At 38.7% G+C, this 60948-nt stretch overlaps 1 protein-coding gene across 4 annotated transcripts; it reads right to left on the bottom strand.

The window, feature by feature from the left end:
- Positions 1-3798: 3798 nt before the first annotated feature.
- UBXN2B (UBX domain protein 2B) lies at positions 3799-32794 on the bottom strand. Of its 4 annotated transcripts, none has more exons than XM_036264311.1 (8): positions 27251-27281; positions 25983-26086; positions 20139-20277; positions 17515-17598; positions 16332-16441; positions 13643-13780; positions 8248-8409; positions 3799-4355 (listed from the first exon to the last, which is right to left on the bottom strand). In XM_036264311.1, exons 1-8 carry the CDS (start codon positions 27275-27277, stop codon positions 4193-4195), a joined length of 927 nt encoding a protein of 308 aa, XP_036120204.1. In that variant the 5' UTR covers positions 27278-27281; the 3' UTR covers positions 3799-4192. The 4 variants fall into 4 exon arrangements, with proteins under 4 accessions (XP_036120204.1, XP_036120202.1, XP_036120203.1 ...); XM_036264309.1 differs by lacking the exon at positions 27251-27281 and adding an exon at positions 32700-32780 and having other exon boundaries at positions 3804-4355; positions 20139-20289; XM_036264310.1 differs by having other exon boundaries at positions 4101-4355; positions 20139-20289.
- Between the last annotated feature and the right edge of the window lie 28154 nt (positions 32795-60948).

Raw genomic sequence — 60948 nt, 5'->3', positions numbered from 1 at the left:
AGGAAATGTTACTCATGCTTAAAATATTCTATTAAGCCACTCAAATAAAACTGCAAATCAAAGAAATTTTGAGAAGGATTTGCAATGAGTTTCAGTGCAAACATTCTTTATTGGTAAGCAGACACTTAAAAACATTTGATTACATACATCATGCAAGACAACTGACTTCACACATGGTTGTTCATCTGCTCCTTGTTGACACATTATTCTTCGAGTTGATTATAGATTTTAAAAGTTACAATGAATGCAGTAGTAAAAGAAAAATCAGGAAAATGACTCTAAATGACGCAAAATACTATGTAGTTTATGTAAAAGTCTTGTTCATCCCTTCTAGATGCTTAATTCTGGATGCTAATATAAATATATTTTGGAAGACGACTATATACAAAAATGGTAGCTGTTTCATATGAGCTAGGCACTCTAAATAATTGATAAAAAGAAATTATGAGAATCAAACTTCCAATAATTTTACAGGGTTTGGCTAATCCCCTTCCACCCCCCATTTTGTTAATCCGAAACAGGGCAATGCCCTTTTATTTTAAATGCTCATTTTTTTCAATAGATTACTTCCTTAGAAAGATGACTTTGCTCCTGAGAAAATGTAGTGTATCCCTGGTGATCTTTCTGAACTGAGATTGACTTTTTGAACTATTATTTACATATTGCCCAAGATGTTTCAACGAGTGGAAAGAAACAGGGCTTCCTATTCTGAGGGGTAGACTTAGGAATAATCTTACTGTGTATGGCACTCAGAAGAAGTTTTCTTTGTGGCAGCAGGATCAGGAGTCCTCTGTATGGAATTTCTGGTAGCACTCCCAGTATCAAAACCCTCGAAAGAAGCAGAGTCCCCTGAGAAGCATGAATTCCACATCGCCTACGGCACATCGCATCAGCTGGCAGCGCGTAGGCAGAGAACAGGTGTCCAGGCCCCGGGAGTGAGGTGCCGCCACAGCAGATACGCAGAAGTACAGGAGTGGCTTTGAAACTGGGCAGTGAGTTGAAGGAAATTTTAGGAGCATGACAGAAAAAGCCAAGACTGCCTTGAACACTTTGAGTAGATGGATGGATGGATGCTAGTGAGGGCTCAAAGGAGGTAAGGAGCATGGCTGAGAACAGGTCAGCTGCTACGGAGAACACAACTGTCTGAGAAATAAGACATTAAAGGTGCTGCCAGTGAGGGCTCCGAAGGAAATGAGGAACACGCTGTTGGAAACTAAAGGAAAAGAGATTATAGTTACATACCAGCAAAATCTTAGCTGAACTGTGCTGCAGTTCCGTGGAAAGTAGTTGTAAGAGATAAACTTAATATATATAGTTAAAGAGATTTCTATGCAAAGTGTGAAGGGTGTGGCCTACTTCCTTCCTGCGGATTATAGTAAAACGTGAGGGAGAATAGATAAATTGAGGAAAGAACTGTTAAATAAAGAAAACAGGACTTGATGACTTCGAAATTCTCAGCCCACCCAAATGGCAAATGACATTCAAATTAAGAGATTCAGAAAAGCCTGCTCTAAGGAAAGAGATCAAGGGGTAGCTGGACAACTTTTGCTAATACCCAAGAAGAGTAAAAAAGGGCAGAATATTTAGTCATACAAAAGGTCCTCTGAAGAGATGAGGGGTGTGACTTATAGGTCCTCTGATCCATCTCAGAAAAAGTCAGAAAGAGATGGGATTATCTAGGAAAAATATGTGGGGAGCCTCTGGTCTATAGTGAATCCCCACAACATACCAAAGAGATCCACATTTTTTGAGAATGTTGTATGAAGACACTGCCATCTTAAACTAAAAGGTATAGAGAGAGTGTGAAATAAAAGATGATCAGACCTCCCAGAATTCCACAGGCAAGAAACAAGTTGAAGGACTCCTCAGCTGCAAGCACGTGCGACCCTTCAGGAAAAAGGTAAGAGGACTCCGAGAGGACGGTGCTGTCAGCCACCGAAGACGGTGCTCAGGCCTTGACACCGAATGGAGTGTGCCTGGCTGAATTTCTAAATTGCTTAGCACTGGTGGCTCCTTTTTTCATGCCATTTTCTGAGTTTTTGAATAGGAATTTCTGTGACTGTTATTCTATGCCTGTCCTGCCTTCATTTGTGGGAGAAGAGAGAAACTGTGTTTCAGGAATCATACCCAGATCCTCATGCACACCTGAATTAGATGATTTAAATGAGATTTGGGATTTTTGACCAGATGAGATTCAGATATTTCATTTGAAGTTGACGCTGTAATAGTTTGAGACTTTTGAGCACCTCTAGATGGGGTGACTTTATAAACTGTGGTAGATCAAATGACCCCCCCCAAATTGCTCATATTCTAATCCCCAAATCTGCAGTTTGCAGATCTTAAGCATTTTGAGACAAGATTATCTTGGATTATCTAGGTAAACTACATGTAATCACTAGCATCCTTACAAGAGAAAAGCAGAATTCGGGCTGGTAGCAGAGGAGGTAAGAACGACGCAGAGATGGGAGGGATACAGCCGTGAGCGAGGGGATGCCAACAGCCTCTGCAAGCTGGAAGAGGAAAAGAACAGACTCACCACTGGAACCTCCAGAAGGAACCTGTGAAATGTTACTTTACATGGCAAAAGGGACTTCAAAGATGTGGTTAAGGTACTGTGGACCTGGTGATGGGGAGGTAATTCTGGATTACCCAGAGGACCCAATCTCATCACATGAACCCTTGAAAGCAGAGAACCGTTCCTGGCTGTTGTCACAGAAATGTGATGACAGAGAGCGGTAAAAAAGATACACTGTTGCTGGCTTTGAAGATGTGAACAGAGGGCCATAGGCCAAGGAATGCAAGTGGCCCCTAGAAGCTGAAAAGGCCAGGAAATGCTTCTCCCAGAGTCTGCCCAAAGGAATGCAGTTCTGTCAACACCTGACTTTAGCCCAGTCAGACTTGTTTAGGCTATAGAATTAGAAGATAATAAATTTTTGCTGTTATGAGCCACTAAGTTTGTAGTGATTTGTTAGAGCAGCAACAGAAAACTAAGCAGGAGTGGTGACTAAGATGAAGTGGTGTCTGGGAAGAAGAAGCAGCTTTTCTGTCGTTCCTGATGTGCCCACTTCACTCAGGGAATACCTGGCTTCGGCAGAAACGCAGCCGTTTCCGCTGGTCATTCTTTAGATCCAGTCGGCCTGACAGAACCGACATTCCTGTATTCCACACCTGTTCTGTCCTGGAGTAGAACACATTCCGGTTTTGATACTTAGAACAGTGTTTGGTATCTATAGTGGGCCCCCTAGAAAAATGTGTTGAATGAATAAATGTGATCAAGGCAGGTTCTGGGAAGGATTATAATTCCTCTATTGTATTTATTATTTATTTATTTTTTAATTTTCTTGTTTTCTTTATTGATTTTAGAGAGAGAGGAAGGGAGAGGGAGAGAGACACAGAAACATCGATGAGAGAGAACACCGGCTCCTGCATGCCCTCCCCTGGGGACCAGGCCCACAACCTGGGCTTGTGCCCAACCAGGAATCGAACCGGAGGCCTCCTGGTGCATGGGTCGACACTCAATCCCTGAGCCACACCGGCCAGGCTGTAATTCCTCTATGTTAAAGTGCTGTTTACCACTGTCAAGAATTGCTGACCTTTATGTTTGTTTCAAGTTCATGATGTTCACAGTTCCATAAAATGCAAGGCTGAACTGTATTTTTTGACACAAAAATATAGCTAAATAGTAAGTAAAAAGGATATATAGTATCTTAATAGAAGAAATACTCATTGCATGATCAAAGCATTTCAAAATCGGAATACAGACACTCTTTAGTATATATTACAAATACATTTTCAAAATATTTGATCAAAAGATTCCTTAATGGCTCTCGATCAATGCAGCATCAAGAAACTTTACTGCAAATTTTACCAAATTTATCAAAATGGGGTTTTATTCATTTTCTCTGCCAACAAATGTTGTTGCATTAAGTCTGACCATGTAGCACATTGATTTGTCTGGATATTTAAAAGCTATCAATATAAGATAGCCCTACAAGTAAAAACTCAAACATATTTATCTCAAGATCTACTCCTAGTCCAAATCCATCTACACAGGCTGGAGGACAGAATAAGAATAAAACTAAAATGTCCCCATATAAATAATAAAAACAATTTGGTATTTTTAGAAGCACGTTTTCCTTGTTGATATGGCACGTTTTCTCTCCTACACGCGACTGCATGAACAGGAGCAGCACTATTTCAGTTGCTGGAGAAGCACAGTGTTAAGAATACCTGCTTCTTGTAGTGTCAGGCTTTCATCTGTCAGCGCTTTGTTTGGAAATGAAGTCACAAGAATAAAGTCAATAGTTGCAAATTCAGGGCGGGACTGTACAATGAAGTCTCGAATATCCAGGATGCTGAGAAATAAGATAAAAAAATTTGTAATACAGATTTTTTATTGCCATGTAAGCTTTTAACTAAAATTAGATAATAAAAATCACACAACTCTAATTCTTATTTAAATGTGTAGTAGCTTTCTTTAATTTACACTATTTCAATGAATGGATTTATCTTAGCTTTAAGATAAAATGTGAGGATTAACTTTGGAGTGTACCTAGTATTTACTTTTAACACAGAGACGACTTTCAGATGAGTTATGCACAAGATAAATGCCAACTATGTTATTACAAAGAAAGTGCAGGCCCTGCTTTTCTCAGAGTATATAATATTTTAGCAGCACACAACCCCAGAAAAGGTACCTCAACTTGACCTGTGTCAGAGTGTGAAACTATGAAAAGTGTAACTCATAATTTTTAAAAATTGATTTCATATAGGGCTTCCTGGTCAAGATGGTGGTGTCAGTAAACGCTGTATCGCATTCTCCCACAACCACATCAAAATTACAACTACAGAACAACTATCATTCAGGACCGTCTGAAATCGAGCTGAGCAGAAGACCTACGACCAAGGATATAAAGAAGCAGCCACACTGAGACTGGTAGGAGAGGTGAAGACACAGAATAGGCTGGTCCCTTACCCAAGTGTGGCGGATAGGAACTAGGAGGGATATCGCGGCTACGGAGGTACCCTGAGGAGCAAGGGGTCCCAGCCCCACACCAGGACCCATGCTCAGGGTTTCAGTGCCCGGAAGATAAGTCCCCATAACTCTGGCTGTAGAACCAGTGGGGGTTGTGAATGAGTGAGACAGAGGACGTCTGGAGTCCCAGGCAGTTTCCCTTTCTGATTTTTATTTATTGATGTGAGAGAAAGAGAGGAAGGGGGAAGGAGAGACGGGGCAGGAAGTGTGGGGAGAGATCAATTTGTTGTTCCACTTATTTATGCATTCAGTGCATTCCTTGGTTGATTCATGTACGTGCCCTGATTGAAGATTAAACTTGCGCAACCTTGGAGTACGGAGTTGAGGCTCTAACCAACTGAACTATCTGGCCAGGGCCAGGCAGTTACTCTTAAAGAGCTCGCACATGGACTCACTTCCTCTGAGCTCCAGCACCGGGGCAGCAGCGCGAAAGTACCAGGGACATACAGAAAGAACTGAAGTGTCTGACATGGGGTGGAGGGGGTAAGTGGATGGGGGAGTAGGGGGGTGGTCTTCTCCCAGACAGAAGCCACAGTTCCGTTTCTGAACCTTCTCCCCACAGAGCTGGCATGGTGGGTACCACATCTGAGACTCCACAAACCTGGCTAACACTGTTAGTCCTCCTGCCCTGGTGATTTCCTGACCTACCCCAACCAATTTGCAGGCCCACCCAAGCTGTTTCCAGTGGCTTTTCCATACAAACAGCCTGTCTTGGCTCATGTTTCAGATTCCTAAAATCTCTAAAACAAGCAGCATCAGGTTTCAGCATGTCCTTTACCTCTCAGTAGGTGGCCCCAGCGCGGCTTTGGTTCACAGCCTGGCCTCTCCTGGGCACCTCCAAGCCCAGTACAGGTAGCAGTCCTCAGCAGATTGCTTGGACCTCCTGCCAGTGGCCCCGGGGCAGAACACAGATTGCAGGTGACCTTGGCCTGTACCTCCCAGGAGGTCCCAGAGCCAGCACACATGGTGGACAGCCTCAGACCACATAGAAACATCACCTGACTACCTCCACAAGCAACATACTCAAAGGGCAAATTCAGCAGACAGCAGAGCCTCACTTAAGTAAGTCCTGCTCTGTGGAATGGGTCCCAGCACAGCTGATTCTCCGCGGTGGTTGGTGGTCTCAGCAAGTCCTTGCAGCCTATTGGCCTGGGGGTAAATCCCTCCCGATTGAGACATCAACAGCAATCAAGGCTCAACCACAAGAGGAGGGTGTACACATAGGGGGGTGCAACTGGAGTGCCCACCTCAGGTCATCAGAGAGGCTATTCCACTGGACTCTATAGGACACCTACTACATTTGGTCACTCAACCAAGCCTGGAAGACCTAGCAGCTCTACCTAATACATCGAAACAAACACAAGGAGGTTGCCAAAATGCAAGACAGAGAAATATGTCCCAAATGAAAGAACAGAACAAAATTCCAGAAAAAGAACTAAACAAAATGAAGACAAGCAATCTTCTAGATGCAGAGTTCAAAACACTGGTCATAAGGATGCTGTATGAACTTAGGAGAAAAGTAGATGAACTTGGTGAAAAATTCAAAAGCATAAAAAAGGACATGGAAATCATAAAAAAGAACCAGTCAGAAATGAAGTATACACTAACTGAAATGAAGAGTAATTTACAGGGAATCAATAGTAGAGTAGATTAAGCCAAGAATCAAATCAGCAATTTGGAATATAAAGAAGCAAAAAATACCCAATCAGAAAATCAAAAAGAAAAAAGAATCCAAATAAGTGAGGATAGTGTAAGGAGCCTCTGGGACAACTTCAAGCATACCAAAATTCACATCACAGGAGTGCAGGAAGAAGTCAGAGAGCAAGAAATTGAAAACCTATTTGAAAAAATAATAACCAGAAACTTCCCTAACATGGTGAAGGAAATGCAGAGAGTCCCAAACAAGATAAACTCCAAGAGGCCAACACCAAGACATATCATAATTAAAATGCAAAAAGGTTAAAGAATCTTAAAAGCAGCAAGGGAAAGCAGTTAGTGACCTACAAGGGAGCTCCCATAGACTGTCAGCTGGTTTCTCAACAGACACTTTGCAGTCCAGAAGGGAGTGGCAAGAAATACTCAAAGTGATGAAAAGCAAGGACCTATAACCAAGATTACTCTATCCAGCAAAGCTATAATTTCGAAGTGAAGGTCAGACAGAGTTTCCTAAACAAGAAAAAGCCAAAGGTGTTCATCACGACCAAATAAGTATTACATGAAAGGTTAAAGAGTCTTCTTTAAGAATAATAAATAAATAAATAATATGAATAAAATGTCAATAAATACATATCTATCAATAATTAAATCTAAAAAACCAACAAACAAGCAGCACAGAAACTGACTCATACATGCAGTGAACATTTTGACAGTTGCCAGATGGGAGGGGGGTTGGGTGAAAAGGTACAGGGATTAAGAAGTACAAATTGTTACAGAATAGTCACGGGGATATAAAGTACTGCATAGAGAATACAGTTAATAATATTCCAATAATTATGTATAGTGTCAGCTGGGTACAAGATTTATCAGTGTGATCACTTATTAAGTTATATAATGTCTAATCACTGGGTTGTACACCTGAAACTAATATAATATTGCATGTCAACTATAATTGAAAAATAAAAAATGATTTAAAGTAAAAACAAATTCCTTTCAGATATACATAGTAATTCAACTAACATATAAATTAATCCCTCAGAGGGATACAATAAACAAAAATAATATCTTAGTAGCACAAATGTTGATGTATAAGTGAATGTTAAAATGGCATTTAAAACGGTTTGTTTGAATTACTTGACAACAGCACAATTAAACTTTACACTACATAATATTATGAAGAATTTGCTATGTAAACGTTAGTCCCAATCAGTATTATCATAAATTTTTATATGAGTAAAGTTCAAATAAGGTTTTACTACATTAAATTAAATGATTCCACTTCACATGGTTTTAGCAACAGTGCAAAACTACAGCGTTTAACAATTTTTTTTTTTTTAGTAATATCTGGATTTGCATTAGTAGTTGGACAGTTTACAAAGGATATTTAATTACCGAGTATTTCACTTCTTACACACAGCTATTACCCTTTTAAAATTTTTCTTCTTTTGTCAAAAACTTACTGAAAATCTAAAGAATGTCATATTCTTCATTACTCGAGTCACATATAGTTTTACATAGAAAGGTAACCATGTGTGTGAGAACCACCAAAAGCTTACCTGTGTGTACTATTGAATCTTTGTATCAAACGACTTCCATCTGCCAGTCTGATTTGAATTTTTGTTGTTGGCACTGAATCATCAATAAGAACATCTGCATTAAGTATTGACTTATCCTCCTCTTCTGGGGAGGAAGGTGTACTGACAATTTCAGGTGTAAGGCTATGAAAGAATTAGAACACAAATCTGAACACATAAGACATATGAAAAACTGAAGACAGTGAAACAACTACTTAGACCTACCCCTGACTTTCAAGCTATCACCCCTCTGGCTTCTGGACTAGCAAGAACATGACTCCCTTTGGTTTCTTATACTTCAACCAACCTCTTTCATTATGTCATAATTATTTTGGATCCTATGATTTTGATTTAGTTATCTAATCTCTTTCAAAAGCCTCATCTGTGTATACGTTCCTTCTTTATCCCTTTGAAATTTCATGAAACTGTTTAGCACACACTGGCCTTTAGTCAGAAATCTCAGCAACTTTGAGTTAACATCAAAGAATGACTAAGAGCAAAGACAGACTTGGTTTCGTATCTCAGCTATGTTCACTGCATACACTTAAGTAAATTAACCTCTTTGAATCCCAGTTCTATCATTTATAAAATAGGGGAGTAATAGGTTATGAAGGTTACACAGGCATACCTCAGAGATATTCAGGTTTGGTTTCTGACCACCACAATAAAGTAAGGACCACAATAAAGCAAGTTGCAATCTTTTTGCTGGTGAAGGGTCTTGCCTTCAGTTTGTAAAAATAATGCAACATCTGTGAAGCGCAATACACTGAAGAGCAATAAAACAAGGTGTGCCTGTATCAGTAAGTCCCAGAACAGTGTATCAACAGGTGCCAGCTATTTTTGCACATATAATAAAATATTAACTTAAGATTAAATATTTTATTTTTTGTTTTTTGTTTTTTTTTTATCCTCACCCGAGGATATTTTTCCATTTTTTTGTACAGATAGAGTGGGAGGGAGAGAGAGGAAGGGAGAGAGAGAGAAACATCGACGTGAAGGGACACATCGAGTGGCTGCCACCTGCACGACCAAGCAGGGCCGGGGACAAACTGCAACCGAAGTACGTGCCCTTAGCGGGAACCGAACCCGGGTCTCTCCGGACCGCAGGCCAACGCTCTAACCGCTGAGCCAAACTGGCCAGGGCAAGATTAAATATTTTAAAGTTATGTTAACTTAATAGTCTTCAATGTCTCATCTATTTGCCACTTGAAATGTTCTCCTTATTCAATTTATCAAACAATAGTGACATTAATATATTTGTATGTTTCAAGTATTACATTAAAAAGAAAATTATAAAAAGGAAAATTGGGAAGTTAATTAATAAAACAAGATTTCTAGGTAAGCTGGAGGAAAGGATGTAGGTTGTACCACAGTAATTCCCTCAGACAAAAGGAGAAACATCTTCAGACTTAAAAGAGGGAGGTAAGGATGAATTTAATAAACTTAGAGATTAAGGGAAATATATTCAGAAAGTTAATTCATATTAGGCTCTATGTTTTCAGGGAAGCTGGAAGCAAAGTCAGATGCTGAGATGGGAGGGGAACAGGAGGCTTGGGGAAGGCAGGCGATATGTGGGAATGTTCTTGGACAGTGGGAGAGGCACAGCTTGCGGCCCAGCATGGGTTGCAGGCGGCCCAGCAGCACTGAGCAGTGCAAGGGCAGACAAATCCCAGGCTGTACAGTAAGGCAAGGGGGCTGCAGGACTGCTTGCATAAGAAAAGGCAGGAAACAAGGGGCTATTAGATTTTAGAGAAAACAGCCCTCAAGGTCCAGGGACCAAGATGAAGTCAAACCTCAAGTATAGTAGCTGGAAGGGGTGAAAGTAGCAAAGAGAATCTTTAGATTGAACAGTGTAACAAAAAGGCAATGCCTGTTCTTAAGTAGAGAGATCTGCTTCCCATCATGCTTCCACCTTCATACACACCAGCTCAAAAGCCTGCACTGAATGTCTGTCAGCCCAGCCTATCAAAAATGATTCTGTGATTGTCTGGGCCTTCTGCCTGTCCTGCTCTACTCTGGCTCACTAAGCTTATTTTTATTAAACGATACCATGTGTTCTACCATCGCAACGTTGCAGTTACATCTTTGATTTGTGCTCCTGTTATATTAACTGAAAGTATTGGTTAATGTTTTTTATTATGCTTAGGTTTACCCCATAATTATTTGTATGTCACAATAAAAGATTAGGTCAGTTTCAATCTATGTAATGTTCTGTTTGTGATTAGGCTGCCAGCTATGGAGGACAATGGAATTATTTACATTTCTGCTTTCTTTTCTTCCTTATTTTTAATTCTGTCTCTGCTCAATAAATAGCTGTCTGGAACTCTTGGGAAATGAGTCATTTAAAAAAGTTACTTTAATTGTCTGAACTTTTATATTTCTATATATTTTTTTCATTTCTTTATAGAGAGAGTGAGAGTGAGACAGAGAGAGGAGGGGAAGGGGAGAGAAAGATAGAAGGTGGAAGGGAGGAAGACAGAGGGGGGAGAATTAATTGATTTGTTTTTTGACTTACTTTTATGCATTCACTGGTTGCTTCTTGTACATGCCCTGACTGGAACTGAACCTGCAACCTTGGTGTATTGGGATGACATTCTAACCAACTGAGCTACCCATCCAGGGCTCAACATATTTGTTAATGTAAAGTCTTCTAAAATGTTCTATGCAATTCTTCGCTTTCTTAGAATATATACATTCAAATATTCAATATCTGAATTCATGTGCATCCCACAGCTCACACCACCATCTACATATCAGAAGCTGAAAATTCCAAAGAATACCTTTCTCAGACTCCCCTGCAGCTAGGATTATATGTGATTCCACCCTCAAATGAGCAAACAAATGGTGAGAGTAAGCATGGGAAGTGGAAGCTATGTAGCTCTTCCTGTTACCAAAGTGTTGGAGGCTTTTCATTCTTCTACATTCATGAGCATCGAGTAAACAGAGACACAGGAGGTATTTTCTCTACAAAGATCTCTGTTGAGTTTGTTTTTCTGATTAAGGAATGCTTGGTTTGCTATCTCCTCCAGAAATTCTACAAACTGTTCAAGGCTCTGTTAACAAACCCTTTGCTATTTAAAGTAGCAACTAGATTTTGTTTTCAACAATCAAAAACTCTGACCAATATGGGTAATGATTAACATATCATTACCACCTCTAATCTTTGTCATTCTCCTTTTGGTTTTTTTTTGGTCCTTTTCTCTAGCTATCTGTCTTATAAGAAAAAGGCCAGCCTTTGTAAGATACTATAACCAGATATCTTTATTTTCAGGAATGGAAATTGCCAATTACAATCACTGGCTCTTTTCAGCTATCTTTTCTTTTTGCTAACTTCTTCAAGTCTAGATTTACTGTATTCTACTAACAAGGAAATGCATTCTAACATTAATTCTTGGTCATAAATTTACATAATAGAAAAATATGTACAAAGCAAAGAGATGACTGGGCATTTTATCTATGTTCTAATTAAAAATCATAATCTCAATATATATTAAGTAATAAAAAGTGCTAGAAAAAATTTTTTAAAAATGTATCTCTGGGTTATAGTTATAAAAACAAAAAGAGGAAAGAAACAGAACAATTCAGAAGTCTGACCTGTGTTGGTAGTAAACAGAGATAAGGAAGAACATTTCCAAGTAGACCTGTGACTGGGCACTGAAGAATTTGGTTCATTAAAAAAAGCCAGGTCAACACATGTACCTGTAATTCCTACATGTCTCAGAAATCAGTCTCTAAACGTGATATCACTGTAATTAGCTAGTAATTAATAGGAAAGGAGCCAATGGAAGGACAGACATTACAGGTATGTTCCCTGCAACACACTGGGGGAGGGATCGAACAACAACAACAAAAGACAGACCCTGCCCAGCAAAGATGGGAAGACAGGGAAGGTACATGCCTGTCAATCATACCTGGGGACAGAGATGGTTGACCAGAATGGATGTGACCACTGCAAGTGTGAGGAAATTTGAGATATATAATCCCCTAAACAAAGCCCATTCTCTTATGCTCTTGGTTCCTCTTGGCATGCTCGGCTCATCGCTCATTGCCTGGCTTTCTGCCATTCTCCCGTGTGGCCCACAGCCATGTGGACCCCTAACACAATGGACTAATGGACTGCAACTAGTCTGATGCTGAACTGGACCTGACTACAACATGGAATGAAAGCCCTGAACACTGGTTCTGATTTTAGCTCTACTGAAGCCCTGGTTATACTCCTTTTATGACTGGACTAAGGGAAATAGGACTTTGGAGACCCAAGTGTATAACTGCACAGAAATAAAGCTTTCTAACACATCTCATTCTCCTGTGGAGGCCTCTGAAAATGCTTATTCCAGCGGTGCCTCATGAACCCCATTCCCACTAGCAACGGGGGAAGAGGAGGCAGGTTTTTCTCTAATAACAAAAGCAGAAAAGGATACAGAAATGGAGACTTGAGATATGGAAGACCAGGACAAAGAACGATTTTGAATTCGTTCCTATTCTGAGGAGAGGAGACTAGAGAAGCAGTGTGTACAAGGCAAATGAAAAGGACTTCGAAGGGAAGGAATCATATAAAAAGGGACAAAACATGCACAAAAGGGTATGTGGGACACATGGCCAATGCCACAATTCCACAGGTCACATATCGTGATAATGTAGACATAGAGGTTAACTTTTACCACCTTATTTTACAAGACTCATGAAGAGTCCTTTAAGCCAGGCTATCACAAAGGAGCCCACTCATACATCCTAGCATGCAGACTGGTTTCTAAACTGTGCTCGGCAAAGTCCTAGGGATTCTCTGGAGATGTCTCAGAGCTACTTCCTCCTACAGAGGAACTCAGGTTTTATGTTTTTTTAAAGTGGTTTTCCATAACTTGAAGAATTTGGCTGCTTAAAATACACGGAAAACAACCGAGGCACACTGCTCCTGCTGCAAGAGCTTAATGGTGACAGGCATGCTTACAGATATGATTTAGAAATCTACTGTTTTATCTAATCAACAACCTTTTCCAATATCCCCCCCTTTGAGCCCATGGAATCAGAAAGAAGCAAGATGCCATAGTGGTAAAGGCACAGACTCTAGAGCCAGAGTGCTAATCACTTTTCAGCTCAATCAATTTGGGCAAAACTCTGCATCTGCAAATGGAGGGATAACAGGATCTACTGGGAAGGGTTGTGAAGATTGAGGAGTTAATGTATGTAAAGTGTTAAACGGCCAGGAATGTGGTAACTGCTATCTAAGTATTAGATACTAATATTATCACCAGATCTGTACATTTAATTCCATCAGCAAAGTCTTAATTTTTACTTTCTAGGTTCTTTTGATTTTTTATTCTCAAAAAAAATTCACGTTGAACAAAGACAAGTATTTTTTCTCATTTTAGGAGACTACCTTCCAAGTTTTTGTCCTTCTCCACTAAAAGCCTTGAACCTCAGTCTGGGTTTAATGTATTCTTGATCCTGACGATCCTCCATATCCAAGTTCACTTGGCCACCATGAACCAGTCGCTGGAGCTCCAGGGGAATTTCTCTTTTAAAAGGGGGAAAAAGGTTTCAGTTAACTTTTGGGAAAAAAAAGAATCTATACTGTTAAGATGAATATAATCAAGTTGTAAGAAACACTGAAAAACCACAATTTTTGCATAAATTGTAATATAAAAATTTCTGTGATGATTGATACTTCCTCTACAGATATTTATGTAGATATTTCTTTCTCAAAGTTGCATCACACTGTTCCTTAGTAATTCTCAACATAAGTATTTTTTGTTGTCATAGTAACCTTAGAGTGCTTCTGACAAATTGTAAGACAGCAATTCTTACCTAAATTAACACCAGAAACTTCCTATGAGGACATAACAGTTAATGCAAATATTTCTTTCCAAACTATTGGAGGAGGTTTTTCACAATGACAGGGGTGTTTTTGATTGTTGTGTGTTTCCTGAGTGCTGCTGCTCAGTCAGGGCAGGGGATGAACGATGCTCTTGGCATGGGGGAATCAACACGCACAATGAAGACTTGTCTCGGGTTCCACAGAACCACTGAATGCCCTGCCAGAGAGTCATATGACGACTAGCGACACTGTTTGTCATGTCCAAGCCTAAAACTTAAGGCTTAGGCTCTGTCTTACATAGAAGAAAAAACTCAAAAACTGTTTTTTGTTTGGTACTGCACTAATATGCTTTGAAATTTCCATCTTCTATATAAACAGAGAGGACTGCACCTTGTTTTGTTTGGAACTTGACCAAGTCACTGACTGCACTGCCACTTATAGTGATGAGGCTGCCGACTTCACATATCTCTTTATTCTGTTTTTATGTCTGTCACATTTATATAAGTGCCAGACTGCACATAGGTGCAAGGTATCTGACTGCTGTTGTATCTTCTGGTGTGGTCATACCCAGGCATTCAGAAATTGAAATATGTATAATTTTGTGATAAATTACTTTTTTTATTCCCTCTAATTTTTTTTTTTAATCCTCACCCGAGGACATTTTTCCATTTTTTGTTCAGATAGAGTGGGAGGGAGAGAGAGGAAGAGAGAGAGAGAAACATCGACATGAAAGGGACACATTGAGTGGTTGCCACCCACACAACCCAACCAGAGCCGGGGACAAACTGCAACCGAGGTACATGCCCTTAGCGGGAACCGAACCCAGGTCTCTCTGGACTGCAGGCCAATGCTGTAACCGCTGAGCCAAACTGGCCAGGGCTTATTCCCTCTATTTTTAAGATAAAATTTACATTAATTTTTCAGAAATAATATGCATAAATAGATTATATTACTTAGGAATTTTTCTTTGAAGATAGTGAAGATGATGTTATAAACTATTTGTTATAAAAGAGGGACAACAGTTCATAGCTGACAGTCACTATTTGACATCAATCACTGTTTTCAACTAGTCTTTTCTAAAACTGTTCTTGATATCAATTTTTTTAAGGATATGGTGTAAATCAAATAAAAAAACAAACAAACATTTAATCATGATTGTGTGAACAGTAGCCTACAAAGTTTATAGGTTATTTTCCTTAAACAAATTAGTTTTGATCTATATTATAGTATACTCTTCATCAATATGTTCTTTTCTTCTACCAGCTTGAAATAAGCATCCATTTCAACAGTACTAGTGATCTTCACTTAGCAGATGAACACTGTCCCTACTCAGTCACTCCCAGCTCTTCCCAGTGACTCTGCAGAGTTCCAAGTCCACAGCATTGACTTAGGCTATTATATCCAGGTATTTACCATTCAGCATATACTGCCTCCCAGGACAGCCTTCCAACTTCTCTCAATGACTTCAGTACAACCCTTACAGCATTTCTTGCCTTTTCTTGGTATCCTGACATTGTCTTTGATTAATTCAAATTTAAAATTCTAACATTTTCTTCAAAGTTCCTTCACTATCTCAACTCCAAAGGATTTCATCTCCACTCCACTTTAGCCACTCTCCTTGGACAAGCACCACCTTCAATTCCTGGGTGGAGTATAACCTCTGACTCCAGTCCCTTCACTGCTACTTAAATCTCTCCGTTCATCACCAATATCTCAGCAAAGTATCTTATCCTTCAGCAAGAAGGGCTAGTGAGTTATGATGTTCTTTAGATGGGTCAGAGTATCAGTTTAATTTCATAAATTATAATTTCAAACTAACCTTTTGAAATCTTCTGTCAGCAGTAATGCCACTTTAAAAGATTTCTAATATAAGTTGCTGAATTTCAGGCATACATACAATGAGAGTCACCCTGTCAACAGTAAGCAGGACAGTGGCTTAGTGGATGAGCAACTACATGCTATTTAATTCACTGATTTATTACAATGAGATGTTTCTTCTTAGAGCTGGGACCACAGCTTCATCAGATTTTTAGAGACCAATGTCTTACTGCATTCCCACCCCCCAACAGGTGAAAATGAGTAATTACAGACAACAATGTGTCCTTTGTATACTTAGGAACACCCTTCCCCAGGAACCACTTACATCATATAACCCTTGAAAACCAGTAGTGTCCTGATGAACGGCGTTCTGCTAAAAAAAAAAAAAAGTCCCACCCTAAGTGACAAATAGAACACAAATAATACAGCTTACCCTCTTTTAACAGACTCCAGAAATTGAGCATTTGTTGGGTCATCGTAAGGTCTCAATTCTCCATCATCTAAACTGAAACCATTGCTCCACAATTTAAGCAAAATCTGAACCTTTTGGGAATAGAAAAAGAAAAACAAAGAAAATTTTAAAAAATCCATCTACATAAAAAATTTTAAATTTTATATATGATATTACACAACCTATTAAACCATTTACTTAATTTAAAATATGGCTCGGCCGGTGTGGCTCAGTGGATTGAGTGTCAGCCCTTGGACTGAGAGGTCCCAGTTCAATTCCTGGTCAGGGCACATACCCAGATTTTGGGCTCGATTCCCAATGGGGGTCATGTGGGAGGCAACCAACTGATGTGTCTCTTTCACATTGATGGATGTTTCTCTCTCTCCTCCTCTTTTCATCCCTTCCACTCTATCTAGAAAATCAATGGAAAAATATCTTTGGGTGAGGATTAAAAAAAGAAAAAAAAATGGAGCTATTTGTACTATTCTTATTCACAGTTAAAATAAAGACATAGGTGAAATCTTATATGTTCACTGAGCAGATCTGTATTTAGCTTAACAAATATACAATGGCTGAAATACCAAAGGTCCCACACCTGGACCCTGGCCTCAAGTAAAATTATTTCCAGTTCATTGAGAAAACAAAAACAATGAAAGCATCCAGTTGCCACTCCACACCCACCCTTTTCCTTCTGTGCCCATATTTTCTGCTACAGAACTTAAATGTTCATTTGAAGGAGCAAGACAGAATTCCCAGTGACCCTTCAAGGCTAAATTACACATATTTAAAATAAAGTTATCACTCCAAAACTTCAATATAGGTAACAGAAATAATGACGTTAGGTGTCTCTATGTTTACAACTCAGTTCATTCTATATTATGAGAGTACACCATTTAAATAATAGTTATCATACATATGTAAGCTCATTTTACAGTGAATCATACATTATTTCAACAAATATTTATGCATCTCTAAGTGCAAGGCACAGTTGGGATACAAAATATAAAATATGAGACTGAAAATTTATACATTAGGCCTTTTAATTAATCCATGTTTCACAAATTAAGAAAAGATTATATTTATATTACCAATTTTTAATTTTAAAACAGACAGTAGTAACTAGAGGTAAATATCTATAATTTTTCATTTTGATTACTGTACCTACATCTTGTAGCTGATTTTCTCCATAGATGTATTCAGACCGCTTGCAAAAGGAATTACCCAATCTGTATCCTCCACCTGTAAATGACTAAAATAGACAGCAAGTGAGCTTAAGGCTTATTAATCAAATTCACTAAGCTTATTAATCAAAATGATGTGTGATATATATTTTAAAACTAGATTAACTGTAATTAATCAAACTTGTTTGTATTTTCTAGGAAAATATTACATTAACATTAAAGTCTTATGTTACAGAGAAGTATAGTCAAGTAAAAAATTATGTTTCTTGCCCTGGCTGGTATGAATCAACTGGCTGGAGCGTTAACCTGTATATCAGAAGGTCATGGGTTTGATGTTCAGTCAGGGCACATATGCAGATTGCGGGTCTAATATCCAGTTGGGGGCGCATACAGGAGGCAACTGATATTTCTCTCTCATATTAATGTTTCTCTCTCTCTCTCTTCTCAAATTAATAAAAACATATCCTGAGGTGAGAGTTTGCTTGCTTGTTTGTTTGTTTGTTTATTTATTTATATCCTCACCCAAGGATATTTTTCCATTTTCTGTTCATATACAGTGGGAGGGAGAGAGAGCAGGAGAGAGAGAGACAGAGAGAGAGAGAGACAGAGAGACATCGACGTGAAAGGGGCACATCGAGTGGCTGCCACCTGCACGACCAACCAGGGCCGGGGACAAACTGCAACTGAGGTACGCGCCCTTAGCAGGAACCAAACCCAGGTCTCTCTGGACTACAGGCTGACGTTCTAACTGCTGAGCCAAACTGGCCAGGGTTCAGGTGAGGATTTAAAATAAATAAATAAATGAATAAATAATGTTTCTTCCCATAAAAACATTTGTAATTCAGGAATGGAAATAATTTAGTCCAATCTTAAACTAAGAAATGCATTTATCACACTGAAATACGTATTTTCAAGTATAAACAGATTTTAAAAAGCCACCACTAATATTTTATGACAACTTATAATAAAAATTATAATGTTTAAATTATATTTCACAAATAAGAGATTTATAAAGAAAAATATTATAAATGGGTATAAATTTTGCCAAAGAAAAGCTCTATACGTATTTTATAAGCCACTTTTTATTCAACTTTAACAAATCAACTATGATCTTCTGTTTTTCAGGTAGGACAGCTTATGAGGTTAAAAACTCCATTCCTTTTAACCACCATTTATAGTATCAATGAGCTTTTAAGTATCACACTGCTTCCTTTTCTATAGACTAAATTATATCAATTCCACATTTTTCTTACAGAATTAGGGAACCTGCAAGAACCAAAATCACCTTAGATTTGACTAAATAAGAATTTGAAGCTATTGGTAAATAGTGAAAACTAAAATTTATGTTTCATTTGGAATAGTGGTTCTGCACAGTGGCTGCCTGTCATGATGATACATGTCCAGGAACACCTGGGAGCTACTGAACTGGAACACCTGAGACCATGTGGTAACTTAGAAAACCTCCCCAAAATGATTTGATACGGAAAATCAGGATCAGAAATATTAATTACAAGAACGAACATATGGCAATTATATACAAAAACACACTTTTCTTTACTATACCAATTCTGTGTCTATAAAATTTTGTAAAACTTGAAGGTACAAAAATAATCCAATGAAGGAAAAAGAGCCTTTTCAACAATGGTGGAGCAAATGGTCCTCCATAAGTTGAAATACGAACTTTGACTTCAAACTTTACGTAAAATTAACTCAAAATGGGTCAGAGGATTAAATGGAAAACTATAAAACTTTTCTAGTAACAAAGAGAAAATCTTTGGGACAAAGTTGGGTGAAGAGTTCTTAGACAAAATAGTAAAAGCATAATTCATTAAAAAAAAAAAAGATAAATTGGACTTTATCAAAATTTAAAACTTTTGCTCTATGAAAAACCCTGGGAAGAGAATGAAAAGAAAAGCTACAATCTAGGAGAAAATATATACAAGAAATACATCGTACAAAGAACACATAGCTTTTAAAATAAAGAACTCTCAACCAATTTTGTTTGTAACAAAACAATCCAATTTAAAAATGGGCCAAAGCCATGAAGAGATTTTTTTATACTAAAGAGGATAATAAAGATAGTAGCAAATAGCACATGATATGTTCAACCTTACAGGCCATTAGGAAACTGCAAATAGCCATTAATGTATTGGGGGAAACTGGTTGAAAGGTACACAAGACCTCTCTGTATACTTTTAGCAAATTCTTGTGAGTCTATAACTATTTCAATATAAAAAGGTAAATAGAGAAATTGTATAAAAATGTAAGACACTGCCTCAATTTTCAATCATTAATAAAAAGACTATAATCTTATAAAAATGAATCAAATATTTAAAAAATATATATATACAGTTAGAAAAAAAAATGCTATTTAGTAATATAAAAAACTATAGCCCTGGCCGGGTAGCTCAGTTTGTTAGCATGTCATTCCGATACGCCAAGGTTGTGGGTTTGATCCACGATCAGGGCACATACAAAAGTCAACCAATGAATGCATAAATAAGTGGAACAACAAACTGCTGTTTCTCTCTCTCTCAAATCAATTTTAAAACTACAGAGGAGATCAAATATATAAGTAGCATACTTAGTTTTGAAATTGAGCATTTACCTTAGACTTGTCATCACCTGAAGCTCTTGTGGCTTCATGCAGAGGGACAGCCCCATGTTCCTTTGCCTCTTTGAAAAGTTCATTCACAATTTTCCCAGTTGAAGGTCGAACTATATGCAATCCACTGTATTCATGTTCCCTTGAACAGAACCTTTAAATATTACAGTTCATGAATAACAACTTAGCATAAACTACTTTGAAGTAAAAAAACTACTGTCTTAGAAAATAACTTTTATGTAAAAAGAATAATTTCTGTGGAAATATTTACTTTAAAAAATAGGATCAAGGAATTAAAGAGTGAACAGTTCACACAGTTTCTCATGGAGTTTGGGGAGATTCTTGTAGCAAGCTCAGCACGTGGCATGAGAACTGGCTTGTTTCTTCCTCGCACCCTCGGCAATCGCTTATCAAATGCACTTTTGGAGTGTGGGGGAAAGAAGAGCTGAGGAGTCCACACTTAGTAGGGGCCTAGTTAGTGAAGAGACCTCTAGAGTCAGTGTGAACACTTAAATCTAGACTGCAGAGCTACATATAAAGGTTTTACTCCGAGTTTTCTTGACTGAAAAATTAAAACCCCATGTTAAAGGTAAATAATTTAGACCACAAAAAAGTTTTTCAGTGTATTAACTATGTAGAAACTGATTTCTACTCTCACTCCAACTTCATAATGGTCTTCCAGAACATAAGAATTGCCTTTCAGCCCTGGCCGGTTTGGCTCAGCGGTTAGAGCATCAGCCTGCGGTCCACAGAGACCGGGGTTCGGTTCCCGCTAAGGGCACGTACTTCGGTTGCAGTTTGTCCCCGGCCCTGGTTGGTCATGTGGGTGGCAGCCACTGGATGTGTCCCTTTCACATAGATGTTTCTCTCTCTCTCTTCCTCTCTCTCCCTCCCACTCTATCTGAACAAAAAATGGAAAAATGTCCTCAGGTGAGGATAAAAAAAAAAAGAATTGCCTTTCACTAGTATCCTATTCTATCTTCAAAGGTGTTTTTCAATCAAGAATAACAAAATATAACCAATGACATGTCAACATGGAGACTTCCCATATCTGATGACAATCAGCGCTCATGTTTTTAGCTACCCATTCCCTCCAAACCAGTTTCATATTTTCCCTGAACTGACTCACAAAACAAAAGGAAGTGGACAAATAACATCAGCACTAGAGATGAACAGTGGAGGTCACCTTCAATACTTTCTCAAAAATTAGCATGTGCAAAACGAACAGAAAGAAGGAAGGGCAGACCAGCTTTCAATTTACTGTAAGTGAAGAAAAAATCCGCCTGGAGGACAAGTGGACACCAGCAAGCGGTGCTCACTAACACAAGCTCACGTAAGGCTGGCTCACGACTACCTGCTGAGGGAGAGGGCAGAAGTGGAGGTGGGGCTGCCCCCATCCTGCTAGAGCTCTGGTGAATACTGTGAGGCCCAGGTTACCCAGAGCAGGAGCCGATGGGAGCCTCTCTGCCAAGCTTTTACTGGGGGTCCATATGCTGCCACAGCTGGCTCTTTTCTTTCAAATTTTATTTTTAAATTACAGTTTATATTCAACATTATTTTGTATTAGTTTCAGGTGCATAGCATAGTGGCTAGACAATCATATACTTTACAAAGTGATCCCCCAATATTTCAGGTACCCACCTGGCACCATACATAAGACAAGTGTTAGTATTAGGAGCTGGACAGCAGATGATTTTAGGTAGCTATGAGAGAGGAAGAGAAAGAAAAAGGGAAAGAAAATGATTTAAAAAATAAAAAAAGAAAGGGGAAGAAAAGAAGAGGAAGAGAGAAGAAAGGGAAAGGGAAGGAGGAGAAAAGAAAAGCTTCTGGGTGTGCCTATCACCTGCTGTAGGTCCCTCGCTCCTACTCCACGTCTCTCAGTTCCTTTTTATCTCGGTATTGGGGAGAAAGACCTCCCTGGAAAGCCAGACATCAGAAAAGATTTACTGGCTCCTTTAAGATTAATACTTTTTATTACCTGTTTAAGAAATCGTTACTTTAAAATCATGAAGTGACTCTATTTTCCTCTATAAGTTTTGTTTTCTTGTATATTTAGATCCACAATTCACCCATTTTCCTCTTGTGTACTGAAGTATGACTATACCTTTGACTCTCATTCTCCACTTAAAGTCATCTAATCATCAACGTATTGGTCCACTCCCATAAGTAACAACCTCTCTATGAAGATGGCTCTCAAATATATGTTTCCAGCACCCTCTTACTTATAGTCCAGTGCTGAATTTAAAAGCCCCTACTTGAGCCCCGGCTGGTTTGGCTCAGCGGTTGGAGCGTCAGCCCGTGGACCAGAGAGTCCCAGGTTCGATTCCGGCCAAGGGCATGTACCTCGGTTGCACTTTGTTCCTGGCCCTGGTGGGGTCCTGTGGGTGGCAGCCAGACAATGTGTCCCTTTCACATCAATGTCTCTCTCTCTCCCCCTTCCTCCCTCCCACTCTATCTAAACAAAATATAAAAAAAAGTCCTCGGGTGAGGACTAAAAAAGTAAAGCCCCTGCTTGAATCAAGTTCATCTCTCCAAAACTAAACCTATAAAATTTCCACATAAATCTTCCCACTAACAATTACATGTTTTTCTGAACATCAGAATAAGAACCTTTAACACTTGTCTTTACCATTCACTCCCTATATCCCATGTCGTCTAGTTTCAACAATGTTTTTTGAAAGCACCCTACCTCAGTTTCACCCTTTCTCCTCCATTCCACTGACGCCATCCAAATCCAAAATTTTACATTCCTTAGATTATCCCAATTGTTTTCATCTTGATCTGTCGCCTGATTCTGTTCTCCCCATCATTATTACTTTTATATTGTATTTCCCTAAAAGTATATAATAATAGTAGCTCACATTTATCAAGGGGGTTTGTGCACATATGACCCTCATAAGAATGGTATTATCCCCATTTTACAGATAAGTACACTGAAGCTTAGGGAATTTCAAAAACATTTCTATTGGCAAAACATAGAAAAAAATTATAATTGAGGGGTGCAAACCTCTAGAATAAAAATTTTTATTACTATACTATAGTTTTATCACAACATTTACATTAAAAAATATATACTGATTGAAGCCTGAGCAGGTCCCAACCTGTCCGTGGTTTGGAGTTGCTATCTGCCTCATAAAGCAGAGTGGAGGGTTTGCCTTCTGGGAGGACTAAGTTGTCTTCTCCTATGAAAAAGCCTCCTGCATAGAAAACCAGACAAACATATACTGGCCTCCACTGCCTTCTACACAAGTGCAACTCTCTTTGGCTTTCAAGGCTGCCTATGATGTGCCTGTATTCGGGAAGGGCTACTAGTCTATGGGTGTGGTCCAGTGTGAAGTGAAAATGTGAGTCTCCTTGTTCAAAATTTATTAAGAAATTCAAGAGAGTAACAGCAAAGCATTAAACCAAGCATGGGCCCTACTGCACAGGTCACATGTCCATAGAAGCGCTCCACCTATCCAACCTTATTTGCCACAGAAGTACTGTTGGTTCCTTTTCAAGGCCCCCTCACCATTTTTTTTGGTAAAGATTTTTGACTGATTTTTTGAGAGAGGCAGAGAGAGAAACATTGATATGAGAGCAATACATCAACCAGCTGCCTCCTGCACAGCCCCTAAAGGGGATTGAGCCCACAACCCAGGCATGTGTCCTGACAGGGAATTGAAATGGCAACCTCTTGGTGCATGGGACGATGCTCAACCACTGAGCCACACTGGCCAGACTCATTAAAGTAGCTTAATGATTATATATGAACAGCAAGGGAAATATTAATAATCTTATAAGAAGTCAAATATTTTGATATGTTATATTATGAATAAATTAAGTCATTCAAAATATGCTCAAATTGAAGAAACAATGGGTCAACAGAGTAAAAGTTCAGTATATAAATATTTAAATATTTTTAAAACTTTGGAGAATGTATAAATTAAGGAAGCAGTTAAAATATATAATATAGATATTATATATGTGTGCATGTATATAGATACATATATGTCAAATCTGAAATGAAAGGACAGAACATTTAAATAGTGCCAAGATACTAACCTTCATATTACAAAGGAAAAACTACCTTACAATGGAGTGATGTGGTGGTTAGCACCTTAACCAAGTGAACATATCACCAATAGTGGGAAAACCTGAAATCATATGGCTCCTGATGTCATATAATAAATAGCAAACAATATCACTTACTAGTATTCTTAACAAATAAGTTTAAGAATCTAATCATGAAGAAAAAATAACCTTGAATGTGAGGCATTTTATAATACATCTGGCCGAGACTCTTCGCAGAAGTCAATGTAAGATTATACAGATGAGCTAAAAGCAAACAAAAAGGTGAGGGGAATGCTCTAGATTCAGATTTCAAACAAGCAAAATCAAATAGAATGCAAGGCTCTCGGCTCTAAGACGTATCTCACTATGGGCTATATATTAATTGATTTAATGAAATCACCATTCAAAAGGTGTGATATGTTATCAAGGTTATAAAGGAGCATGTGCTTATTTGAATTTACTTTCAAATAGTTGAGTAAAAGAGAGCGCTTGCAAGAATGTAATGCTGACGCACATTAATAACTGGTGAAGCACATACAGCATATATTCATGGTACTAATCTTTTGATTATCTATGGGTTTGAAAATCTATAAAATAAAAAGTTGGGGGAAAATTATAAATATTATTCTTTCTTCTCATTTAGGTCCAGAAAGATATATCATTTTTATCTGCCCTACAGAAAGAAAGGATGTGTAGTAGCAACAAAAAACAAAAACAAAAAAATAAAACCCAAATTTAAGTAAATTGTTCAGCTTTTGGTAAAATAACAGACTTTTTGAGAATGAGATATAATGGGAAAATTCAAGTTTCTCCCCAGTAATGTGAAGACATTAATGAAGATTCCTGGAAACAAGAAAACTTGTGGCAATAAAATACACCTGGCTCCCATCTCTTACATCCTCACGTTGGTTCTTTTTATAGTTCAGGGAATTTAACAATAGTAAATACTATCCAGGAGATCACTTATTATATAGAATATTCACCCAGGAGAAGCAAAGACAGATTCCTGAAGTTACAGATTCTTTTTTTTTTTCTTTTTTTTTTTTAATCCTCACCCGAGGACATTTTTCGATATTTTGTTCAGATAGAGTGAGAGGGAGAGAGAGAGAGAGAAACATCGATGTGAAAGCGACACATCGAGTGGTTGCCACCCACACGACCCAACCAGGGCTGGGGACAAACTGCAACCAAGGTACATGCCCTTAGCGGGAACCGAACCCAGGTCTCTCCGGACCGCAGTCCGACGCTCTAACCGCTGAGCCAAACCGGACAGGGCAAAATTATTTTATTTTTATTTTTTTGTGGTACGTGTACCTAGCGAGAACCGAACCCAGGACTCTCTGGTCTGCAGACCGACGTTCAACCGCTGAGCCAAACTGGCCAGGGCTTACAGATTCTTAAATGGAGGACAATAGATACATAGGGAGCTCCATGGATGGGCTTTAAGAAACACTCAAACCTTAAAAATGATTGACAAATTGTGCATACATGTTGTTTTGAGAGGAGAGGAGACATAGCATTCATCAAATCCTCAGTGAGTCCTGTGACTCAACAAAGAATCACTGTGCCCCAGAAAAACACTTATTCAGCATATAATTCTATGTTGTTTACCAAAATATTAGGTATTTAAGATTATATATCCATAAGTTTCTTCTAGTTTTCTGACTATTACAGTTTTAGAAATAGTACTTAAATAATATTTAAGAAATTATAAATTTTTAAAAGAATTTCCAAGGCCATTAAAATAATTTGGGATTAGTGAACCAAAAAGGGATACAATTTTTAAAAACTTACCTTTGAGGTGGTGTTCGTGGACTTTTAAAGATTGAAGCTTTAGGTCTATCAGATTTGGAAGATTTGCATTTCACTTCATCTTCGTATAATTCTGCCAAGGCCAACTATAAAATTTGTTATACAGTATAGCACTAGAAATAAACTCTTCTACACAACTAGAAATTATGAGTAGAACATTAACTTGTAATTGAATAGTAAAGGTTTCCCATGAAAAATTAAGGCTTCTGCTTCAGAAGATGACTCCCTTCCAAAATAAATCACTGCATGTCTCACTTTATAAAACTAACCAAAATGTCACATATATTCTAATAAATTAAAGTTACAATAATTATTTTCAAGTAATGATTCAACAGTTTCAAAAACAGTATCTGGTAATAGATCATTTTCAAAGTTGAGCCTAAATTCTATAATCCTTTTAACATCTATAGATGTTTCACCATTTGCTCTCATCAGACCTCAAAAATTGTTTCATTTAGCTGTTCAAGTTTTCAAAATCCAAACACACAAAACAACTTCAAAATTATTATTTTTAAAAGTCTACCAGACATATGTTTCATAAAGTTTAGGAAAATGAGCTGCTAAAAAAATAAAAGACAATGAATTACATACATGGTTTGTATAACTTTTAGAAAGCAATACTGAAGTATGCATTATAGATATATGGCTGACTACCTTCAAAAGGAAATAAACAAAAGATAGTTCTTGAAATTAAAATTTTAAAAAGTTAACTAAATATTTCAGTATTTATTTTGTTCCCACTTTTGATAACTTTGGACAATAACTCAAAAACCTTCCTTAATGCTACTTGTGGCTACTCAATTATAATTGGCATGGCTATAATCTTTGGGGGTAAAAAAACAAAACCACCCCCACCCCCAAAAATCCCAGATAAGGTGCTCATTCTAGAAACACCAGAGATAAGAAAAATACCTCCAGGGCTTCTTTCCTCAAGGAAAAGAAGAACAGGGAATTGGGGCAAAGTTAATTCTTTGAAGATTCTATTAGTAAACTTTAAAAATATACACACAAGAAAATAAAAATGAAAGGTTTTATTGTTCCTCCCGAAATTTTTACCCTCATCCTCCTCCCATACACATCAACTTTCATTTTTCTGACAGCAATTTAGCTACACATCCTAATTATAAAAGTGCTTTGTAATCTAAAAGAACTGAATTAAATCCTAATTTAGGTTCTCATGACATTGGGCAAATTTTTTAATTTCTCTGAGTGCTAGTTCCCTCATCTTTAAATGTCTATTAGAGTATTACCTTAGAGGGTTGTTTTATAGAATACATAGTGTATATGAAACAAAAGACAAGTGCCCCATTACTAGAAGACACTATTTTAAAATGTTTAATAGTAATTACATCAGGGTTTCATTTTCCCCAAGATTTCTTTTCTTCTTTCAGTGTTATTTATATATCATCCACAGCCTTTTCCTACTTTAGCCCTTAAAAACAACAAAAATAAGAGAGTGAGAGACAGAGAGACAGAGTCAGGAACAGAGACAGACACTCTGACTGAAAACTTGGGCCCCAAGTTTTTGGAAATCTTACCTCCCTGAAATCTCTTCAAAAGAGTATTCCTTCATGGATTTCTTTCTGATCTATCATTCTGGCTCTATGGATTACTTCTATGCTATTCCTCTTCCCATCAATGAACTCTTATCTGTATTTCAAAGGCTCATTTAGCCATCCCTCACGAAGCCTTTCCTAATTTCTTAACTGATATTTTTTTCTAAATCCTCATAGCATATGCCACTTTATCACTGAAATTTATATTAAACATAATATTGATATTACTTGTATACTTTTCTTACTATTTTATCTCCCTGGCTATACTTTAGGTTTCCAAAATTGTTTCTAATATAGTATTTAATAGGCACCCAACAAATTCATGTTGAATTATGTAGACTACAACACAACATAAATCATAAACAGAAAATTGAGATTATATCTTGTTAGGTTTTTACTTGAAGAATTGAATAAATCCTGTCAATCAACTAATTTTCGTCTGTGAAATAAATGAATACAACAAACAAGGCCTTTCAACTCCATGAAATGTGAAATATATATTAACAAAATAGCAATATGGAGAAAATTATATAACAGTAAGGAGTCCACCCATCCGAAAGGTCCTGGCTATTAATGGTATATCATTAACTTAGAAGAAAATGAATGGTATTCAAAGAGAATTAATGCCAGAACTCATGATATCCCTGCAGTATCACAAGGCCTAAGTTCATTAGTAAGTATTCAAAGAAATTTAATTTATATTATTTGACCCAACAAATGACATCATCTCAGCAGAGGAAATAATTATTTAAACTGATCAAATGAAAGTGAAGTACTAGTCAAACTCAACAAAACAAATGACAACAAAAAAAATCTCAGTCAAATAATGAGATAAATGTGTATTGTGAGTAACGATGTATTATGGATTATCAAGATGGAGTATTCTATAACCGAAACAATTAGATTATGAAGATATTTCAAATACAGAGAGAATAAAGTATGTAAGCACTGATAATCGTTTGTCTAGAATTTGCAATGTGAAGAACATGAAGAGAAACCTGAAGGTAAAGTTATTGGTAGTGAGAAAATCAAGTATACAACGAAAGATTAAAAGTGCTGAAATTCTCAGCCCAGCCAATGTAGTCCAGCGGTTGAACGTCGACCTATGGACCAAAAGGTCACTGGTTTGGTTCCTAGTCAGGGCACATGCCAGGGTTTCGGGATCCATCCCCAGTGGCAGGCGTGCAGGAGGCAACCAATCAATGTTTCTCTCTCTTCGATGTTTCTCTCTCTCACTCTCCCTTTCTCTCTCTCTAAAAAAATCAATAAAATATATTTAAAAATAAATAAATTAAATAAAAAATAAAAGTAATGAAATTCTCAGTCTTAGAGTGACAAAAACCTAAAGGTATACTACATATTTTTTTTTATATAGAATAACAACATCAGCATCACCTGGGAAACTCGAAAAATGTAGATGCTCAAGCCCACCTTAGATCTAAAGAAATTCTGAGGTGGGACCCAGCAATATGTGTTTTAACAAGCCTTCCAGGTGATTCTGATGACCACTAAAATTGACAATCAATGATAGAGAACACTGATATCCAACAGAATTAAGATACTTGTGGCAACTGTAACATAGCATCAGTCAATCTTATTCTTTTCTTACTTATAGAACTCCCTCTTTGTTCCATCCAAAGCCCAGTCCTAACCCTAATAAGTACTACAGTTATCCCCAATTCTTCTCAACTCCAACCTATATAGAAATGCAGAATTAAAAATAGAAAGCAATGGCTGCCATCAACAAATCATCAAACAACAAGGGTTGGCGAGGGTGTGGAGAAAAGGGGACTCTAGTACACTGCTGGTGGGAATGCAGACTGGTGCAGCCACTATGGAAAACAATATGGTGTTATATCAAAAAATTAAAAATTGAACTTCCATTTGACCCAGTGATCCCACTTCTAGGAATATACCCTAAGAAGCCTAAAACACCATTCAGAAAGAAAATATGTACCCCCATGTTTGTAGCAGCACTATTTACAATAGCTAAGATCTGGAAACAGCCCAAGTGTCCATCAGTAGAAGAATGGATAAAAAAGCTGTGGTGCATATACACAATGGAGTACTATGCAGCTGTAAGAAAGAAAGATCTCTTATCCTTTGAGACTATAAGGAGGGACCTGGAAAGTATCATCCTAAGTGAAACAAGCCAAACAGAGAAAGACAAGTATCATATGATCTCACTTATTTGTGGAATATAATGAACATAACAGTCTGAGGAAGGGGCTAGTCCCAGAGACATGGAAGTGGGGTACAGACTGACAATCCCCAGAAGAGGGGGTGGTGGGGGAGAGATAAACCACAGAACTTATATGCATGTGTGCGTGAACAATGGACATGGACAGGGCAGGGAGGGAGCGGAAGGAGGGAATCAGTGGGGAGAAAAAGGAGAAACATCTATAACAAAAATTAATTAATAAAAAATAAATAAATAAATAAAAATAGAAAGCTTTTTCTTTTGATAGTACTCTGGAGGAAACTGGGACAGAAGCATACATAAGGTAATTCAATACCCTAATCTAGTGTTAAACCTGGGTGTATGGCTGGACTGAGGGCTACCAGAAGAGTTACAAGTCTCTGAAAATGTTAGAAAATAATGAATACTGAGGTTTTTAGGGCTAGTACTGTCACTAACAAACCCGCCCCAAACTTTCCCTGAGAATGTTTCCCAAGTTGGGGAGATGAAAGGAGCAGATGTCTACTCTTGGTTTGATATCCACAGATTTCCGCAGTTTTAAGTCAGAGTTCATAGTGCTGGAAGGTTTTTCTGGGGGACAACTATCCATCTTTCCCCTTGTGGGAAATTAGGAAATCTCTCCTGATTTAGGTGCTGACAAACCCTGCCCTATGTGGCAGCTAAGATACATGTAGCACATAGGGGTGCATTTGCTTGGTCAATTAATAATGTATCACCCTTTTCCTCTATAATACTGTGACAGACTCTCAAAGCAAGCGGTCAGAAAAGTAAGAAGTATCTACCAAAAACTGCACTAACTGGGTAACTCTTAAGCATGGCTAGATTAAAAAATTAAAATAATCCAAACATAATCAGTATCCATGAAACCAGTCAGGGAAAAGGACATTATCCAATTCTTTTAAACCTTTGATACATACTCTATTTCTTCATATGTCAGCACTTGTTTTCAGGTTTCTCTGCAATTTCTTCACATTCTTACTACATTCTAAAAGGAAAGATTATCAATACTTAGTGTATTTGATATACCAACTCATTCATAAATAAAAAACAACAAAAAATAAAAACCCTATCTTCTTTTTAATATTTTTTTCTTTATTGATTTTAGAGAGAGAGGAAGGGAGAGAGAGATAGAAACAGAAACACTGATGACAGAGAACATCAATTGGCTGCCTCCTGCATGCCCCCACTGGAGATAAGGCCCACGACTTGGGCATATGCCCTGACTGGGAATGGAACTAGCAACCTCTTGATGCATGGGTCGATGCTCAGCCACTGAGCTACACTAGCCAGGCAAAAACCCTATCTTCTAATTGATGGTGGAAACGAAGGCATTCTCAGAATTAATTAGTGGCATCTACCAGAATATCTCTGATCATTAATCATGTATTAATCCATTTGGTAAATTTGCCAAGAATCAGGCGATCAATAATCACTGCTGATTTTCATTGCTCACATAAAGAGAAATGGATTTAAATTAAAGAAAGGATATTAAGTTACATAGTTTTAACTTGAATGGCATTAGAATGCCAGTGAACGTTACAGTATTTTTCTCCTTTCAGAGAAACAGAACAAAATATTTACCAAACAAGTACCAGGCTAGGATAATATGGGAGTTGTGCACTTAACAGACCTTATTTTATTTCACTCATGACACCTAGTTTACAAATAAAGGCAATGAGGATGAGAGAGGTTAAGACAGTTCTATGTTCACACAACTACTAAGTGGTAGGACCAAGATGCTAACCTCAGTTGGTCTAACCACAAACTCCATTTTTCCCAGCCTCCCATGTTGCCTCTTAGTGAGGGTGGTCTGCAGCAGAAAAGAAGGTAGATAGATGGTAGCTTCCTATTCCTTGATTCCCTTTCCTCCTACTGAACTGACTTGTGGGTACTGGAACTATTCCACACTGAGTTCCTCTCCTAACCTGATCTCACCGTTCTCCTAATTCCTCATTTTATGCACTGCTTTGTTGGGCACTCAATCATATGCCATATTAAATGTTATGTAAAATATATTCATATCTCAGTTCTGCAAAAAATAGGCAGAAATGTCTTTTTACACGTTCATCCCTTTCAACAGTGTCCAGCACCAACTGTGGGTCTGATGCCCTAGGTATCTCAGCATTCCCAGAGCTCCGCTGTATGTTACATGGCAGGTGGTCAATATGTTCCTTCGGAGAAGTAGGAGGAGAGTGTGACTATAAAGTAATAGAATTTTTCTACCAAGGCTGTGGATTCAGTGTCACTTATGTTTAATTATAGCTCCTCATGGATGGTCACTTGTTGAATTTTATCAATGATCTTATGAGACAGACCAAAAAAAAAAAAAAAAAAGCCTCAAATGAGCAGAGTAGTGTTAAGCATCTGATAAAGCTAAACGTGGTGCACTCCTATCCGGTAGCTGCTTCAGGTCGGTGTCCTCTAACAGGATACAGTTTTGTTTCCCCGCGTCTTGGGGGCAATGTTCCATGGACGGCAGCTTCTACAACTCGGCAGTCAGCCGTGGGATGAAGAACCTCAGCCACCCCTTTAAAAGGGAAAAGCTCCCTGATTTTAAGAAAGAGCCATTTTTATGCACAAGACACTAGGACAGAAACAGCATCCGCGACAGAGATCAAACCAGCACACCTGTTACTACTTTTTAAGTGATCGCTCATTTTCCCTCGGCCACAGTCAAGCTTTCCTCGCAAGTCTCCTGAAGCACCAACCGCTGGACCCCTCACCGACCCCACAAAATGCCACTCTAACTGAACTTCTTCAATTGCCAGTGGGGTACAGGGGAAACGGCCACTGGTTTCCACGACCCCCGCTGTGCGCCGTGCCACCCTGGGGGCTTCCGGCCCCGGAGTCCCAAGTCTGTGCCCAGATCCGACCTGGGAAGACGCCGCCGAGGCCGGAGAGGCCGGCCACACGCCCCCGCGCCGCCCCGGCCGCCCCCCGCACCTGCAGGTCCCGCGCGCTCGGGGGCCGCGGCCCAGAGGCTCGCTCGCGCTCGCCGGGCTCGGCGTCGCCACCTTCCGCCATCTTTGACCCGCTCGCAGGCGCTGGCAGCCGACGTGCCTCCTGCAACTTCCGGGCCGGTTGCTCGGCAACCGCGGGAGGCAGTCCCAGCGTGCCACCGCTTCCCCTCGCGCGCCTGCGCGCCCACCTTTTCTGGTGCCACCCAACCTGTCCCAACCCCTTTTCCCGTAGAGGGAATTGGCCCCGAGGATTTCTCCGCGGAGAAGGCTCTGCGGATCCTCTGTTCCCCCGGGAAGTGCTGTAGGCCTTCCTGAGGGGCAGAGTGAACTTGCAGGTGCTTTTAACCCGACAATGAGAATGTCCTTTGGATGTTTATCTGAGCAAAACTGCCACCTTACTATTCTAGACTTGTTCAAATGATGTCGTCTTCCCTACCAAGGGCTGGTGGCACGTCGCCCCAAAACGGGAATTGGTGTTGAGAATTAAGAAGATCATAAATGCACTTTCCAATTAGAACGGGAGACTACTAAACCCTCCTCATTCATCTGCGGTTTACTTAAACTTGGTCTTATCCCAGGCACTTTTATGCGCCCTGGATACAAAGGTAAAAAGTAGTTCCACTCAATTTAAACTCACCAGCTAGTGGGGAAAAGAACGTTATAAACAGATTGTAAAATGCAATTTGCAATAGCGCCTGCAGGAAATGTTATTGTTACCAGACAGTACCCCCTGAGTCGGATTTGGGGGCGGGGGACTGTACTCTCCTCAGCTCTTGTCAGTCTTGCAAGAAAGATTTCAGATGAATGACACAGCAGTGTTGAAGCAAAGCAAGTGAGTTTATCAAGAATATACTTGGTGCCCTAGTCAGTTCGGCTTAGCGGTTAGAGCATCGCCTGCGGACCAGAGTCCCAGGGTCGGTTTCCGCTAAGGGCACGTACCTCGGTTGCAATAGTCCCTGGCCCAGTTGGGGTCTTGTGAGTGGCAGCCCATGGATGATTCTTTCTCTTCTTCCCCTTGTATCTCAAGATAAATGGAAAAAATGTCCTCAGGTGAGGATAAAAAAAAAAAAATACACTTGGCATAAAGCACAAGCAAGCAACTGAGTGCAGTGCCCAGCAGGAGTGTAAGGGTTTTATACCTTTTCCCCTTATAGGTTTCAAACCTCCCTGCTGGATATCTTGGGTAGCAGACTAGGTTTCAAAGTCCCCTTCTACATTATTGTGGCTTATGTCTGAGTGTTTGTACATACATCTGGTCATCTTGTTTGGCAAATCCTAAAGTGGCTGGCTTCTTTGTTTAGTAGGTGAAATAAAACTCCCCCTTTTCCCTCTTCTCTCTTCCCATTTTGTCTTGAAAGTTATCTTTCCTGCCTATTACCCCCACCCCCAAGTGATACCATCTAAGTGCTTTTGGCTTTTGTTGTTTGTCCTCTAGACTTTATCTGTCTGGGTTTAGCTGGCACAAATGGCATTAATTGGGTTTGTGTTCTCTATTTTCCTAGACCAGGCTGATTTAAGCTATGTATTCTCTGATTAGGGAGGAGTGGTATAAACCATGTTGCCCTCAAGTGTCCTTGATTGGGGAAGATAAGATCTTGTGATTCACAAATTGGCTACAAGCTGCCCAAACTGTTGGGCTTTGTTTAATTTTCTTGTCTCAGTTTCTCCATTCCACTTGCCCAGGAATTTTCTTAGCTTCTTACTATCCTGCCGCATAATGAGTGGAATATGGGGTTTGAAGGAAAGTGTTCTATTGGTCACTACTATGTGCACCATGCTAGGTACATTCCATATGTAATTTCATCTATTCCTCTGCCAGATAATTATTGTTAGTAGAGTGTTATGCCTGAGGAAACCCTGCTGTAAATCTCACCCTGCTGTAAATGGCAGTTCCAGACGGTAAACCTTGCATTTGTTGTCCCAATATTCGTTTTAGTACAACATTCCGCCCTAGAAATCCCTGGATCGTTTTGATGTCCTATAGCACCAATGACATTTTGGCTGAATCTTAAAGGAAAAATGCTTCCAGTAGACTGTAGACCAAAATGCACAAGGAAAAGCATAGGTTTGAAATACCATGTGCATGTTGATAAACTACTATATGGTTGAAGCTTAGGAGAAATGACAAAATACGGCCAGGGTGGGGGGTGCAGATCTAGACTGCAGATGCAGACTAGGACAGATTCTGAAGTATCTTGCCTTAGTGAAGAGATTAACCCTTACCGCTGGGCCAGTGATTCTGAAAAGTTGTTGCTGCACTTTAGAACTACCCGCCTCCATAGGTATTCAGATTTAACTAGTATGTAGTGGAACTCAAGCATTCTATCTTTTAAGATGCTCTCCAAGTGGACTTTGCTTGTGGCAATGACAGTGTGCCTGGAACTGGACTTCCCATCCCACTTCCAACAGTGAAAACACTAGTCAAAATTATGAAACAATGCTTTCAGACATTGAGTAACAGGCAGTACAGATCTATCATATTCCAAAGAAGGGATACAAGAAAGATGAACTCTGTGCGCCATGGCTTTTTGCCTGGAACTCTCCTACAATGCAGGTAGGAATAGAGAATGGCATAACCACTTTGGAAAATAGTTCGACAGTCTCTTCTAAAGTTAAATATTCAGTTATCATAAGACCCAGTACTTCCACTCTTAAGCACGAACCCAAGAGGAATAAAAATATATGTCTAGAAAAATATTTGTACCCAAATGTTCGTAGAAACTTTACTCATAATAGCCCCAAACTGGAAACAACTGATCAACAAATGAAGGGATAACACTTTGATAATTTCATACAATGGAATACTATTCAACAGTAAAAGGGAAAAAATTACTGATTCACACACCGTGGATGAATCTCAAAGATATTATCTTGAGTAAAAGAAACCACATGCAAAAGGGTAAATATTGTCTGATTCAGTTTATATGAAATTCTAGAAAAGCCAAGCCTAATTTTTACTGATAGAATGCTCGTGGTTGTGTTAAACAAACACTTTCATGGCTAACAGCTTTTCTGAAAGAAAGGATTTATTGAGCCATATGCTATTCAGAAAAAGGACCAAGTTCTGGGGCCTGCGGTCTAAACCACCAGCAGCTGAGCTAGATGGGGAAGCCAAACATGTCCACCATCTGGAACCATCAGTGTTCTCTTATAGTGAGTTTGGGGAAGAAAGACGTAAGTTGTTTTGAAAGAATTCACTTTGGCTGTAGATAATGGGGATGGGAAAAGGTGAAGAGACAGTCCTAGGATAGGTGCATAGTCCTTAAGATAGAAGTATTTGCTGCTTTTGGATTGGCATAAGCAAGATGTGGTGGGCTCTGGTCTTCGGCTATTCCCTCTAGATAAAAGCTGACACAGCCAGCTTGAAGTTGCTTCAAAGATTACATCCAGGAATGTAAATAGTCTTTTGTTACCGCCCACAGAGGTTAACTGGTTAACCTCCCTTGTCTCTCCCCCATTCTCAGGCCAGCTGTAATTAAATTTAGGACACTTCAGAATTTTTCTTATCAGTTGCTTAGAATTGTTTCTTTGGGGAAGAATGAGTTTAGGAGGTTTGACAGAAAAAAGAACATGAGAACCTCTTGAGGTGATGAAAATCTTTTCTATCTTGATTGTGGTGGCAATTACATAGGCATATATGTACATGTGTTAAAACCCACCGAGCTATATACTTACAATGAGTGCACTTTATTATATATAAACTGTACATTTATAAAGTTGGTTGAAAAAAACCTCCCCAAATAATTCTGCTATCCAGCCATGGTTTAGAACCACTGATCTAAGGCAACTGGGAGCCATTAAAGGATTATTTATTTATTAATTTTTAAAATTTTCTATTAATTTATTTTTGTTACAGATGTTTCTCCTTTTTCCCCCATTGACACCCTCTTCCTGACCCCCTCCTCAACCCTCCCTGTCCCCAGCATTGTTTATTCCTACATGCATATAAGTTTTGTGGTTTATCTCTCCCCTCCCCCCGACTCTCTCTTTTGAGGTTTGTCAGTCTGTACTCTACTTCTATGTCTCTGGGTCTATTTTGTTCATCAGTTTGTTTTATTCATTATATTCTGAAAATAAGTGAGATCATGTGGTATTTGTCTTTCTGATTGCTTAAGATAAGGTCCCTCCATGTCATTTCAAAGGATAAGAGATCTTTCTTTCTTACAGCTGCATAGTATTCCATTGTGTATACGTACCACAACTTTTTTATCTATTCATCTATTGCTGGACACTTGAGCTGTTTCCAGATCTTAGCTATTGTAAAGTGCATATATTCTTTCTGATTGGTGTTTCAGGCTTCTTAAGGTATATTCCTAGAAGTGGGATCACTGGGTCAAATGGCAGTTCGATTTTTAACTTTTTGAGGTAACACCATAGTGTTTTCCATAGTGGCTGCACCAGTCTGCATTCCCACCAGCAGTGTATTAGAGTCCCCTTTTCTCCACACCCTCGCCAACACTTGTTTCATGATTTGTTGATGACAGCCATTCTGACAGGTGTGAGGTGATACCTCACTGTTGTTTTAATAAAGGGTTTTCTATTTAGAAAGATCATAGTCATCACTGTGTTGATTGAATCAGAGTTAGAGAATTCAAAGGTTATTACAACAATGAGGGGTGATTAGGACCTAAGTTTTATCAATGGCAATGAGTACAGAGAGAAGCAATGGTTGGTAGAGATACTAGGGTCAGACCTAAAGGTGCAAGGGTCTGACATGCGGGAATATATGAAAGAAGGAAGAATAAAGAATGTCATCTGGGGTTTTGGTGATGATTTTATTAATGGTGCTACCTGTAATTTATTGAGTTGAAAGGGTGAAGTTAACTTCAAAAGAAAAGAAACATACCTTATGGCCACTTTGAATTAGAAATTTAATGTGGGACCCTAGGGTAAAAATCCATCATGGAGCAATGGCAAATTTGGGTGTAGATATTAGGAGGCTAGGAGAGATTTTGGCTTGGGGATATAGATCCGGTGTTGACTGCCTGTCGGTGATAGATGAGGCTTCCAGGGACAGTGTGTAGGAAGATGTGAGGAGTGAGAATACTCAGCAATACCAGCATCGAAGGCCTCAGTGGACAAAGGAGGACATTCGAAGTAAATTTAAGGAATAGTCAGAGGTAAGATGAAGAGACTGAAAAAACTAGTGACAAGGTTTCAAGGAGGAGACCAATAGTGTCATTTCCTACAAACAATCAAGTATGATTAGGACTGGAAGGTATCCACTGGACTAAGTGAAGAAAGGATTGCTGTTCCAAAGGTCACTACTAATCCCACAGAGGAAAATCCATATTTAAGTAATTTGAGAGCGACAGCTAGGGCAGTAAAGGCTATATTTTCAATGTACTTAGTCAATGGTTTGTAGGAGGTGGCTTCTACTGGCTCAGGAGAGCCTATTGTTAAATTTTAGGAATTTTACAGGTAGTTGTTAAACACAGCTATTATTAAAAATTAAATTATGTGTACTTACAATGAATTCATATTAAAAACTAATCTAATAAATACTAAAAAATTATGTTCTCCTGATTATTTAAATACCTTTTATTATTACCTATGCTCTTAAGGTTATTTATGTCTATTGTATTTATATGGTGGAGATACCATATAATGGCCTGCTACTGCACACCTGTTCCTTCCTCTACATTCAGTGACAACTATCAGAGCATGAAATTCACCATAGTGGGAGTGTTTACACCTCCAAAATTGGCAAGTATCACAAATAAGAGTTGGATCTATTGTTAATCATCTACTATAGATTTAAGAATGTGATGGAGAAAATGTTTACAATGCAGTTAAAACCTAAAAGCATGCTGTGTCTGTAGCTATTATATTGTGAATAGCAGAAAGGAAAAAAAAGACATTTTCTTCCAATATTTGAAAATCATTTGAAGTGTTTGAAGAAAGAAGTTGCTCATGTCACGTCATTGAGTAACTGCGCACGTTTGCATTGTTTCACTCACATCTTGTTAACGTGAATAAAAATGTCAATCGACATTCACGTGGTCTCTTTGAAGGCCCCTCTCTCTTAGCTTGAGATGAAAGCAATAGTATCTCTTCCTATTCTTCTCCAAAGAAGTAAGATCACAATCACCTCATTCCCCTTTATTCTCTAAGTGTTGTATATTCTCCAAGTGGTTGAGAGGCTTCAAGAATCACGGAATTTACTCTACATGAATTATCTCCCACCAGCTTCTGTCTCACACTTGCTTTGACATATACTATGCATTCTTCCTTGGGGTGCTTAAACTAGAAACGTAATTTCAATGCCTTGTTATACTTATTTTTTCCTTTCATTAAACCGTAAGATCATGGATGCCCTGCGTCATGTCTTTATCTCTAGTGCCTTAACATAGAATCTGGGACATAATATGTACTTTTAATAAGTGTATGAGTCCCTGGCCAGTTTTGCTCAGTGGTTAAAGCGTCAGCCCACAGACCAGAGAGTCCTGGGTTCGGTTCCTGCTAAGGGTATGTACCTCGGTTGCAGTTTGTCCCCGGCCCCATTGGGGGTTTTATGGGTGGTGACCAGTCAGTGTGTCACTTTCACATCAATGTTTCTCTCTCTCTCTCTTCCCCGCTCTCTCCCTCTCACTCTATCTGAAGATAAATGCAAAAAAAAAGTCCTTGGGTGAGGATAAAAAAAAAAGTGTATGGCCCTGGCTGGTTTGGCTCAGCGGTTAGAGCATCGGCCTGCGGTCTGGAGAGACCCGGGTTCGGTTCCCGCTAGGGGCACGTACTTCGGTTGCAGTTTGTCCCCGGCCCTGGTTGGTCGTGCGGGTGGCAGCCACTCGATGTGTCCCTTTCACATAGATGTTTCTCTCTCTCTCTCTCTCTCTCTCTCTCTCTCTCTCTCTCTCTCTCTCTTCCTCTCTCTCCCTTCCACTCTATCTGTACAAAAAATGGAAAAATGTCCTCGGGTGAGGATTAAAAAAAAAAAAAAAAAAAAAGTGTATGAATGAATGCATGAAGGAGGTAGGGATCCATAACTCAAACCCTGGTTTGACTATCTTGAAGTCCACTTTCCATTCATAGAAAATCAAGATATAACAAGATATATCAACAGATATCTTCATTATATATGGATAGGAGAGACAATAAAATGCAGGCCTATCCATCTGGGACTAATAAACTGGATCTAACTTTAAGTTCCCAACATGAATGAAACACACTTCTATAATTTTACTTAATGCTGGAATATCACAGAAGCCAAGATCAGAGGGCACTGTGGTATACAATGGCCCTATTTCATTTTTTTAAAACATTCTAATCTTGGCTTTTTAATATTTACAGAATATAGAATATTTATAGTTGCTAATTTTCATGAGTTGTGTATCTTATTCCATGTAGTCTACAACATTCTGGGTTAGGACTTGTCATCATTCTGCAGTAGAAGTCATTGAGGACCAGAGAAATAAAATAAATTTCCTCATATCACCCAACTATCAGGCAACAGAGCTAAGTTTTAAATTCAGGCCCATTACACTTAAATAAATGCTTTTTCTTTGTACCATCTATGTGTCTCCTGGGAGCTGTTTTGCATCTCCTTACGTGGGTGACTGTTCCCTTCCTGAAATTTCCTCAGGGTAATTCTCATCATTCTCTTCTTACCTACCTGATCTTTCCCTCACATTTATCTCCTGTCCATCTTCCAAACAGTGGTGTTCCCCAGGGTCCTGTCTTCAGCCTTCTGTTTTCTCATTGCATGTGCTTTCACCACACAGCATCATCCACTCTCATACCCACTGTTTATACACAGTAAATTCCCATTATTTGCACTAGTTAAGTTTTATAAAGTTGCTGAGAAAACTGAATTAGTGGATACCAAAATATTGCTCCTAGCAGAAATACAGGGTTAGATTCCTGCAAGGTTCTGGTCATATTTTCATCAATTGATTGATATATAACCTTGTTTCATGCCAGCTTCTGTGGAAAGACTCTTTATTTAATATATATTCTTGGTTCATTAACACTGAACTCACAGCCAACAGCACTGTAACTTATGCCTGAAGAGAGCTATCTAATAATACCTGTATTTTTTCTGCGAGGCACATCACAGCATCCTTGCGCTTACAAACTTGGACTTGTGAATAGCAGTTCTGAATTATGCTTGGGGCCATTTTCAACAGCAAAATCACCAACACAATGCACAAAAATACAAAGACTATGACATAAATAGACTGCATTTATTTACAAAATAATAGCTGAATCAAGAAGCTAGAACATTTCCTTGTTTGCTCTCAGCTGGGAACATGCTCATTGGGCAATTTTTTTTTTTTTTGCTTCTGTGCACATGTCTGTGAATGACCACAAAGCCCCATAAATATTGATTTGGGGTTACAAATAAATTTTATTGAGTAGGTGAATTTGCAAATATGGAATCTGTGAATAGAAAATGGACTTTTTTTAGGATTTACAGATCTATGTTTCCAATACCTACTTTTTACCATTACATTTCCAATTGTATTTCAACTATTATTTTCATTTGATGTCTCAAACCAAAACCTCTTTTTTTTTTGTCCAGTGCATTCCCGTGGAAGGACAAGTCCCAGATGTTTCAAAGGTGAGAGAAAGAGAAACATGGATTTTTTTTTTTTTGCTTATATATAGGAGAAAGCGGCAGCTGCCCAAGAGGAGGGAGACAACCTTTGCTTCCTGGAGATGGTTCTCACTCTAATCATTTGGAATGTAACTATCTCTCCAAGGGTCACAGGAGGCCTGCTCTCTCTTTGAGAACCTGGAGATGTCTCCACAGCCCTCGGTCTCATTTCCCCTTGACATGTAAGCACGTGCAATGAGAACTTCTGGAGTTCTCTCTCTGGTTCTCTTACTATCTACAAAGTTGTAAATTAGCTTCCCAAGGCTTGCTTTTATTTCAGGATCCAGCTTTTTTATTTTTATTTTTTAGCAATATGTATTCAGAAAGCCCCAACTCTGCAGAAACACAAAACGATTTTCTCTAAGCTCCACAGGTCAATGACTGACTTAGCCAAAACAGATGTCATCCTCTCTGACTTACACCTTATCCTCCTTACTCCTCAGAAATGGCAGACATGGCTGGTTTGGCTTAGCGGTTAAAGTGGTCAGCCTGCGGACCATAGGGTTGTGGGTTCAGTTCATGGTCAGGGATGTGTGGGAGGCAACAATTGACTGATGTCTCTCTGTCTCTCTTTCTCTCCTCCCACTGTCTACAAATCACTGAAAAAGTATTCTTGGGTGAGGATTAACAACAACCAAATGTCAGAGAGTTTCATATCTAAATTTGAGGTTTATGTTATGTTTTGTTAAGTTTATTGCACAGGTCTCTTTTTCTGTCTTCTCTGCTAAGATTTGAAGGGTCCGGGGAAGGGTTTGGCATCTCAGGTTACTCAAAATGGGTCACTAGGACACCAGTTCGCATGTATTTTCCCACTCTACCATGCAGCACTGCCCCCAGGGTGAAGGTGGAATTTCTCCCTCTCTGATTCCCAAATCCAAATTCCCCATGCTTTATCAGTCAGAACAAATGTTTTAAAGTAATTATTCCTGAGCAGTCCCTTGTGGTTTTACCTGCCAGTCCAAGCTATTATAAAGCCATTACTTTTAATAAGTTTGCTTAGAAGAATTCTGGTGAATACAATCAGTTCAATCTTATAATTCATGCATTTTTTTTTTTTTTATCATGCAGTGATTTTCAGAGTTTACTTCCTGATTGTTCTTGGCTTTGTGAGATGTTTCTTGGCCTATGAATGAAGTGTTCCTGCATCAAAAAAAACAACAACAAACAAAACAAAAAACCCACACAAAGCATGTGTAATGCAAAAAAGGTTCACCAGAGGGAGCACCAGCTCACTGACTTTGGCTGTAACTTGAGAATCCAGCTCCAGTTTCACATTCTTCCCAAACTTTATTGAACATGAGAATAGTGTCATATTATATATACATAAGAGTGGATTAAATATATTACTGTGATTGTTATTATGCAGAAATGCAAAGTTGAATTTGGTGAGAAAGAGAGAGAGAGGTAATGAATTACTGATGTGAAATTCCCAGTGGTTTTTCTATTCATTTCATAATAGCTCCAGAAAGACAGGTTAAAAAAAATTATTTAAAGCGTCTATTGTAACAATTATATTAATTGATTTGACTCCAAATTTTAGCCAAGCATCTTTTTGTGGAAAGCACACTCCCTGGAGATTTAACAAGCATCCAGTGTTTTGCTCCTCCATTGCCCCAGGCCCTTCCCAACTCTCACCCTTTAACACTCTCCCTTAGCGTCAAGACAAATGATCTGGGTCCCAGTCCCCACTGTCAGAGTAAGGACAAGAATTAGGCCAGTAAATATGAATAACAAAAATGCAATACATAAAAATTCACCCTAAGTTCCTACTATGACACCAGGATCCTCGCAGCCTGGAGAAGTGAACCTGACAGTTGAGTTTGCATTTTATAGAACCAGTAGGTAGTTCTTCATGGTCACAGTGAAGCATACATCTGAAAATAAATATCTTTGAGAAAGTTATGAGATATAAGACTAAAACAAAAATTGTATTCTTAAATAAAAAGAACTATCTGGCTTGTGAAACTGGCTGATATTCATTTGGGCCTGTCGCTATTTGACTGTGACTGTAGGCAAGAAAAGATGAGGTCAAGGTTAAGCAACCTTGATATAATTCCTGTCTATGCCTCCTTGCTCTGTACAGTGGGGAAGATAGAGGGAAGCTCTCGCTGGTTCCCTCTTTTAACTTATTTTTAAAAAAATCCTCACCCAAGGATATTTTTTCATTGATTTTTAGATAGGTGGGAGGAAGGGAAGGAGAGAGAAGAAGAGACACATCAATGTGAGAGAGACACATCTATTGGCTGCCTCCATCACGACCCCGACGGGGGCCGGGCACCAAACCTGCAACCGAGGTACATGATCTTGACCAGGAATCTAACCCACAACTCTTCAGTCCTCAGGCTGACACTCTAATCGATGAGGCAAACTAGCCAGGGCCCCTCTTTTAACTTTTTATTTGTCTTCCACTTCTTGCCAAATAACGTGAATTAATTTGATCAAAAGACCTGGTTTCAGGCTTCTGTTGTTCTTCAGCCATCAGCAAAAGCATCAACAAGGGCCCTTGCACCGAGCACAACTCTATAAGTAGTGTCTGCCCCTGGGGTTCAGTAACAACCGTAGACAGAGGGATTAGAGGAACACATCTACCAAATAAGTAAATGGGCCACAGTAAGTGGATGCATTCAGGGCTGCACAAAACAGCAGTAATTTTCATAGTTGTTATCCAGGCACAAGTCAGAGATTTTCAAAGAGTATCACTGACTAGATGAGATATAATCTGGGGAGCTCAGGGGTTAATAATTAATTCAGACCATTATGCTAAGTGAAATAAACCAAAGAAACTTAAAAAAACAACTACTGCTTGGCATTTATATGTAAAAAGAAATTGTAAAAAGCTGAACTCATAGAAACAGAGCTGATGGTAATTGCCAGGTGCTGTGGGTGGGGAATTGGGGAGAGGTTGGCAAAAGGATGCCAACTTTCAGTTTTAAGATGAATAAGGTCTGAGGATCTAATGAATAACATGTTTATAGCTGATGATATTATATTGTATAATTGAAATTTGCTAAGAGAGTAGAACTTTGCTAAGAGAGTTCTCACTAAGAATAAAAAAGTAAATATGTGAGATCATGGATGTGTTAACTTCATTGTGGGAATTTTTTCACCATATATCTCCAATCATTACATAGACTTTAAGTATCTTACAATTTTATTTGTCAATTATACCTCAATAAAACTCTGACAACAGATAAAAATTTATGCCAGAAAACAAATTCTAAGGGTTCCTTTACTTTAAAGATACTTAAGTACCAAAGTCTGTATAAACAAGAGACATGAATAAGGAATAAATATTTTTATTTCAGGAAGTTATTATTTTATCTTTTCAAAGGGTTTTTATTTTATTTTTGTAGGATATATATATATCCCCAACACCATTCTATTACATTTACAAAACTTAATTGTGCACATTTTTAAGAATGTAAGTATTGTTAAAGAAGTGAAAGTGTAAGTATTTTTTATATTATAAGCATTATATTCCTTTTGAACCTGTATATCAAGCCCAGTTCTAAGTACATCATGGACATTAGATTAATTGACACTGGACCCCAGCCACTAAAGCCCCAAAGACCTTAAAAATACAGTTAAGTCTTCACCTAAACGTCATGGATAGGTTTGGTGACTTTAAGTGAAATGATACATAACAAAACCAGTTTTACCACAAGCCAATTGATATAAACAACTGCTGAGTTCCTACTACATCTCATCAACATTATAACAGAACATTGAATGAAACAGTGTTATTTGAGGACCTGCTGCATGTATCTGTCTACATTCTAGGACAGTTTGGATTCTTAAGTAAATGTGCTTCAGTGTGTCTTAGAGAGGGACCGACTTTATTCACAGACAGAACAGGGTGGCTGGAGTCTCATTCCAGGAAGGCTGGGTCCTGACTGTCTCAGTTCTCCCAACTCGCAGCCTCTGCTGATGAGCTGTGCTTCCTAAAATTCCTTCCATTTGACTCACTGGATCATCAAAGTTTAGAACTCAAAGGAACTTCAGCAATTATAGTTCAATTCTGTCATAGAATAGTTGAGGGAAAAGAAACAGGCTATGAGAAGGCAGATGGTACAGGCAGTTAGCACAGAGCTAAGGTTTTGGGTATCCCCTAGCTCATGACTGCACTCCATCCACAGAGATGAGGCCCGGCAGCCACATGTGTGACTCTGACCCTTGAACACAGATAACTGGTTGGCAGTTGTCACCCTGGCTTGGCCAATCTGGTTCTCTCTCCTGGAACATGGAGTTGGGATTCAGACTTGGTCAGACTGCCGGAGGGGCTGGAATATACGCAAACCAGGGGCAGCCACAGGGGCAAGAGCCACAAAGAACTGCTGGGCAGAGAGAAATAACTGAAGGCAGCCAACCTCCAGAGAGAAGCAGAGGAGGTGTGAGAGCATCTTGTGGGTTTCTGACATCTGTCACTGCCTGTCCCTGGTAACTACGTAACTGTCTTCCCTGTGTCAGGCATCTCTGTCCTGAATTCTCCCAGCTGTGAGAGGCGCACATTACCACCCCCACGTACACACGCACACACTAGCGCACGTGCTCAGAGCAGGGGAATATGTGGCCACTCAGCCCTGCTCGTCACGTGGAAGAGACGGATAGCCCAGAGTCACTGGCTGCAGGTGCCCAGGCTTGTTTCCTAACATTGCGAGAACAGAGCGAGGCCTGCCCTTGCAGCCCCGCAGCGCAGCCAGGGCCTGAGCACGCCCGAGAGGAGGCAGCCGCAGGGACCGTGAGGGTGCAGGGCGGGCCTCGGGACAGCCAGCAAGTCCAGGACCCGGGGCCATGGGAACACGGAGGAGACTTTCCCCCATGAAAATGTTCTAGTTGATGTATTTTTTTTTTTTACATTCTGTATAAACTAATTTTAAAAATCTATAAAATACATAGTGATGGATAAAATCATTCAACCAGGAGTTTATAAAGCAGACGTGAAAATTCTCCTTCTCATCAGGACACCAAGTGCACACCCTGAGCTTCACTGCTAAGCTTCCCAGAAGGGTCACAGACGTGCTCCCTCCGCTCAAGGGGCACCCAGGGCTCCCAAATTGCCACTTTTTTCAAGGCTCCTGACTGGTGTGGGCCTGGCACCGTTCGGGGATGGGGCGCAAGGCTAGTCGGATGTGGGGGAAAGGAGCAGGAGGTGCCTCCGCAGGCGGGCGGGGTTTGGGGGGTCTGGGGGGGCGCTGCCCTGCTAGAGGCCCAAAGGGCCGTGCAGGACGCAGAGCAGCTGGAGGGCTGGAAGTGAGCGAAGGCTTCTGACTACTGCAGTGGCCCCAGTTTGCATCTTCATGTGTATTATTATTTAAACATTGTGGATTTGAGTTTAATTACCTGCCAGACCTTCCAGATGGAAATAGGCAGTAAATGGATGGAATCAAGGGTCGTAAACGTGAGAGAGAGGCAGGCATTTTCAGACCAGTTTAGGTTTAGACATTCACCAGACTGGACCATTTAAAAACATTTGACAACGTGTTTTTTTTGTTTTTTGTTTGTTTTTACCACCATGAACAAAACAACGCATCAAAACTCACTTCCAGAATTATCCAAATTACTTTTTTAACACGAGTTTTTCATTTTTTTTTTATTTTACATTTCTTCAACTGTCAAGTTTTCTTTGACAAATCTACCCAAAATACCAAATTTTCATTTCGAACTTACTTTGTATTTATATAACAGACTGCTTCAAATTGATGCTCACAACGTTTCCTTTCTCTAAGCCCTAATGGCTTATATCTTCCCTTAAATTTACTTCTCATTCTCAAAGATATTCTGGAGAAAAACATTATGAATGAACACTTATACAATATTCTTCATTTCTGTTACCCTGTAGCAGTGTATCATCTAACCCACAGTGGTCTGTCCACGGAGTGAAGAGTTTCTTGTCCTCTGACACGGCTGACTGCCACTCTCCAAGCGACATCTGGCTACAGCGTCTTCTCTTCTCTGTAACAGCTGTAACTGAAACAGGCCATTCTTTGAGTGCTGCATTTTGACTAGTTTTAGCCTCTGAAGAAGGTCTTTTATTCACCTGTACCTACCTCACCAGTTTGCTTTTTCTTCATTTCGTTCTCCTTTGCGAACATCCCCCTTCACACGATCATGTTGGAGCCCCGTTGCAGGACCCAGTATTAAGTGACTGACATTCACATGCACTGATGTTCTTGAAGGTATTTTTCAAATGTGTCCTTTCATCAAGTTCACTGTCTATGTGTTTAAACTTTCTGTGAAATTCCAGTTTTCTTCTGTTGAAAATGCTGGTTTCTCTGAAAGATTCTGACAGTTTTCTTCCTTCTCCATTTTAGGATGTTTTGACCCTCTGGGCCACGGATTGAGTTAAGATGCGGCTGTCCTCGAAGGGTTGCACTCATAGGTTGTTTTCTTGAGCTATTGTAGGAGGAGATGAGGGACTGGACCAGGCCTGTGGGTGCTGGAAAAATCGCAGCTAAGCCTAATGGACTTTCATCTTGTAAAGGAAACCTTGGTTTATCACAAGGACACGGAGCTGTACTCCACAGCCATAGAAATCCACTTCCCTCCACCATCCCCAGACTGCAGAAAGTGTGGGCAGCTGCCAGGCCCCAAGAAGTCCCATTCTGGGGGTGCCCTGTGGGTGGCATCTATGTACCTTACTATGCCAGGGCTGCCATGAAAAATCACTGCAAACTGGGTGGTTTAAAACAGAAACTTATTCTTCCACATTTCTGGAGGCCAAAAGTCTGAAAATGAGTGCATCGCCACGGCTGGTTCTCTCTGGTGGCTCTGAGGGAGCACCCTGCCCTGCCTTTCTCCGGGCCTCGGGTGCTGGCCCCCAGGCCTTGGCATCCCTTGGTTTGTAGATGCATCCCTTCAGCCACTGCCTCTGTATTCGTTCGTATCACTTCTTCTCTGTGTCCCTGTATCTTCTCCTTTTCTCTCTCTGTTAAGGAAACTCATTGGACTTTGGTCCCACCCTAATCCAGGATGACTTTATCTTAAACCTTACTTTAATTACATCTTCATACAACCCTATTCCAAGTAAAGTCACATCCTCAGGTTCTAGGTGGACATAAGTTTTTGGGGAGATACTACCTAACTTAGTTCACCACTCTAAGGAGGCACATGCCTTTTGCAATTTAGAGGTTATTTACACTGTGAAATAAGTTGTATGGAAATGTTGAAAGTTGGAAATCCATTTACATCATCAAAGAAATTTTTTAAAAAATCATTACCTGAGGATATTTTTCCACTTCAAATAGAGTGAGAGAAAGAGAGAGAGAGAGAGAGAGAGAGAGAGAGAGAAACATCAACATGAAAGGGACACATTGAGTGGTTGCCTCCCACACGACCCCAACCAGAGCCGGGGGGCGAACCACAACCGAAGTACGTGCCCTTGGTCGGAATAGAACCTGTGACTCATTGGTTCGCAGGCCGACGCTCTAACCGCTGAGCCAGACTGGCCAGGGCTCCAATAATCTTTTAAATTGTCAATCAGAGAGTTGGAAAGTACTATCTTCTTTAGTTACGGGTGAGAAAATGAAAGGGAGATACGAGAAACTAGATTGCTCATACTAAATAATTAGATCAATAGTTATCTGTAGGATAAAACATAAGAACCTAGTAGAAATACAGCTCTTAATTATTCTGTGAGGCAGTTAAAAAAAGAGGGAAATTATTATAAATAGTTTTGGTAGGAAAACCAACTGTGCCTTCACTTCAAGAGTGTTTTAGCCATTGGGCCTGACAGTGCGTGTGGTGCCTGCCACCTGGAAGACACAGCATAGAGGACAGATCACGGGGGTCAGAACTGGCTGATCCGGAGCAGAGCCTCGCCAATAACTGGTCTTACATAATCACTTTCTATGTAATCAGTAGTGTGATAAGGGGCAAGTCACGGAACTGCTTAGACCTTCTGTGTCTATTTTCTCATGATCATAAAGAAAAAGGTGAGGACCTCAACACCTTAGAAATCGTAGGCATCTAGGATTGTTTAAATTAAATAAATATCGCTAGTGATGAAGATTTCCAAAGGAAAATCTTCTGATTTTAATTCTCCAGTAGGTGGTGATATTAAAACACCCCAAATAGTTGCTGATCTAGTTAGTAACTGACAGCGATTCTTCACTTATGATTCATTTTAGAAATATTTTTTGCCATTATAGTAAAAATTTAATGTTATACAAAGAGTACATTTATAAAATTTATTATGTTATGTTTACTATATTCACTTAGGATATCAGTTGATTGTTAATTTGTTCTTTAGTGTATAGAAATAAAATTTTAAATCCAATCACTTCAGATGACACGATTTTAACCTCTCATAGTTTTTTTAATTTAGTTAATTTCATAAATAGTATTGGTTTTAATTAATCAATTTATTTAGTGGATAGAGATTGAACTTTGTTTATTTAACTGAAACATTAAAAAAAACTGTATAAGAAGATAGTTGAAGGGGAGCCTCACATAAGGTATCTGGATATCTTGTTAGAAAGTCAACTTTTACTTATTGTATAATTATACAGAAATCAACCAAAAAATTAGACGTTTACAAAGTTGTAAGATTTTAATGTAATCTTCAAAAAGTCAATTGCATACTTACATTAATGACATGTAATTAGAAAATAAAGAAATAAATGTAGTAACAGCAACAAAAGCCTTGCATAAATAGTGATTTATCTTTTTTTATAATTTATCTTTATTGTTGAAAGTATTACAGATGTCTTTCTTTTCTCCCCATTGACACCCTCCTCCCCACTCCCATACCCCCTGCCTTTACTACTCCGTTGTCTGTGTCCATTGGTTATGCATATATGCATATCAGTTCTTTGGTTTATCTCTTCTCATCACCCCACATCCCCCTTCCCTCTGAGGTTTGTCAGTTTGTTTCCTACTTCCACATCTCTGGATCTATTTTGATCATCTACTTATTTTGTTCATGATATTCCATAAATAAGTGAGATCATGTGGTACTTGTCTTTCTCTGATTGGCTTATTTCACTTAGTGTAATACTCTCCAGGTCCCTCCATGTTGCCTCAAAGGGTAAGAGATCTTTCTTTTTTACAGCTGCATACTATTCCATTGTGTAAATGTACCACAGCCTTTTAAAAAATATATTTTTTATTAATTTTTTATAGTGAGAGGAAGGGAGAGATAGAAACATTGATATGAGAGAGAAACATTGATTGGCTACCTCCTGCACGCCCCCTTACTGGGATCAAACCCACAACCCATGTATGTGCCCTGACCAGGAATTGAACAAGACTTCTCAGTCCATGGGACAATGCTCAATCCATTGAGCCACACTGTCCAGGCATACCACAGCTTTTTAAACCAATCATCTATTGATGGACACTTGGGCTGCTTCCAGATCTTAGCATTTGTAAAAAGCACTGCTATGCACATAGGGATGCATATATTTTTTCTGATTCGTATTTTAGGCATCTTAGGATATATTCATAGAAGTGGAATCACTGAGTCAAATGGCAGTTTCATTTTTTGAGGAAACACCATAGTGTTTTCCATAGTGGCTGTACCAGTCTGCATTCCCACCAGCAGGGTACTAGAGACCCTTTTTCTCCACACCCTCGCCAGCACTTGTTGTTTGATGATTTGTTGATGGCAGCCATCTGGCAGGTGTGAGGTGATATCTCATAGTCGTTTTAATTTTCATCTCTTTGGTGATTAGTAATGTTGAGCATTTTTTCATATGTCTCTTGGCCATTTGTATGTCCTGTTTATTCAGGTGTCTATTCAGGTCCTCTGATCATTTTTTTTCTTAATTTATATTTCAAGCAGAATTTATTATTGACTGGTTCAACTTTTCCCATAGTGAATATGACCTTCTCTCAGTTTCCTAACCCATGATACTCAGACTCTGCTTGACGCCCCCTGGCTATAGGAACCTCAATCGTGGGGCAGCCATTTCATCTCTGAGTGACTATACCTGGGGGACATTTCTTTCACATGTTGAGTGGAACCTGTTTAAAAATTTTTTTTTCTTTATTAATTTTAAAGAGAGAGGAAAGGTGAGGGAGAGAGATGGAAACATCGACGAGAGAGAACATTGATTGGCTGCCTCCTGCATGCATCCTTTTGGAGATTTGGCCCACAACCTGGGCATGTGCCCTGACCAGAAATTGAACTGGCGACCTCTTGGTGCATGGGTCGATGCTCAACCACTGAGCCACACTGGCTGAGCATCTTTGCTCATTTTTAAATTGGATTGTTTGTCATCCTTTTGGTGAGTTGTATGAGTACTTCATGTATTATGGAAATTAACCCCTTATCTGATGTATCATTGGCAAGTATGTTCTCCCATACAGTGGGTTCCCTTTTCATTTTGATGCTGGTTTCTTTTGCTGTGCAGAAGCTTTTTAGTTTGAAGTAGCCCCGCTTATTATTTTTTCCTTTTGTCTCTCTTGCCCTAGTGATGTATTGGTGAAAATTCTGCTATGTGTGATGTCTAAGATTTTGCTGCCTACATTTTCTTCTAGGATTTTTATGGTTTCACAAGTGATATTTAAGTCTTTTATCCATTTTGAGTTTATTCTTGTGTATGGTGTAAGTTGGTGGTCTAGTTTCATTTTTTTACATGTACCTGTCCAATTTTCCCAACATCATTTATTGAAGAGACTCTCTACCCCATTATATGTGCTTGAAACATAAAATATATATTAACATAATATAATAAAACTTAGTAGGGAAAATAAAGGAAGCTAGTCATAATTACAAAGATTAACATAGTAAACATAAAAATACTATTTATGTTATGCATAGATAAAATGTAAATACACATTAAGAGCCCATATGGAACATTTTATATGAATTGATAATGGCAAAAATCTGGGAAAACAGGAAGCAAGTACATAAAGTAAAAATGTTCAAGATAATAATAATCGACTTACTTTATAAAATTTCCAAACACTTTACAAAACCTTTGTAACTGGAAAACAAATATTAAAATGATCATTAAAATAAAAAAAAAATTTAGAATGTGTTATAATAAAGATGTTTCACTGCCAATATGTAGGATGTTTACAGATCCTTATATAAAATATGTATGTTAATATAAAACACTTCTATAAGAATTGACAATGATGAAAGCTACCAATGTACAACCAAACACTAGTTATTAATATGCAGGTTAGAAAATTTAAGTAGGGTTATTTTGCACTACTTAGAAAAAAATCTTTGACATTTTGCTTTATCTTAAAAAGAAAAAGATTTAGGTTACAAATGAGACATCACGTATAGAAAGGATTGTTATACATGGTTTCCTTGGTGAGACGTGTCATATTCCTGTAACATATTTAAATAGGACAGGCAATACTCCGAGTTGATTTAGAAGGTGTGTAAAATGAAGGATAGGGGATGAACTCGGAGAGGCTGCACATTTCAATTTTCTTTTTTAAAAGAAAGAATGAGTAAAATCCTAGATAGCAAATCTGTTCCCATCTGAACACAGGAACCTAATAGACTAGGATAAGTGGTAGCTAAGCTCTTATAATCTGGACTCAGGAACAAAATTGAGTAAGATAACATGGGATACTTATGTATTATTACAGATTAAGTGAAACTGAAAGGAGAACGGAGCCTATAAAAACCAGAGTCTCATTTTGTCAAGTGCAGAGCATGTCTCTATCTCCTGGGCACACGGCTAGACCATTCATTCCTGTCTTGAAGGCAGGAGTGGCCACTTAGGTGCTAGTGAGCTCAGGCTTCCAAACCTGGCCCATAGAAACTCACTGTGTGATTTCTCCTCGCACGCTTGTCCATCTCCTAACCAAATGCAAAGTTAAAAACTGGCCACGGACTCCATGGCGTAGGGGATGGCAGAGGCACCGACGGGAGGAGTTGTCCCTTAGCTGATGCTTACCTGAAACATTTGTATTCAACTTCGCATGAATAAAAAATAAACTTTTACTGTGACGATTGTGGGATTTGTTTTAGAGCAACTTAGTTCTACTTCTTCTAACTAATATGTGTTACTGGATTTTTATTTTTATTTGTCAAGTCACATATTTTCTTAGTTGAAATTAATGTATGAGTGATATTTTATATGTTACTTTCTTTGTTAATATTTCCAGGAACTTATTTTTGTATGTAAAGTATGTTGACATGTTAGCACTCTTTAACACAATATCTGTATGTATTTCATATTGTTAGTATTTCTGTTATATTACTTATCCATTCTCAAATGTTTGGCGTTAGGTTTCCAGTTTTTCACTATAAGTTATGCTGCTGAGTAAGTATCTCTACTGATTATTTTGGGGACTTTATTCAAAATGGAGTTATCTGGTCAAATAAATGAACCATTGAAAATGATAAATATGGTCAGTGGTTAATACTCACTCTATGAATTCCAAAAAATCACTGAGTTGTGCAAAATTGTGCATGACCCACAGAAAAAAAATGGGAAGTTGCGCTTATTTGAAACTAAAAACTTCTGCTCTGTGAAAGACACTATTTAGAGAATAAAAAGACAAACCACATTTTGAGAAAATCTGTGCAAAACACATGTTGGATACACAACTGATATTCAAAACATACAAAGACCTCTTAAAATGCAACAATAAAAAAAAGAAACAACCCAATTAAAAAGTGTGCAAAAGATCTGAACAAACACCTCACCAAAGAAGATATACAGATAACAAATAAGCCTATGAAAAAGTCATGTCATTAGGGAACTGCAATGAAAACAATTACAATTATAATAATACACAACTATTAGAATGCCTAAAATCGAAAACACTGACAACACTCAATGCTTGCAAGAATGTGGAGCAACATCAACTCTCTCTCGCTGCTCACGGGAATGTAAAATGGTACAGCACTTTGAAAGACACTTTGGCAGTTTCTTACAAAACTAAAGACGCTCTTACTATATGATCCAGCAATCATGCTCCTTGAATTGAAAACCTAATTGCACTTAAAATGAGTTGAAAACGTATGTTTACACAAAGATCTACCCACAATTATTTATAGCAGCTTTATTCATAATTGCCAAAACTTGGAAGTCACCAGGATGTCCTTCAGTAGGTGATGGGTAAACAAACTAGTATATCTATACAATGGAAAATTACTCAGCAATAAAATAAAGTGAGCTATCAAATTACAAAAACACATTGTAGAATCTTAAATGCATATTACTACGTGAAATAAGTTAATTAAAAAAAAGCTACATACTATATAATTCCAACTTTGTGACATTCTGTAAAAGGCAAAACTATGGAGACAGTAAAAAGATCAGTGATTTCCAGGTGTTAGTGGGGAGGATTTTTAGGGCAGAGAAACTATTCTGTATGATACTGTAACTGTCACTATACATTGGTCAGAACCCATAAAATGCACAACACAAAGAATGAATTATGGACTTCAGTTACTAATAATGTATCAATATTGGCTCATCAAATGTAACAAATGTACCACACTTTTGCAAGATATTAATAACAGTGGAAACTGTGTGTTTGGGAATTCTCTGTGCTTTCTGCTAAATTTTTCTGCAAAACTAAAACTGCTCTAACAAATATTAACTAATAAGCAAACAAAAGAACAATGCACAAACAAATACTACAGGGCAAAAATGGGGTTAGGGACATGCCACTCAAATACTTTATCAATGACATACAAAGATTTGCTATATAATGATTAAGGAAAAAATCCAATTTTAAAAATACTTTTGTTAAGCCCTTGCTGGTTTGGCTCAGCACTTAGAGCATTGGCCCATGAACCAAAGAGTCTTGGATTTAATTCTGGTCAAGGGCACGTAGCTCAGTTGCGGTTCTGGCCAGCCCTGGTCGGGGTCATGCAGGAAGCAACCAATTGATGTGTCTCTCTCCCGTCGATGTTTCTCTCTCTCTCTCTCTCTCTCTCTCTCTCTCTCTCTCTCTCTCTTTGTCTCTCTCTATCTCTCTCTCTCTCCCCCTCCCACTCTATCTGAAGATAAATGGAAAAATACCCTCAGGTGAGGATTTTAAAAAATACTTTAGTTAAGAGGAAAATTTATTAAAATTAAACTTGTCAATGTTGGTGTGACGAAGAAGAAACCATTGTAGTTATTTATTACTGCTCATCTTCATGAGTAATGTGTCTACATAGTAAGGCCCGTGGCTATGCGTGGCGCACGAGGGACTGGTAGGTACTTGAGGCTGTGTATACGTGTTTTGTGTATTCCAACCCATCTTAGCTGACGCAGTATTCCTAGTATTTTTTGCAGACAAAATCATGCATAAGGAAATGGGAAATTTATGGTATGCCCAAGTTGTTCTCAAATTAATTAATTATGCTAGAAAAAATTGATTTTCAAAGGAAGCCTTATCACAAAGCAGACTAGAATTAAAATGTTTATGAAAAACAGCAGTCACATTTCTTCTCCACAAGTCTGGCCTCCAGTCATGATTTTCAACGCGTTTTGTCTGTTTCTTCAGGTGATTAGGTATATATATTTAATGCTTAAATTGCTATTTCTTTAGTTACAATGTTAGAAATTAACTACTACATCTGTTTAGCTTCTGAAAATCTTACACACACACACCCCACCCCCAACTCTGCACGTTTCCTAGTGGACGCTCTGGGTTATTATGGCTTTGTAAATATTGTTTCCCATTAAGTCAAATGGTTTACTGTGAATGTCTTTCCTTCCCTGCAGAATTTTTGTCTTTAACATTTGACTCTTATTAGCAGTATTTATTATGGTTGGTTTCACAGCTGTGTAGTGGTAACCGGATTTTGATTTATATTTCGTTTCTAATTCCAGTGAAATGTGAGCATTGACATTATTTGTATCTGTTCTTTATATATTCAGAATTGGAAACTTTCATTAGTTATGTTGTCAGTTTGGAATTTCATCGCTTTCTTTTTAAAACATTTATCCTTGTCATTTTCCAAATGTGTTTTCTATTTTTTTCTGACACATATAGTTTTTAGTGTGTGTTTTACACTTTAATTTATTATGGTGTATGATGTGACATTTGGATCTAGTTTCTTTCTTCTTCATACTGACATCTAATACTCCAGACATTTCATTGCCTGTCATTTTTTCCCTCATTGGCCTTGCTATATTTGTTAGTTTTTAGAATTATGTACAGCTAATTGTTCATGTCATCTGTTCTCTCAAGACTTGCGTTATTCTCATAGAAATTGGCGATTCTTCTATAATGTCTGTACTGGGATTGTATTCTGTTGAACTGCATTTCTCTGAGTATTGTTTTAGTATTGCCGGCTCTAATTCCTCTAATATCTCTATTACTTGGTGACTGGATTGTTCCATTTCTGTCTCTCTGTCTCTGCCTCTTTGTCTCTCTCTCTCTCTCTCTCTCTCTCTCTCTTTCTCTCTCTCTCTCACACACACACACTCCCATACACCGTCATCATGTGCTTGAGCTCTTTAGCTGAAAGTCGACTTCATTGCGATAGTATGTACCTTAAGCACTATTCTGCTACTAATGAGAGTATTTTGATCATTTCCGGATCTTTTGCTCTTTTTGATCTTTTCACCTCAGGGAGGCAAACATCTTCATGTAATCTTGGTTAGTTTGTATTTTTAAAACATAGTCATGTTTTTTAAAACATTCAGATTTTGTTGCTTTTAATATATTTGTTTTTGGTTTAGCTCAGAATAAGAACTATGATGATCTATTCAACATCTGTCCAGAGGTATGAATACTGTGTTTTATTGAATGAGATTTTCACTTGGTCCTTTTAAAATAGAAGGGAGACACTGAAGTCATATGCATAGAGTAGCTTATTAACTGATTTTTAAAGAACATATTCATGATCAAGGAATTTATCCAAGGGTAAATACTAGAATGCAAAGGATTAGCTCTTGACTAACAAGGCTCAGGGTCATTTATATCTCTCTCTTCTTGAAAAAGTTACCGACCTCCCTGGCTCAAGGTAACTGTCTGAGGCACAACATTTATTGTCTGTGCTACTTCCTGGTCATTTACACTCTGCGTCTGAGCGTTGTCATGTTTCTACTTGTTAGTCATTTCGGCCCAGTTAAAAGATAAGCTCCTTGAAGGTGGGTCCCTTAAAGTTCCTTCTCTTGTATGTCTTATGGTGTCTAGATCAATTTTTTATGTACAGTAGATGCTCAAAAATACTGATTACAATTAGTAACTTTTGATCATAGAATCCTTAGTGTAAAACTTTACGAATAAACTGTACTTTCTTTTATGTTCACACACACACACACATTTTTTTTCTTGCCAGATCTCTTTGCTGACACATTAGATTTTGAGACTCCCTGTTTTGCCAGATCACATGTGACACAATATTGCTAACTACCACCTGAAAGGAAATCTCAGAGGGTCACCAACAGCATGCATCAGCTTCACAACTCTCCTGCCCTTTTCTGTTTTGCAGGATTGTACTTTTAGGGATGGGTTTCTTCTCACAGCCAGACACACAGGAAGTTCAAAAATACATCTGTAAATATACTTCTCAGAAAATGTTTTGGCATGTAGGGTTACTGATTGGAAGCAGGCAGCTCTACTGACTTCAACAACAACCCGACTAGATGTCATTTCCTTTGTGGCTTAAATAACCAAGTATTAATCTGAATTTGAAACTGCTGGTTCCAACCTCTTTTTAAATTGCCAGAAATTGCTAACCACTAGTTTAGTAACAAGGGTAAAGCTAAAATAATCATTCAGTGTTGTTTTTGTTTGTTTGTTTGTTTGAGGTGGCACAAAAAAATGAAACTTCAGAAACAAAGAATAAGCTGGGCTCACATTGCACTGGCTGATGGACATCATTCAACCAGTGATATCAAGAAAAATCACAGATAGTAAAGATGACAAACCAAGGTTCTGCCTGAATGCATCACTTCACAACAGAGAAACACTTACGGGGTCAGACCACAGCCTCATAAGCGTTCAGAGCAGGGTTATGTTTATAGGGAGCCTCTGTTCATTGTTATTTTAAAAATGAAGGTCTGTTGGCTGTAAAAAATCTAATTATTAAGCAAGGTCTTTGACATTCTGAAAGAAAGATCTTATCACAATGTCTCCAAGAAGTAGGTTCCTCTAAGACCGTTTTGTAAGGCAATGTTGTCACTTCATTGAAATTGACAGCCTGCACTTAGTGTGAAGAGTGTATTTGAATGGATAAAATCATTCTACGTTAGATTCATGATCTTGAAGGTCTAATGCTATGCCTTTAAAACAGCTGTTCCATTTGACCGAAAAAGATGGCACTTCTATTGTGAAGGGTTTCATATGTTTTAAATGAAGCAGGATTGTCTATTGTTTAGTAATTTATTCTTTTGATGGTGATGAGAAAAGAGAGAGCTGCCTGCTTCATTGCTAGCTTATTGGCTCTTATTTCTGAGATATTGCCAACTTACAGGGTAGACTGTGTTAAGCTTGAAATGTGAACACTAAAAATGTTTTAATGGGAAGCATTATAATGATCCCACTTCCGTCAAATGCTCCTTTCTCTCCAGTCTCCAGTGACAGACCGATCCCGTCAGGTTCTTTCTCACCAAGCTCACACTGACACCTGTGAAAAGCTTCACAAAAGGGAAGGAAGGACTGAAATTCATTTCAATGGAGTCATTTTGCACATGTGTAAATATTGCATCCATTTATTTTGTCATGAAGATGGCTGGTGAAGGAAATAGTGGAGATAAGAAGGAGAGATGGGGTAAAGCTGAATTTTGGCACTTCTATGAGTCAGCATCTGCTTAGACCATATGAGAGGCTTAATCTTGGTGAGCGTTATATATGGAGTTTAGAGGGGAATGCTTTCTTGTGGGTGAACAGAAACCAAAGAAAACTTGAACCACTAAGTACTTTGCATTTTTATAGAATGAGAGTGGTCTTGGATATCTGGAATAAATACAAAGAGGCTTGCACACAATTAAACAAGTTGGTTCAACACACACGTCTCTTGAGTACTGTTAAGAGAGCCACCATTCTGCTGTCTGTATCTGTGAGTCTGTTTGTTTCTTGCTCTCTGTTTCACATCCCATGTATGAATGAAATCATATGGTTCTTGTCCTTTTCCATCTCGCTTATTTTACTTATCGTGATCCTTTCAAAATCCACTCCTGTTGTCGCAAATGGCAATATTTCATCTCTTATATAGTTGGGCAGTGTTCCACTATATACATCTATAGATATATGTGACCATCTTCTTTATCCCATCATCTGTCCAAGGACAAGTAGGTCGTTTTCATGTCTTTGCTATTATGAATAATGTCAAAATAAACAGGAAGCTGGAGGAGGTTGGAGAGGTGAAGAGGGTCACATACATGGTGACGGAAGGAGACTAGACTTAGGGTTGTGAGCACACAATGAAAGCGTCGTATTTTAAAGTTGCACACCTGAAATTTACATAATTTTATTAACCAACGTTACCCAATAAATTAAATTTTAAAAAAAGTAGAGACCGCACTGTACTTGGTGCTGGGGCATGAAGATCCATGAACAGGGCTCCTCTTACAAGGAACAGGGACAACTGCAGTCAGAACTCCATCTTCCAACTGCATGTAAAATACTTTCTTCTAATCCATAATTACATACCACCTTTTAGACACACACTTCATATAAATTTCTTGCATTTTCTACACATTTATATTTGTTTTTCCATCCAAAACTGAATGTGTAAATGGCCACTTTAAGACAAATGAGGATGCAACTGAGATTTTAAATATTTTAATTTCAGCATGATGGTAACTTCACTCTTGTCACAATTACCTTTTCCTTAGTACCATTCCTCTTACTTTGTCCATTTCTACCTATTTTTATAAACTCCAAGGCAACATTCTAGTAACTGCAGCACAGACTGCTAACTCATGAAAGCAGTAATTGAACAAAAGGGTAAATGTTGTCTGAGAGACTTTACATGGGAGCTGATACCTTTGAACCCAAATTGGTGCAAAAAAAAAAAAAAAGTGCTGTAAGCACAACGATGATTGATTTAAAAAATTCTGGTTGTAAGAAAGTCTAACAATGTTAAATCAAGGGCCCCTGTAAACCACATCATTTTTACTTGGTACATGTGGTAAGTGGGACATTAGAAATGTGCATTATATAACTCATGGGAATGGGAAAAGTTATTAAAAATAAAAAAATCCCTAATCTCAAGAAGTTTAACTTTTGAAGAATTTAATTGGTTGATGATGGAATGAAAACAGGCTTGCAAAAAGAAGGTGCCAATAAGGTGACATCACCTGATAGTGAACTTGGAGGCTCTCCAGCTTGGCATGAATTTGAAATTTTCAGCTCTAGGTAAGCATTGGAAGTCAATCTTTCTTTTTGCCTATCATTTAGTTTGGTGGTTCCCAAACTTTGAGTATGAGGACTCCTCAGTTGCTAGTGGTGGTACCCTTATCTCTTCTGTCTATAGACACTACCTGGTACAGACACACTGGGTTTGAGGGTTTTGTGTGCTGGTCCTGTGGCCTGTGCACAGTGAGCAGTGGTCTGAGGGGCAGCGTGTCCTCCCATCTTACTTTTTGACCATAAGTTGACACTGGATTTCCCCCAAATATGTAGAGAAAATACATGATTTAGGGAGAGACAGTGTAGGGTCTAAGAATTACCTAGATTCTATCTGGGAAGGGAATAGAGGGGGAGTTAATTACTGTGTATAAGATAAAACATTTCATGGCCTGAATACCAAGTGCCCTTGCTTGTCTTGGAA

The sequence above is a fragment of the Molossus molossus genome, unplaced genomic scaffold, assembly GCF_014108415.1.
Source record: "Molossus molossus isolate mMolMol1 unplaced genomic scaffold, mMolMol1.p scaffold_m16_p_16, whole genome shotgun sequence".
In the NCBI taxonomy this organism is placed as follows: domain Eukaryota; kingdom Metazoa; phylum Chordata; class Mammalia; order Chiroptera; family Molossidae; genus Molossus; species Molossus molossus.
This window is presented reverse-complemented; position numbering and strand designations above follow the sequence as displayed.

Bases quoted from the DNA above. Each gene is read 5' to 3' on its own strand.
- UBXN2B (XM_036264309.1), bottom strand. From the start codon at position 32,780: ATGGCGGAAGGTGGCGACGCCGAGCCCGGCGAGCGCGAGCGAGCCTCT. The intron at 26,087-32,699 runs GTGCGGGGGGCG...CAAATTTTATAG, and splicing joins CGAGCGCGCGGGACCTGCAG to TTGGCCTTGGCAGAATTATA. The intron at 17,599-20,138 runs GTAAATGCTCAA...TGTCTATTTTAG, and splicing joins CAGGTGATGACAAGTCTAAG to TCATTTACAGGTGGAGGATA.